The 72089-nt window shown below is 43.6% G+C and overlaps 1 long non-coding RNA gene across 1 annotated transcript; it reads left to right on the plus strand.

Moving 5' to 3' along the window:
- Positions 1 to 6345: 6345 nt before the first annotated feature.
- On the plus strand, positions 6346 to 58634 carry LOC128351172 (uncharacterized). Its single transcript, XR_008319623.1, has 4 exons — positions 6346 to 6476; positions 13626 to 13807; positions 56352 to 56440; positions 58551 to 58634. It is a non-coding gene; the product is annotated as an uncharacterized LOC128351172 (long non-coding RNA).
- Positions 58635 to 72089: the final 13455 nt, after the last annotated feature.

The following is a 72089-nucleotide window of genomic DNA, read 5'->3' on the forward strand; positions in this document are numbered from 1 at the left end:
ACCACTCACCTGGCTCCCACGGAGGTGAGCCCCCGCCAGCGGCCAGCTGAGTGGCGGAGGCGATTCCCCGCCGCGGGGCTTGCTGGGCAGCACGGACCACTGGCTCCGTTTAAACTTAAAGATCCCCCCCCCAGGTGCATTCACAGGCCACGCCTGACCCTGGCAAATGCTAGCCCTGGCAAATAAAAAACACGCAGACTGGGACTTATCCCTTAAAGAGAAACCAGCCCCTCAAAATCTCCCCTCCTCCTTTTAGTTAATTTGAAGAGAGAAAAAGGCTTGATGCTGTTCTGTTTAGAAAAGCTTGCTCTTCTCCTGAAGCTGCTTCTGCTCTTCCCAGAGTAGGCTTCAAACTGAATAAGCTTCAAACTCTTGAAGAGGCCTACATTGGATCCCTCAGAATTCAGCAATTATAGGCCTGTCTCCAACCTCCCATGGTTGGGCAAGGTGTTTGAAAGGGTGGTGGTGCCTGAGCTCCAGGCTGTCATGGAGGAAGCAGATTATCTAGACACATTTCAAACTGGTTTTCAGGCAGGCTATGGGGTTGAGACAGCCTTGGTTGGCCTGTTGGATGATCTCCAATTAGAAATTGACAGGGGGAGTGTGACCCTCTTTATCCTTTTGGATCTCTCAGTGGCTTTCAATACCATTGAACATGGTATTCTTCTGGGGTGCCTGAAGGGGTTGGGAGTGGGAGGCACAGCTTTGCAGTGGTTCCACTCCTACCTCTCAGGTAGGTTCCAGATGGTGTCGCTTGGAGACTGTTGCTCTTCAAAACAAGAGCTCCGGAGTCCTACAAGACTCCATACTGTCTCCAGTGCTTTTTAACATCTACATGAAATCTCTGGGAGAGATCATGAGGGTGCAGGGTGTTATCAGTATGCTGATGACACTCAAATCTATTTATCCATGTCAGCTTCATTGGGAAATGGCCTAACTTCCCTAAATGCTTGCCTGGAGGTGATAATGGGCTGGATGAGAGAGAACAAACTGAGGCTGAATCCAAGCAAGGCAGAGGTACTCAGTGTGGGAGATCGAGAGTTAGGAAGTGGTTTAGATCTGCCTGTTCGGGATGAGGTTGCACTCCCCTGGAAAGAGCAGGAGTACTTCTGGACCCAAGCCTAATCTTAGATCTGAACCTCAGCTGTTGGTCCTGGGGTAAATGTCGGGTTGGCATGGTGCTGAACTGAGATCCACAATTTTTCCTGGGAACTCACAACATGCAGTATTTAAATATTGGTCATATTTCTATTCGTAAATTCTGTTAACAGCCGATCAGATTATGTAAACGTTCTGTGTACTTTTAATCTGCTCAGCCTGCAAAGGCACAAGATATATACTGTACATAGCAATTCTCAATGAAGGGGAAAAATCAATTAAATCAATAGTTGTTATTATGGTGCACATAATAATATCCTTTGTCATATGACAAATTGCTCTTCATTTTAAAAAGTCTTCCTGTTTCTCTCATTAACTTGTATCATTTTGCATTCTCACCAGGTGTTCCTCAGTGTCTGGCTTTGTCCTGAATTTGTCTGTCCTTAAGCTTTAATATCCTGTGTTTTAGAATTCAGCATTTGAAAGCATGTTCTGAAATGTGAGTATATTATGTACTGTTTCTCCTCTGGCTAGGCCTTGAAAAATGCTGAAGGCTATAGCGGGCAACAAATTTAGTTTGAGGAGCCAAGATGCATCATTAAACACTGATTTTCTCTTTGAAACCAACTTTGAGAATACCTGCCAAGTATAAATCACTGCAGTTGCTTAGACTATTGCAGAGGATCAGATTAGTAATCTAGGGACACCATGCTAACATTTGACACTCACAATATATGGGTGTAAAACCCGAAGAATGTGCCACAGGAGACCATTATCAGCCTGAAGCAGAACATAAAAATATACAAGGGTATCTCTGAGCTGTGTTGATAACCCGGTTTATGGAATGTGCATTATGTCACAAGCACTGACAGCTTTAACTAGATAGGAAAACACAAGCACCTTTCTGTGATAGTGGAGGATGCCCAGATAGTCTTTGCTGACCTTCCTTCTCCAAAGAATACTAAATACTTCTGCTTCCAATTTTAGACTGCTATCCCATGATTAGTGAAAGTGTTTAAAATTCCATTGAAATGTAAAGGTCTCTTGCCTTTAGAGAGCATAAATGGGCAAAGGTTGAGTGTAACTTTAGCAAGTGTAACTGGGCAAAGCTTATTCTTTATCTGAAGATTTACTTGCTTCTTTGTCCTTCCCATCAGTGAAAGTCCTGGCTTAGTTGGGAGAAAAAACTAACAGTTGTCTACACCTTATCAAGTTGTCAGTGCAGAAAAATCCCACAGGAAGGCTCCTCTTAATGTTTATTTAAGTTTAAACATGGCTCATGGAACAGGAATTGAGTGTACAACCATCACATATAAATCCCACACCATTTTTCCATGACTGCTTCCTCTACTAAGCGAGACAGTGTAGATTAAAAATGAGCATGAATCTTATTCCTGGTGTGTTTTTTAACCACACCAAGACAGCAAGTTGGGTCTTCTGTGACCCAAAACTGGGTCAAGAATGTAATTTATTCTTGCTTTGCTCACTAGACATTTCAATGTATAGAGGCCTATGTGAAGGACATAAAATGAGCTTTAGCCACACTGTGCTTATTACCACAATGCTACAAAACTGCGTGGGAAGGAATTCCAAGGCCATGCTTTTTCCTTTTTCAAGGTTCATATTGACCCTTTCCTCGCATAATGCATCTTGAAGAAAAGAAAAGTGGATTATGGGATGAACTTCAGTAGACAGCTTCAGGCTTTAATTGGGAATCCCATAAATGTGGTTTTCCAAGCATGTTTAGGGGAAACACAACATTTCTCAAAAGATTATTAAGAACTAACGCCTGCTATGGAACAAAGAATTACCTTTTAAAGTGGTGATTATCTTATATCCAACAAGAGGAGAGCAACTGTTTCTTTCCAACCATAGCACAGCATCCCTCCAGCAGTGGTTGTTGATGTCAGCCTCATGTTTCTTTTTAGATTTTTCAGAACCTTTTGGGACAGGAAACAATCTTGTTTGTTTGTTTGTTTGTTTATGTTTTTCGGTGTAAACTAATTTTAGAATAGCATATAAATATTCATCATTGTAGTAGTAGGTTGCTCAATGAGAAGATCCATAATGGCAGACAAGTTTCCCTTTGTAGCACAGAACACCCACCATTGTTGTGGTGTTGCAGTTTCATGTATGTTTTGCAACTTCTGCTGCTCATAATATAGCCATTCTCTACGTTAGCTAACTAACATACTTGCTCAGCAGGTGATTCTGAGCTTTAAAAGATCTGTTCTAGCAGGAATAATGCAAACAGATATTTTTGAGAAACCACGGAAGGTCAGATGGTTAGGTAAAATGACATGCTAGAATGTTTCACCCACTCCATTTACTCTCATGCCTGTGTGATTTGTGGACTGTGTATGTAAGATAAATAACTCAACAAAAGCAAAGTTTTCAAGCTTGTGTTCAGAGTCAATACAGTAGATGCCTTCTACCCTAGTTCAGGAGCTGTACATGCTCCTGATATTTAATCGTCTGCAATAGGAAAACATGATCGGTGGCTCTATCCATGATTGTGTGGTAAACAGCAGATAGGCTGGAGGAATTTTCCTCCTACCTCATTCAGCAGCTCGATACAGCTACTGGGTAGGAGAGAGTCCTCTGGCCTATTTGCTGCTCACCACATTCATGGAAGGAGTCTCCAACCTTGTTTCCTCCTTGCAGATGATCAAATAGTGGGAGCACACACAGCTTCCAGTCTTGGATAGGAGAAGAGCTTGCTACCTTAGTCATCATTGTGTGAACCACCCTTGTTTGTTTTTGTTTGTTTGTTTGTTTGTTTGTTATTTAGTACATTTATATACCACCCCATACAAATAGTCCCTGGGTGGTTCACAATATAAAACCATTACAATATTAACATAATTGAAACAGTTTAAAATACAATAAAAACTCTAAAGCTGAAGCTATACAACTATAAACTAAAAGCCTGATTAACTAGGTATGTTTTAGGTCCTTCTTAAAAACATCCAGGAAAGAGGAAACTGTAATTTCATTTGGAAGCACATTCCACTGGAGTCCTGGGGCAATTCTAGAAAAGGCCTGGTTTCGAGTTGCCACTGACTAAGCCAGTGGCAACCACAACTGGACCTCCCCAGATAATCTTAGCAGGAAGTGGAGTTGATGAAGAAGAAGGCATTCTCTTAAGGGCGTTCACACCCAAGCCATTTAGGACTTTATAGTAATAACCAGCACTTTGTATTTCACCTGGAAACTTATTGGCAGCCAGTGTATTTCTTTTAAAATGGGTGTAATATGATCTGTTTGGGCAACACCAAAGCCCAACCTGGCTGCTACATTCTGTACTAATTGCAGTTTCCAAACTGTATATAAAGGCAGCCTAATGTAGAGCACATTGCTGTAGTCAAGCCTGGATGTAACCAGCATATGCACCACAGTTTTAAGGTCATTTATCCCCAGAAATATAGCTGGTGGTAGAAAGCATTCCTGGCCACTGCCTCAACCTGAGAAATTAGGGAGAATGATCCTGGGTAAATGTGAGGTTGACATTGTGCCAACCCCAGATCACTGATTTTCCCTGAGTTCTCACTACACACTCTGCAGGGGCAAGCACATGCTGCTGGGACCAAGGGTTTTATATTACTGGACATTGCTCTGATTGTGTGAACTACCCCACAGATTATACATTTATATATTCATCCATTAGCTATACAGGTGGCCATCATTAGCTATGGCCCCGGCACCTGCGGTTTCACTTATCCATGGTTGGGTCATAGGGACCCCATTTTTTTTTTAAATTTGCAGGCGAAAAAAGGGATATTTTCACCTATCCACAGTTCTTGAGTGGCTGAAAATGACTTTTGAAGTCATTTTCTCCAGCCATTTTGTAGTGCTGAGCCTTTTTGTGGCTCTTTTCTGCAAACAACAACAACCTAAACAAAAATTGGAGGAATTGCAAGTTTTGGGGGCATTGCTGAAGAACTGAAGAGCTGTAGAGCAAGGTACTGTGTTTATTTCTGCTCCCCCTGCTTTTTCTTGTGATTTTCAGCACACTTCAGTGCGCTTTGGAACCTAACCCCTGAATGCCCATAGGGTTGAGGTTTATTTTTTCACAGTTTGATTGTTTGAGGAAATGGGAGGAAACATAACCCCCATGAATAACAAGGGCCACCTTTAAAATTGTGGCTAGGTGGTTTGGTTTGGTGTTAACAAGCTGAAAAATGTTCTCAAACAGAAATAGCGGCCGGGGGGGGGGGGCATTTCTGATTTCCAATATTTGGTCAGAACAGACTTTCAGGTCATGCATACATTCGGAATGTGTTGTTTGTCTATAGAACAAATTAAGTATGTTGTATACTTTAGTGATACAGCAGAATTAATATAGTTATATTCATGTGATCCTTGTTTTTAGTGCATCATGTTTTATACAGAGGCATGTATACATCACCTTGCATCATATATGTTACATCTCCAGTATTGAGAGAATACAAGATTACTGGAAATAAACCATGAGGCTATTCTCATGACCGCAGGAAAGTTTTTTCCCCTCTGCTTCCCTGCTGCCCATCTTGTAGTTTAAAATTCATTCCCATGACAATGTGGAGGAATGGGCATGTGAGGGAGGGAGCACTGTTCCCACTCCCAATGACAATGCCCGCATCAGGGGCCATTGCAGCCTCTGTTGTGTGCCCATTCCACCTTTCCCCATCCCCAGAGTGATTGATAGAGGTGGGTGGAATGGGCATGTGTGGGAGTGGCTACTGGCCCCACCCCCTGAATGATATTTGTGAGTCAGGGGGCATGGTCAGCAGTGCACAGGTCTCACTTCAGGTTGTGTCAACACTCAAGCTGGTGCTGAGGTCAAGTTTTCTTGGATCTCAGGATGTTATTGGATTACAACTCCCATCATCCCCAGCCACAATAGCTGAAGGCTGTTGATTAATCCAGAGCTTAAACCCCTGCTAACTGGGAAAAGAGGCACCTTTCAAATGTGGTGATTCACTTTATTTAGTAGGGGGAGAGTAACTGGCCCTATCCCCCCACCCTGCAAAGTACCTCCAGTGGCTGTTGCTGATGTCATAAGTTAGTTTCTTTTTAGATTGTGAGCCCTTTGTGGACAGGGATCCATCTTATTTATTTATTTATTATTTCTCTATTTAAACTGCTTTGGAAACCTTTGTTGAAAAGCGGTATATAAATGTCATTGTTGTTGTTGTTAATTAGGGGAAGATGACAGCTCAGTGATGGAGCACCTGCTCTGCATACAGAAGGTTCTAGGCTTATCCAGTTAAAGGGTCAAGTGGCAAGTGATGAGAAAGACTTCTATCTGAGACCCTGCCAATCTGAATAATGAATACTGAAAGCTCGATGGACTAATAGTCTGACTCAGTACAGGGCAGTTTCACCTCTTGATATAGGTAATGAATAGGTAATGATTCTGCATGGGGTTTTTTGTGATTCAGATACGTTAGTTACTGAAAGAGTTTGAAAGGTTATGATTCTTATGGATGCATAGCCAGAGCACCTGCAAGGGAGGGGGAGCAGAGGCACTCTTAGTCCTGGACTTCGAGGCCGAAGTCCAGGGCCTTCACTGCTGCTGGGCGCCCCCAAATCCTCTTTAGTCTGTCCTGGGTGGTGTGGTCACCTAGCGGAACATGATGATGCTTAATTTGCAGAGGAGGGGGGGGGTCTCTAAAGGCCTTTAGGCCCAGGCTCCAAAATTACCTAGGTGCACCTCTGAGGGAGAGGTGCCAGTAGACTTGGGGTAACCTGCAGACACATCAGTCTCACAAAGGTTTGGCGATTTTAAAAAACCTAAGGGAGCCACAAATAAACTAAAACTGTCTCAATGTCAGACACTCCATTGGAGGGGAATGTTCATAGACTCAGAGGACATTTGACAGACAACTAGGTAGGGGAAGCTAATGGAATTAATTGGCAAGGAGGGAGAAGGAGAGTTGGAACAAAAACAATGGGAGTTTTCCCAGCTTGAAGAATGCCCCACAAGGCAGTCACAAGAGAATGAAAAGCAGCTGAGACTGAGCACCAGTGCTACCCGCCCCCTGTAAAAAATATGACAACAATCAGAAAATAGGAAAAATAAATAAATTTTGCATATGAAATAAGAACCAAGTTACAACAGGGGCTCCTGTCTTTGTTACTAACTTTTGTTGTTTCACCATACTCAGCCACAGGCTCAAGTAACACATGCACACTAGGGAGATTCTGCAATAATTTGTTGTGGGTTCATACTTGTAAATATTTCCCAATGCATATGTCATGTTTAGGTATGCCCAACCAGAACATACATACATACATAGATACATACATACATTTAGATGCAGTTGCAAAATAAAAAAATAAAAAAATCAGTTCCTGGCCAAGCATTTAATATAGTGAAGTTTAAACTTTTCCCTTCCAGAGAAGAAATGTTCTATCATAGTAAATAGGCATAACTTTATGAATTACTCTGTCAGCAATAAAAATGTGAGAAATGTTGGGTGAAATTGAATAGGATAAAGCAATGGATGGAAAGGACTCAAATGGGAAATGGAAAGTGGTAAAAGATAAATTAATGGTGAAAAGTTCCACTTTCTGTATAGAGACAGTATAATACAGACAGCTTGCTCAGTCAACTCTAACAATAATGGGCCATTATTTCTATCCCAATGCAGAATCAGTTTAAAGAAGACTCTCCTAAAGAAGCCTTTAATCTAGCTCTAGGAATTCTGGTGACTAGTACTAGGATGGTTATTGAGCACCCAAAATTGAGGCTTTAGTTATTCCTGGGCATGCAGCAGCGAGGTTTGTGCTAACGGAGCAAGAAGGCACCTTTTTAAAGTGGTGATTCTCTTTATTTAGCAGGGGGAGAACAACTGGCCCCATCCACCCCCAGCACAGGATCCCACCAGTGGCTGTTGCTGGTGTCTATCATATATTGCTTTTTTAGATTATGAGCCCTTTGGGGACAAGAGCTATCTATCTATCTATCTATTTATCTATCTATCTAAGCCGTTTGGGAACTTTTGTTGAAAAGCAGTATATAAATATTAGTCATATTGGGTCCTATTTGTATGTGGTCCACTGACCATAACATCAGGTCAGCACATAATAAGTGAGGAAATTCATCTGTAGGAAGCATAGATGGGCATATTTATCTCAGGAAATTCAGGGACCTGTTCTGGGTAGGAAAGGAAGTTTGTGTATCACAGCTGTTCCATAACTATCTATATTTACAAGCACAGTTAAAAGTAATGGTTTTAACCTTTAAAGGCCTATACAGTTTGGGACCCATGTATCTAAAGAGCTGCCAACTCACACATAAGCTTGCCTGAAATAATCTGAGGTTTCTGTGAAGGTCCCCATTACGTTTACAATTGCAGCACCTTGCTTGTAAATAATAATAATAATAATAATAATAATAATAATAATAATAATAATAATAAGGCCTACAAGAAAGAACAAGTCAAGAACCGAGCAGAAAAATAAGCCACTGCATGGTCAATATTTGCACAATATAAGTGGAAAATCAGACATCACCAAGACCTGGCAAAGGCTTAAGAATGGCAACTTGAAGAAAGAAACAGAGGGTTTAATACTGGCTGCACAAGAACAGGCACTAAGAACAAATGCAATATGAGCAAAAGTCAAAAAATCCACAACAAACAGCAAGTGCCGCCTTTGGAAAGAAGCAGATGAAACTGTGGACCACCTAATCAGCTGTTGTAAAAAGATCGCACAGACTGACTACAAACAAAGGCATGACAAAGTAGCAGGGATGATACACTGGAACATCTGCAAAAAATGCAAGCTACCTGTAGCCAAACATTGGTGGGACCATAAAATTGAAAAAGTTGAAGAAAATGAAGATGTAAAAATATTATGGGACTTCCGACTACAAACAGACAAACATCTGCCACACAATACACCAGATATAACTGTAGTCGAGAAGAAAGAAAAACAAGTCAAAATAATCGACATAGCAATACCAGGGGATGGCAGAATAGAAGAAAAAGAAATAGAAAAAAATCACAAAATCCTAAGATCTACAAATTGAAATTGAAAGGCCGTGGCAGAAAAAGACCAAAATAATCCCAGTGGTAATTGGCGCCCTGGGTGCAGTTCCAAAAGACCTTGAAGAGCACCTCAACACCATAGGGGCCACAGAAATCACCATCAGCCAATTACAAAAAGCAGCATTACTGGGAACAGCCTATATTCTGTGATGATATCTATAACAGCAGCAACAACATTGACAATAAAATTCAGCCATCCCAGGTCCCTGGGAAGGACTCGATGTCTGGATTGACAAACCAGTCAATAACACCTGTCTGACTGTGTAAACAAGAAATAATAATTCGATTTCTATACCGCCCTTCCAAAAACGGCTTAGGGCGGTTTACATTGAGAAATAATAAATAAATAAGGGATGGTGAGATAGGGATGGTGGTCGCCATTTGCTTGGTCAGCATGATTTTGCTGACCACGCAAAATGGTGCCCATGCATGCACAGACACCATATATGAGCTAGTGTTGAACGGAGGTACTATGGCTGAGTGCCACCCCAGCAGGAAGCTGCATAGTAAGGACCTGCTCTCCTGTTTTTAAAATTATGAATGAAGTTCTTTTTCCCCACTCTCCACTCCCAACCAGGGTTCAAACAGCTGCTCGCGAAGTGCAGTTAAAGCACATCCCTACTTGTAAAACATTCCTCAGAGTCATACTCAGCACTGAGTTTACAGTCTTTGCAGTGCTGGGTAGGGATGTGCATGCCAGCTTGCATTGAATAAAGGCCTTTCCTCCAAATATTTTAATCTATTTTTGCTGTTGTAATCCTAGCCGGATTCCCCTTTACAAGTATAGCCCATGAATTCGCCTGCGAGCTGGCTTGGCCGGCTCGATGACCGAATCGGATCAGATCTTTGCATCACGATTTGCAGACTGGATTTGTGTCACACACACACACACACACACACACACACACACACACACACACACACACAAAAAGGAGGCTAAACAAGCCCCAATAGATTCACAGAGCTTCTTGACCATTCACAAACTAACCGGGAGACAACATGTGTCCCTTGTTCCACAGTTCGAACACAAAACCAACTTGGACTTATTGTGCATTGGTAAGGAAAACAACAGCAACAACCACACATGCCCCTTACTTCACAGCTCATGCAGACCTTTTGGATCACAAACCAATTTAAGTATAGTTCATTTTTTAAAAGTTTCTTCATTCAAATTTAACAGTTAGTTCCACTTTCACTAGATGTGAAGTGCTCTATGGAAAGAAAGAGCTCTTTCTGGCAGATTTACTGCAGTAGAGAGAGAACGATTAAAAATCACAGAATTGACCAATTTCCTTGAAATAAAAATACACAGAGTCCTGCCATCTTGGATTATGGGACGGCCTTCAGTTCCAGACATTTTTGAAAATTTCTGCCATGAAACAAGCCACTTATCGGACTTTGACTTTTTTGAAGTTTTTTTTTTAATTCAAAAAATCATTAACAATAAATAGATTGACCAATCCACTTCAAAATCAATATGCAGGGTTCTGTTAACCTTTCCTACATTTGAGCTCAATTTCAGATCTCTAGGCCAAGTCATTCAAAAGATATGAAAGGGGGATTACTCTTTTTAATGAATGCTAAGGGTAGATTCCGCCATATGGAGGTGGAATGATGGGCCAAGGGGGAGATCAGTTCCAGAGGTTTTTGTAATTTTTTACCATGAAACAAGCCACTTAAAGGACTTTTTTTGGAAAGTTTTTTTTTTAAAAAAAACAACACACACACACATTAAAATCAACAGATCAAGTGATCTGCTTTAAAATGCATACACAGAGAGCCGGGTCTCACCATCCGTGAGACCCGGTTTGGGGAAGTGAGCAGGAAGAGCGGGCTAAGCCCGCTTTCCCTGCTCATGAGCGGGGAGGGAGCCCTGGGTGGCCGGATCGGCCGCCCACACGATTGCCGGCTCCGAGATGGAGCCAGCGGGGGCTGGGGAGCTCGGGGGCCACGTGGCCCCCGGAAGCCCCAGTATGCCCTGCGCAAGCGTGCGGGGCATACAGGGCAGACCCCCGAGCCAGGAGGCTGTGTTTAAGCCTCCCAGCCAGGGGTCTACTCACAAGTAGCCGCAGCCACGCCGTGGCTACTCACAAGCAGATAGCCCGAGTTTGCGGAGCACTCGTTAGCCGTTCCAGAACCACCGGGCTCAGCTGCGAGCCCGGTGGTTCTGATGACCCGCAAAAATCAGGCTAGGCTTTCCTAGCCCGATTATTGTGATTGTCAGAATAGCCCCAGAGTCTTGCTAACTTGTCCTACATTTGTGCCAAATTTCAGAACTACAGGCCAAGTTTTCCAGAAATATAAAAGGCACCCTCTTTTCCCTTGGGGAAAATCATGGGGCCCTCTAGGATAATGCGCACATGGACCAGGGCCCCCAGATCGATGCCTAGAAGTGCCTCTGCTGGTAACTATGTTCAGACCATACAGAGGTGCCCTAATGTGTGACCAACCTTCTACTCAAAGCCAGAACAATTCCTGAACAATTTACCTTCAGGGTTGCACTAAATCACATCAGCCGGCACACCCTAAAGGAGCCTTCCAGCTGCTAACAGAAAGACGACCTTGCATTCATATCAGAAACTTACTAGATATTTTCTACACAGGTGGGACTGCAGCCAACGGCAGCAATTTTTGTCTGAATACAGGAAACAAAGGGAAGTAAAAAGATACAGCAATGGAAATCCATCTGCTTTCCAGACAGTTTACACTGACCCTGTGGTGCTCTTGACTGAGTCTAGAGAAAGCGTGCATGAAATAGCTGTTTTGGCAGCCTTCAGGGAGCCAAGTTGTTACCATGAGCACCAGAACCAGCTTTGTTCACTTTATATATCAGTAACCTTGGAGCAGCTTGATGACAATTAGATAACTTGCGTTAATACAGTGTGTGAGTGGGAAGGAAAGATAAAGGGAAAGAGGGAACTGTCAATGCAAAACGACAGAAATAAGGTCCCAAACAGCTTGGCTAGATTAGAAACAGAACAAGGTAAATAACAAAGGAAGATGCAAGGTATACGAGGCTATGAGTAAAATAACAATTTGATCAAATAGTCTACTGCAATTATGAAGAAGGTGGATGTTGTTGTTTTATAGCTATGAGGATGTTGATAATCAGGCAATTACCTCCAAAGAGAAAAAACCATTGGTATACTGGTGAATTAAATACTTCAAAACCTCCACTTTTGCACTTAGTGGAGGAATGTATAGAGCCTGTAATGAACTGAGCAATTAAAGGTTGTTCTCATAATATGCATGTACGTGCATCAACAACTCATTAAACAAGTCACCTAAATCAAAGCACTTTGATCTGAGTTACTTTGACCATTGAGAGTAAAGAGACAAATTCATGTGTTTCAGGGCCAAACGACATGTTGTGTTAAACACATTTTCAAGTAAAGTGTTTTATAAAGAAAATGCAATTGTGTCAGGAACCTGATCCATATTGAGAATACAGTGTGCAGGAACAGAAATTATTAACCTTTCTAATCATATTATCTTCTCATTGAATACTTCCAAAAATGCTACCGTGTTTTGAGGCCCCAAAGTGGCTACTGAGGGCTGAGGTTTCTCCCTCAGAAGTCCCATCAGATAGCATCTTTCCTGAGATATTCTGGGGGAGATCACATTGGCCTAGGACAAAATTTAAAAAGGACAAAATGTATAGCTGCTGTCAACCAGTAGTAAGCCACTTATGTATCTTTTGCAGAAATTCTTGTGCTCTCTCCAAAAGCTCAATTTTCCTGGATTCTGCACCCCTAATTTGCCCACAACACGCAATATGTAGTATCAACAATTCTTTTCAGGACACTTTTGTATAAGCATTGATTGCAAGAGAAGCAGGTGTGTATTCCTCCCAAACAAACAATTGTTCATGATAGTTATTTCAGCAATTAGCGAACACATTGTTTAATAGGGGGTGCACAAAACCACCTGGTCCAGTTTGGTTCAAGTTCGGTTTGGGCCCCCTTCAACTTCCCCTCCTCAGTTTGGTTCGGTTGCGGGGGTGGGGGTTGTTGTTGAAAAATCACCTGATTCGGGCATCTTCGGCCCTTTCCAGGCCTATTCTCTGGAGTAGAGGCCATTTTGGAGGCTGTCTTCGGCCCTTTCTGGCATCTTTTGGGCGTCTGCCATGCCTGTGCAGTGGGACCCTGTATGGCCTGGGTCATGAGGGGGAACCTCCGTGGACACCCCCCGCCACCTTGGAGAAGCCCCCTGGAGGGGGTAAGGTAAACAAAGATTTCCAAAAAATTGTTCAATGAACTCCTGAACTGGGTGTGGGTATGTGTTTGGTCTGGGGTCAAGCCAAACCGAGGGTAGTTCGGCTCAACCCTGAACCTTCAAAGTGAACCAGTTTGATATTGAACCAGTTTGGATTTGAACCTGTTTGCACACCCCTATTGTTTAAACCACAAATATCTACAGCTTCATCTTATACCATTTAGTTTCAAGTGTCATCATGTATATATTTGTTAAATGCCTCATGATTTATTACAGAAAAGGCTGTGATCTGCAAAGAGAGTTCTGGTGAAACAATTATTCCTGTTTCCATGCAAAACAGCAGTCACTACACTACCTACTAGCTCAAGATCCACCCGCCAAAAAGCCTTCTGAAGTAGCTTTTGTGTAGTAAAGCAACACAACAGGAAGAGTCTTATGAACAATCATACAGACAAAAGGTCAGTGAGCACAATCACCTTTATTTATCATCAGGAGACAATAGAATTATCTTTCCTCTAAGACTGGTACAACATAATTTTCTTTTCTCTAGGGACCATTCAAACATGCACAGTCACTAGCTGATTATAAAACCAAATAGCAAACAGCAATGAAAGGAATTGTTGGTGTGTTTTTTTTAAAAGGAGGAGGAACTTTCATCCTAGTTTCTCCGGTTCAAATGTCCAAGGCTGCAGTCCTGCACAATGTCCGGTTTTCTTAAAATTCATTGATTTAAATAAGATTCCAACAGCCTGAACTTTGCAAGATAGCAATCCAATTCTTTATCCATGAGGCTGTTCTCACGCACAGGCAAAAGTGGGCTAACAAAGCCAAACCAGGATAACAAAGGATCGGGCCCTATCCTGGCAGTGCCTTGGCGGCAAACCCATCAAGCTAGACACCCTCCTAGATGAGGTTAAAAGAGCAAGTGCTTTTTTAACCCCATTTTTGTAATCATCTGCCAGACCCAGCTGCTTGCAGTCCGGGCTGGAAGACTGCGGGGCTCCCAACCAGCTTCAAGGAGGGGAAGAGGATCCCCATAATGCACCATGCACTCATGTGGTGTATTATGGGGGTTTCTAGGGGTGGGGTGATGCTTCCTGGCACCCTGATTTCTGCACTTCCTAAGCAGGCAACTGCACATCTGGGCATGTGATCTCTGCATGCTCTCAACAAGGATCATCTACAGCAGGGATTCTCAACGTGTGGGTCCCCAGATGTTCTTGGACTTCAACTCCCATAATCCCTACCCCCAGTGGCCTTTGGTTGGGAATTATGGGAGTTGAAGTCCAATTACATCTGGGGACCCACACGTTGAGAATCCCTGATCTACAGCAAAGTAAGCTTTTTAAGGCTTCCTCCCAACTGACCCTGTAGCTCCATATCTTGGGCTCCATATCTTTTGCAAACCAATCCTAAATATATTATTTAGAAGGAGGCCCATCTGAGTTCAGTATAACCTACTCCGAAGCAAGTGTGCATCAGATCGTGGCCTTAGTGATACTTGTCATACTCATAATTCACCACTGAAACACTGAAAGTGATATATATCAATTTCTAAGGTTCCAGACACCACAGTATTATTTAGAAAGCAAACCCAGGATAGGAGCAAGCTTGGTTATCAATGGCTCCCAGTAAGTTCTATAGCATAAGGTAAACAACGTAATTTTGGACCCAGTTGAGAAGGACCTAAATCATCAATCCAGACACAAGGATAAGGCAACTGGCTTAGTGTGTTCTCCGATACTATTTAACATTTGTGTGAAAGTGCTGGGAGAGATCCCCCAGAGTTTGGGAGCTTAGTGCCATCAGTACACTGATGACGTTCAGCTGTTTCTCCTTTCCACCTAATTTCACCTAATTCCAGGGATTCTGTAAAAGTGCTGAGAAGTGTCTGGAGACCATAAAATTCTGGATGGAGGCCAATAAACTAAAACTTAATCCTAACAGGACAGTGGTAATGGTGCAGCAGCGAAGTCACTTGCCTAGAGAGCAAGAGGTTGCTGGTTCAAATCCTTGCTGGTATGTTTCCCAGACTATGGGAAACACCTATATCGGGCAGCAGTGATATAGGAAGATGCTGCAAGGCATCATCTCATACTGCGTGGGAGATGGCAATGGTAAACCCCTCCTGTATTCTACCAAAGACAACCACAGGGCTCTGTGGTTGCCAGGAGTCGACACCGACTCAAGGGCACAATCTTACTTTACTCCTGTGAGAACAGCCTGTACGGGGGCTACAAGCAGCACCTCTCTATATGATTTGCAACTGCAGGCTTGCAATCTCCATCTTGGATATCTGGAGTCGCAGGACCACAAGCCCTCCACATGCCCATAATTGGCAAACTCTCAATTAGTCACTTAGCACAAGCTATATAGCTAAGGAAGGTTTGGACAGTAGGATGGTGGGAGATTTATCTACTATAAAATATCAGGCATAAACTTTTACCTTGCTGACCCCATATGTTGCTGAGGGTCACACAGCACTCATGAACATAGTTTTGGAAGACACGGGGCAGTTCTGAAGTCAGGAAATATCACCCCAACTAGGGATGTGGACAGATCTGGCGAGGGCCGGTTCATCGCTCATTGCATCCTCACTCTGTTGCTCAGGACTGCAGCCATTGTTTCTACGCATGATTATTAATATTGTTTGTTTGTTTGTTTAAAATATTAAATAAGCCAGTAGCCTTATCCTTGTGTCTGGATTGATGATATAGGTCTCTCTCAACTGGGTCCCAAATTACTCACTTCCTTTCTGCACCCTTCCCCACTCTCTTACCTAAGGGGTATACTCATGGGTCAAATGGGCGGTAAGCCAAAATTTGGCTGAAAATAAACCAAATCTGGCAACAGAGCTTTGGACTGCAAGAAAACACTTGCAGTGCCTCCTTGCACTTTAGTCAAATTGTCACAAGCCTCTAACCAAGACTCTCGTTTAGAACCTTAACCAAATTATTGAATTGTCTAACCAAACTTTGCCTTCTGTAACTCCTATTTTTAATCTTTACTTTAAAAAAACATTAAAACTGTACCTATGTATCCTCATTCTTTCCAAATACACTGGAACTGCGAAATTGATACTTTGTCAGAACTGCTCCCCAATCTGATCTAATTTCCCCACTTTAGCCAAAAGTGTAGCTGGAGCACCTTAACCAATCCCTCCAGGGTAGTTTTGGTAATAGGGAAGGGATCATGATGACTTCCTAGGAGGGAATATGTATATGAGGGAGGCCAAAGGATCCTGGGATCTGGTCCACTGTGACTAAGAGTGATGTTATTATGGCAGACCCTGGCAAAGCAGTCCAGGAACATCTAAGCAAATTCCTGCTCCTGTGTTGGTTTGCCATCCAGTAATTAGCCATCTTATGAGAGGACTAGTCCACAGTGGAGGACCAGAGGCTCAGTGAGATTCAGGCCTAAATTGGACTGTACTATCATGAGGTAGGCCATCCAAAATCAGGAGGTACTTGCTTGTGGGGTGCCCTGTTCTCTGTAAATAATAGAACTTGTATACTGTGACCCCCTCCTTTCCAGGCAATGCTTTCATACTCCCAAGGAGTAGTGGCTGCTCCATGTATCTGGGCAGTTCTGGGTGGGCAGACTAGGGAGACACCAGGTCCCAGGATAGATCTTTACTCACATCCAAATTTCCCGTATTTGGATACTGTAGGGAATTGCAGATTGGCCACTGTAGGGAATTGCAGGAGAGGGGAGCCATGATTATCAGTGATCCCAGGAAAGTAAGGTGGCCGTACCGGGCGGGCGGGTGGGCGGGCGGGCAGGGGGGAACTAACATGGATATGTGCCAATGGATGGCCCTACTGGCTGAGGGCCTGCTTGGACTGCTTCTTTGTGGAAGTCACCAATACAAGGAAAGGTGTTGTCTGGGTACCCGTACATGTGGCTTGCTTGTGTCGAGCAACCAGGCTGGATAGCAGCTGCTGTCTAGCCCACATCTGTGCCTCCATGGACTGCTAACTGAGCAAAGAGGCAAGTGGTGATTCTCTTGATTGAGCAGGGGAGAGCAACTTGCCCTATCCAGCCCTAGCAGAGCATCCCTCCAGTGGCTGTGGCTAGTGTTTATCTTTATGTTTCTTTTTAGATTGTGAGCCTTTTGGGGACAGGGAGCCATCTTCGTTTATTTCTCTATGTAAACCACTTTGGGGACTTTTGTTGAAAAGTGGTATATAAATAGTCGGCGGCGTCCTTTCATATGAGAGCGTTCTGCAGCGGAATAGCCTCATCACACAGGAAGAATGTCTCCATTGATGGGAGGCAATTCTGCTCCTGCTGGATGGTTCTTCTCATGAGTAACACCAGATAATGCATGCTTTTACCCAAGGGAAAGGGACTTGTCCACCCTTTCCCAACTTCACTGTACAAAAAATAGACTGGAGCCATTCAAGAATTCCTGGCTGGGGCTGATTTTTAAACCCAACCCCAGGTATTGCTGCCCTGCCATATGTTATCTTTGCCGTGATCTAATCAGGTTTCCCAGGTCATGGTGCAACCATGACTGCATGTACTTGTGAACATACTTCTTTATCAATTCATTTTTGGAGACCAAAACACATAGTGCCCTTCTTGCCATCCCATCCCCTTTCTCTTATGATTGACAGAGGGGGGAACAAAAGACAAAGAGGAAAGCAGGCATCCTGCAATGTGACTTTTCACTTTGACAGGCTGAGAAGCTTGGGATGGGACAATGTGTTGTCCCTGTTGCCCGGCAATGGCTTGAGGAGTGTGGAGACGGGGTGGGGCAAGTGCTCAGAGAGGCAGCCAGCGAGAAGTGTGGCATGCATGGAGAGGGTGCATTCCTGGGTAGATCTGGGCCTCCCTCTCTATTATTTTGGTTCCAGAAACAGCATGAAACTGCAGTTATGGTGGCATCTGCCTTTGGGTGCAACACTGTTGCCTTCAAACCTCAGGTTCGAGCAGCAAAATTCACTATGAACCTAAGGTTCAAATTGGAATTTGGCAAGGGAAATCGCAGGTCGCTTTTGCCGCGAAACAGAGGTTTCACACATTTGGACATACAATAATTGCAGCCTTGGGGCCATTAAACTTCAGTTTGATGTTGCATGCAAATGGAGCCAATGTAATAAACAGACATTTTAAAATAATAAATGGTATCTTTTATTGTATTATTTTAATTTTTGTAAGCCACCTCAATTTCCATAGGACAGGCCTGTGCAGAATCCACAGAGATACATAACTGCAGGATCTATATTAGTGGGAAATGATACATGTAGTATCAAGGAAAGAACTTTGCCCCCTTCACCAAAGTGTTGCTAACTATAGCTAGATTCTGGCAATGGAACAGATCAAGCTGTGTTGAGTCTAGAATGGAGCAATCACAATGAAATGTACTTGTACATATTTTAATTGTATGTAGCAGGTGTTCACCTCAAAATCATATATATATATATATATATATATATATATATGCCATATGCGATAATAATCAAAGAAACAAGTGGATAGCCATCTGTACTCTAGGCTTTACTCTCTCCCTTATTAATTTAGTGTTATCATTAAACAATTCATCATTAATATTTAATTAGTGTTTTTGTTAACCATGCCTCTAGCTTTGTGGCATAGAGCTAACATTAAGTAGGGTGCTTTATTGCCAATGAACACAGTATTCAGAAAACTGCACACCCAACCTTCTACTGACCATGTAAGTTGGTGTGGCAAGAGCAGACTCAGGTAAAACACTCCAAGCAAGCAGAACCTGGTTGGACAATGACTTATTTCTCCCCAAAGCCTTGTTTGGTTAGGGGTAGTACCTAAACAATAGGATATCTAAGGCTTTTCAACTTCCTTATTATGCTGCACAAAATCACCTGCTCTGTATTTCAACACATCACACTATGATGAAATGGTAGGAATAATGCTGACTTAGTAACCTGATGGGTGTAGCTGTAGCCACTGAGAAGAACAAGGAAAATAACTCAGCAGGTGAAGTTCTTTGACATGGCACAGTTCTCAAAACATCTGATGCTACCTTATGATGGTTGCAATACCAAAAGAGAAAGACTAAACTAACAGCATTAATTTTGAATGCAACATCTGTGAGCTTAGCATTTGTATTGTTTTTGTTTGATTCTCACCGCTCCCCCGCTCCTGCCCGCCGATCAGTAACCTGATGCATGTACCTGAAGCAAAACCAAACCAAAATCTTACATACCCACACATTCTGGGACTCATTTTCTTTATGGCATAGAGATAAAAGTTGCAATTCTAAACACAGTTGCTAGGGAGTAAACTCTATTACAATGAGTTTGCTTCAGACAAAACACACCTAGGATTGTTCTGCATGTGTTAAGTCACCAAAAAAACCCAAAAAAAGGTAGAGTAGTCCTGTGTGTGTTAAGGCTGAATGTACTTGAAGAAGCTAATTTACTGCTGTGGTCATTGTCACATTACTAACACACACATGGTTGTGCAAGCTTCTGAATCTGCATGTTGGAAATGTCATCTGAGGACCAGATGACACGATAACAGTTTTCTCAGTGTATTTTAGAAAGTGTACATGTAAGGAGGTACATTCTGCTGTGTCTATCTGTTTTATGAACTGGAACTTTGGTAATTTTTCCCTATTCAAGATTGTGCAACTTTGGGACAACTCTGTCTCTTTCCATCTTAGTGTTGATAATTTATTTTTGCCAAGACATAGTCAGAAGAATCTTCTTTTTGTTCCACTGAAGTCTTACTATGGCACTTCTATGGAATTATTACAGTGATGGAACAAACACATATTTGAAAATATATGTATTATACAGATACACTCATTAGAGAGCCATGATGGACCTGCACAGCGGGGAAGGGGGGCACAACCTGAGACCATTTTTACACATTAAACTAAACTTTAAAAATGTTCTTGATGCAGTCTCATTTTATTTGTCCATGTGTAAATTTAAAAGATGTGGGACCAATTACAGAAGATAACTAAAAAAACTGATGAAAGCCTCACATGTAATTTAAGTTTGAGGTTATTTGCAAATAAATGTGTTCGCAGTTAAGGCCAGGGTGCCAAAACCTAATTTGTATCTTCTTTACAGGAACTTGAATGAGCCAATGGTGGCTAATTTTACTTGGCACTGAATCCAGTACTCAAAGGACTCTTTTGGCACAAGTAGTTCTCATTCAGAGGTTCAGCTAATTTAGTTATTGCAACCTTTAATGTGCTGTATAAATAAATGTTGTTGGATTATCAGAGATCAGCCCATTGACTACACATGTGTAAACATAAATTGATCCTTCCTCTAATATCTAGCTCTCTAGCCATATCCATAGGGTGGATATGGGCTATCCATTATTTCTCAGCCTAACATGCCTCACAGGGCTTTTTGTGAAACGGGTACTGTAATGTGCTATGTACACTGAAAAGTGATAAAAACAGTAATTGCAGTGATCATAAGAAACTACTATATCTGTTTGTAACACCAAGGTCACCTTCCTGTAATACCATGTGCTGTCATAACTTTCTTTCTTTCTTTCTTTCTTTCTTTCTTTCTTTCTTTCTTTCTTTCTTTCTTTCTTTCTTTCTTTCTTTCTTTCTTTCTCCAGAACATCTTGTGTATTGTTCACTAACCAGACATTTCAAGCCCAATAGAGTACCTCAGTCACTCCAATGTTTTAACTCCTACTCTGCCCTTTTAAAAAATGCAATAGACTTTACTGTCACTGATTCAAAGCCTTAGATGTGCTTTGAATCCTGTTCAATAGATTCCTTATTTGTTTCTGATTTTATTTCTTTTTATTATTATTATTAGAAGGTATAAATTTCCAGCAGAGCTTGTTGCTTGACAAGGCTCCATTATTTGCACATGACAAGGTTTATCAAGAACAGTTGGATTTTTATGAGGAGCCTTTTTATGTTTCCTCCATAAAATATAAATAAATGAAAAAGATTAGACTGAGGAAGCAAAGTGTAATTTATCACCCATCTGAAGCAAGGGAAACTGAATGCAGATGGATGAACTGCAAAACTTAGTAAGAGAAGGAAGAAAAAACTGTTGTGATCAAATGTTGGGTAATTCAGATTAGGTTCCTAGCACATGGAATTAAGATTCCTGCATATGGGATATGACTCCTTTTGATTGTTTTTGAGCTCTGTATATGATTATTACAACCATTTTTTAAAAAGGTATAGTAGTATCTCAGGGCCTGTTGGGTACATAGCTGTGCAGTACAAGCTGTAAATGTACCAAGTTTCCTAAGAGTTTTCCAATTGACAGTGAATGGAGTGGCAAGATGCTTCTGTGCTCGATTACTTACGTACTTCAGATCATTACAAAAGCTCTTAATATCAACAGAGTCATGTTTAGCAGTACACCAACCCAACATTAAACAGACATCGGCAACCTTAGATCAAATCCTAGATTACCCATCTCTGCTAAAAGTCGAGTTGGTGTGATGCCAGCCCAACATTGCTGAAAAATTCTGGGTACTTATGACCAGAAATCAGGAGTGTAAATGCTTCACGAATTTCCCCTTTCTCATTCCTGCAGCATCACACAGGTTGTGAGAACCTTCCTGCAAAGTTCTTATCATAAAAATAATAAGAAAATGATTCCCTGCACCAAAGAGTCTCACAGTGTAATAAGGAAAACAAGGAACATACTAGTTGCAGCCTTTGGAGAGACACTGTATTGAGCTGAAATAGGAACAGCTGCTCTTTGCCTGTTAAATATAAGAAAACAACCACTGTAAAAGGTCCTGCTTTGGCTAATTAACAGGGGCATCATCGTCCATTCATTATTCCAGCCTTATGCCTGGTTTATTCATTAAAAGTGGATCAGCATGATACCTTTGCAGCTTTCCATCACTGTGTCAGTGTCGGGAGATAATGAATCTCCTGTGTGGGGAAACACAATGTTGCACAAAATAGGTTTTTGGTCTGATCCAGTAGGACTCGTTTTATATTCTATACAACCACTTCTTCTTTGTGACAACCACTGTGAGAGCAGCTAGAGGGTGGGCAGGCTAGAGGAGAAGAGGAGGCATGGTGGTGGTGGATTCAGGACTAGGCTGCCAGCTGGCTCGCTGGCGGCTCTGGCTGCCCACCCTCCCTGGGAGGGAGTCAGAGCCAACGGGTGGCCAGCGAAGAAGAGGAGGAGGCAGCAGAGGAGGAGGCAGCAGGGGAGGACAAGACAGCTGTTTTGTGACCATACAAATAGCTTCCGTGCATGCGCAGAGCCAGCTGAATGATGGAGCCGCACTACCGCCATGTGCGGGCTGCCGTGCAGCAGTGGTGATGCTGGTAAGGAATTATTAAGGACCTGTGGCTTTACTAAGGTTCCGCTCACCGCCTACCCTCAAACCGCTGGACCAGTTTGAAATATGAAATTGTATGTTCCAAATATAGTTGTATGTTCCAAATATGGGTTTGGAACAAAGGTGATTAGGTTGGCCTTTAACTTGTGGAGTCTTCTCCTCCTTAAGCAGTAAGGTACACAGAAGATACTGACATATTGAGGAGATTCTCACAACCCACCAAAAGTGGGCTAAGGGAGCCTAGCCCACTTTTGGAAGCTAGTGTGCTGCCACAGGAGTCGTGCGGCTCCGGGCAGCACACCCTCCTAATTCCCCCTCCCCGCTAACTCTGACTATTTGATCATGTATTGCCGCGCCATGGCTCCACGCCGTGGCAACACATGAGGAGACCCCCAACCAGGAGGCTGCAAGCAGCCGCCCCGGCTCGAGGGTCTCTCCAGAATGCTCCACATGCTCGTGTGAGGCATCCTGGAACTTCCAGGGGCTGCGTGGCCCCCGATCCCCGCAGCCCCTGCCGGCTCTGTGATGGAGACGGCAGTCATGTGGGTGGTCGATCTGGCCACCCAGGTCTGTCTGGAGATCGTCTGCATGGAGAGCGGGCTAAACCCGTTCTCCCCGCAAACCCTCTTAAGGCAGGTCTCACTAATCATGAGACTTGCCTCATTTCCTTTAGGAAACAGCTTGTTGCTAGGTATCTCTAAAATGATCTCTTTGTCTTATAGGAACTAGCAAAATTCCCTAGCAAAATTCCACGCTAGGGATAATTAGAAAGGGGATTGGAAATAAAATAAACATGCTAATATTATAATGCCCTTATACAAATCTATGGTGCGGCCACATATAGAGTACTGTATACAGTTTTGGTCACCCTAACTTACAGAGGACATTGTAGAACAGGAAAAGGTGCAGAAGAGGACAACCAAGATGATCGGGGCCAGGAAAATGTTTCTTATGAGGCAAGGCTACAGCATCTGGGGCTTTTTAGTTTGGAAAAGAGGCAATCACGGGGAGACATGATAGAGGTGTATAAAATTATACATGGAGTCAAGAGAGTGGAAAAAAAGGGAATTTTTTCTCCCTTTCTCACAATGGAGTCAAGAGAGTGGAAAAAAAGAGAATTTTTTCTCCCTTTCTCACAACACTAGAACTAGTGGTCATCCCATGAAATTGAAGGCCAGGAAAATTTAGGACCAAGAAAAGGAAGTACTTTTTTCCACACGACGCCTAATTAATCTATGGAATTCTCTGCCAAGGGATGTGGTGATGGCCACTAGCTTGGATGGATTTAATAGGGGCATAGACAAATTCATAGAGGACAGGTCTATTGATGGCCACTAGTCTGGTGATTATTGGCCACCTCCAGCCTCAGAGGCAAGATGCCTCTAAATGCCAGTTGCAGGGGAGCAACAGCAAGAGAAAGAGCATGCCCTCACCTCTTGCCTGTGCGCTTCTCAGAGGCATCTGGTGGGCCACTGTGTGAAACAGGATGCTGGACTAGGTAGGCCTGGGGCCTGATCCAGCAGGGCTGTTCTTAGGAACATAGGAAACTGCCATATACTGAGTCAGACCACTGGTCTATCTATCTCAGTACTGTCTTCACAGATTGGCAGTGGCTTCTCCAAGGTTGCAGGCAGGAATCTCTCTCAGCCCTATCTTGGAGAAGCCAGGGAGGGAACTTGAAACCTTCTGCTCTTCCCAGAGCGGCTCTATGCCCTGAGGGGAATATCTTGCAGTGCTCACACATCAAGTCTCCCATTCATATGCAACCAGGGCAGACCCTGCTTACCTATGGGGACAAGTCATGCTTGCTACCACAAGACTAGCTCTCCTCTCTTCTTATTATGTTGTTAATTAATAGCTCTTCTTAATTTACTCACCTACAAACTATTCTCTCCTATCTCATGCCAATGTTTCCTTTTACATCCCACGCTTTTATGATTCATGTCATATGTCAGTCTCCACGGGCCCTTTTGTAACAAGATCAAAAGCCAAAAATCTGCCTGAGCCATTATACTTTCCTGTTCCTTGTTGTACTGCAGAAAATAAAGAGAAACACCAATTGAAGTCAAAGGGCTGCTCTAATGTAACAGCAATAGACACACCTTGAATGGAATTTGCAATAATGCAAAAGAAGGGAATGGGAACTTGCTGCCCAGCTGTACAATTATCATTATGATTGTTCTGTATGTGTGAATTGGGCAGTGCATAATGTGAAGTCCTTCTACAACTCAAGGTACTCTGTGCTACTTTTAAACTAAAGCCTTAATCCACTCAATGATACTCACTGGAACAGAACTACCATCAGGGCTCATGGTTTGATGGAAATAGGAAGGTAGTTAGATACCCTCAGCATAAGACTGTGCTCCAAACCTCCAGATAATTGCTCCCAGAAGCTTCATCTGTTTTAAGACAAGCCAAGAGCCAACTTGAGTAGTTCAATGCATATGGGCAGAAGAAAACCTCCAGAATTCTAGCCACCTCTAAGGAATCCCTACATCCAAGCACTTTCTTGTAGACAAAGATACTTGTGGCTGGGGATTTTGGAGAACTGTTTCCTCTGCATATACAACCATTGCTACAAATGAGAGCAAGATTGATTTCCCAAGGAAAGCAGCAATGAGCAACTAATGCATTCCATATGGATTCAGAATACATTTGGGGTTAAATTGGCCAAGAGTTTCATGGATATAAGCTCTATAGAACTATAATGAAAAACAGCCATTAAACTGGAGGGAAAAAATTGCCACTGTCTTACAACACAAATGAAAATAAAACCATCACCCCCACCTACTTCCCATAGAGTACTTCTAGAAGACAGGTGCTACCACCCTTACGCTAAATAGTGCTTATTCAAATATTTATTCCAGTAAATTACCTTAAGAAAGGCAGTATCAGTTTAAAGACTGGAAGAAATTGAATCAAAGTTTATCACGACTGAAAGTCTGTCTTCAAAGATACATAGTTTGATATTTGTAAAAGGAAATGGTAGCTTTTGGGGTGATAACCTTCCAATCGTATTATTTTAATGACTTGAAAGTAAGAAAAAGGGAAAGATGCCTTAGTATCTCTATATATAATTCTCTAAGATGTACCCATCTCTAATCTCATGTGTGGCAGCTCTCGCGAGAGTTTGCAAGCAAGCTGCCGGGAGGGGGAGAGGAAAGCGGCGGTGGACAGAGAAAACAGCGGCAGCTGGGGGGGAGACAATGGCGGGGGGGGGGGGGGAGAAAACGGTAGCGGTGGGGAAGAAAATGGTGGCAGTAACCAGGGGACTGAGAACATGGGGAGAGCCTAAAGGGAGGGGGAAGGAGGGGGGAGAACTAAAGGTGCAGATGCTCTGCGCACGAGCCAGCTAGTTTTCTTTATTTTTTAAAAAGGCAGACTCCGCTCAAAAACAAACTCAAAAGTAGTGACTGCTAGCAACGAGACACAATTGTTCCTCTCAGATCATGAAAAGAAGTCGTATTCAGGACCTTGAGGAGCGCTGATCACACATTATGAGTTCCAGTCATGTTCATGCTTACAACTGCAAAAGCACGGAAAATGGCCCTCCAGCTGGCCCATTCACACTTATAGCCCATTTGTGTGAAGAAGGAGGCAGAGTAAGCATGATGATGACCAGCACTTCTGCAAGCTGGAAACTCAGATGATCCTGCTTGCAGCTCACAGAAGCGCCAGCTATCATACTTACAGCACCTTCCCCTTCAGACAAATGGGGCTGTAAGCATGAATGGGCCAGCTGGAGGGGGTGAGTGACAGCACGGTGCTGGACCTCCTCCTCACTTTTGCAGTTGTAAGCATGTAAGTGCACAGTTGGCACTCATAACATGTGAGTAGGGCTAAGATGACACAGTTAGTGGGATGCCTTTCTGGGAGCTGCCCATAGACCTTTCATTTAGGGATGTGCATGAATTGTGATTCATTAACAGATTCGAAGAGCAGATTGGGCACCTTTAAAAATGGTCTGTGAATTGAAGTAGGTTCCCAGAGACAATTACATAGTCAATGACATTCATTTTAGACCTGGCCCAGAAGGTAATTCTTCAGGGTGGTTATTTTCAAAGGAAGTATTAAGGATGTGGAGATTAAGTCTGCAAGACATTTGGGCTAGACAAACTACTGGCGTAATTTGACTTCTTGTCCTTTGACTGGCTTGTTAGGGGGAGTAGGTCTGCTTTGGGATTGGGATGGGCAGCATTGTTGTCATGTTTATAAGGTGTTGTCCTCAGAACCTAGCCTAGAATTAAGGTAACCTCCAACCACAGTATAAGCATTGGTGAAGGAGGAGAGAAGGTCAGTTAGGTAGAGTTCCAGATCATGCCACATTTTCTTGACCTAAGATTTCCAGCTCTGCAAAGGTAGATAGATATTGATTACTACTAGGCTGAGTGTCTGAAGTGGATTGCCACCATCATGGCATGTTGCTTGAATGGAGGAAGTCTTTTTGATGATGTACACAGAGTGGTAGAAACTAACACTCCCAGTCAACTCTTGGGTCTGCCCCTGTTGGCTTCTGCTCCCAGTGAGTGTGAGCTGTAACTGTTAAGTGCTAGGTCTGTGGATGTCCAGGTTTCCTACAGCATTATGATGTCATGCATGGAGATGTGGTTTATAAAGGAGACATTCCTACAGCTGGAGTTCCAGCCAGCTACATTCCAGGTTATGAGTGAGACCTTATGCTGGTCTTTTGGCTCTGCAGTGATGATGGCAGGGGCTGTTGTAGAGATTCCCAGTGGGGTACCGTAGTGATGGGGTGGGTGCAGGGAGCCACACAGTCAAGGGAGGTAGTCTCTCAGGTGGGTTCTGCTGCAGCTAGATCCAGCAGATAGAGACTGGAGATCGATATCATCATGATTCTAGCATGAAGATGGTGGAGACATGGAATTTCAGGGGCCACTGAACCTTTTTCTGGGCATTCAGACTCCACAGAGGAAGCAGGCAGCTCCTGCAAACAAACTGGGAAGATTAAAGCAGTGATGTCATCAAAATGAGGATCGGCAAACAGCATTCCAGGGCCCACAGCTGACAAGGCAGTCTCCATTGGGGTTGTGTATGATGACTGCTGGTTTTGGAGTGATGAGTACCATGTAGAGGCCCTTTCCACTGGGGTAGCAGTGTCTGTGGGTTGGGTATGGATTTCTTCAACCGCAGTTGGAGGTATGCGTAGTGGTGTTATAAGCTGAGGCTGGGTTAGCTCAAAGGCTCTTTCGTTGGGGATTTCTGTGTCTCTGAGGAGCCTTTGAGGTTTTTCTACCTCATAGAAGATATCATAGATAAAGCTGTCTTGGGTTGTGGCTGGGCAAGCTCTGTAGTGTACCTGCTCCTTGAATTAGCAGATGTGGTGGGGTGCCTCAGGAATGTCCTTATCACTGTCTTTGAGCTCTGAATCTGTGTCAAAATCAGAGAAATGGACTGATTTCCTCCATGGTCTGGGTGGGATTACAGTCTCACTTGGGGAGAAGGTCATAAGGTCATGCGCCAGGGGATTGGTTAGGTCTCTGTCAGTTGCACTAGTGTGGCCCTCAAATGAGGACTGATGGTGAAGAGTTTCCATGTCACTGTCACTGTCTTTGGGTTCAGGCTCTGGGCGTAGGAGAGAAGAAATGTCAGGGGCTGCACCTGTTCTTGAATGGCTGCTAGTAACTTCATTAGATATGTGGACTCTAGGCCTATGGCTCTGTGCTCAGGACATTCTTCAGGCCATAAAGGCTGTGGAGGTAACTGAGATACAGCAGGATCATTTAAAAGCTGTCTACAGTGGCCGGAGCTCATTTCCTTGACAAATTTATCTTCAAGGTCACATTCAGCAACAATGTTTTGGCTCCTGGTCTTTCCTGCAATTAGTGGCTGAATGCAATTGCACTTTCCTGCAGTTAGTGTCTAAACACTTTATTAGGTCTGATGTTAAAGTTGTGGAGATCCGCCCCCCCCCGCCCGCTCCATAGGTGCTGATGTGGGAGGTTGAGATGATCGAGGATGAACAGAATTCTCTTTAAACCTGGGCAGCTTGGCAGGAATTGGATCAAGTCCAGGCCTACAGATCTGGGGTGGCAGTTTAAGAACTGGCTCAGAGAGTTAGTAATCACTTTACAATTAGGGATATGTGAATCTATTTGGGTACAAAATGATTTGTACCCAAATCTACCTGTTTGGGGTGATATGTGGAAAAAACAAATCGCCCCTGTGCTAGCTGGGCAGATTTGGGTCCGAAACAAATCACCCAGATTTTGGACCTGAAAAATTTGTAGAATCAGACCTCCATTTTGTGGCAATATCTCTTGCTGTCTCTATTTTGTGTCAGGAAAATATTGTGAAAATCCCACCCTCCCAAGCTTCAAATTGGTGACTTACAGTGTGCACTGATTGGCTGGTGATTCTCCCCTGGTTCCAGATTGGCTCATTTCCATTCAAATCTTGTGTTGCCAGTGGTGACTGACCCCTCATTGGCTAGGAGAAGGGTCAAAGGTGGGGGGAGTTCGAAGGAGGGATTTTCAAACATACTTAAGGAAGTAGCCAGACACCATTCTGACTTTCTGCCTCATGAGAGAAAGAGAGAGCGCCAGAGGAGCTTTGCATTGCATTGGCTGCCTGCTGCCTGGAGTGGATTCTCTGCTTTTTGTTCCTGCTTTCCTGATTGAGGAAAACTAGCATAACAATCAAAACCCTGAAAATCAGGTTGGCATTAAAACAATTAAAACTAATTAAAAACCCTGAAAGGTCAGGCCAAACAGATGGGGTTTTAGGGCTCTCTTGAAGGTCAGTAAGGAATTAAGATTACAAATTTCTGCTGGTGCATTCCACAGCTCGGGAGCAGCCACAGAGAAGGCCCGCCTCTGAGTCGCCACCGAACGAACCGGTGGTAACTGGAGACGGACTTCCTCAGATTACCTTAACGTGCGGTGGGGATCATGTAAAAGAAGGCGCTCTCTAAGATTTCTCGGACCCAAGCCTTTCAGGGCTTTAAAGGTAATAACCAGCACTTTGTATTTTGCAGCATCAGGGCGTGTGGCAGCGGCAGTGACGAGTGTGTGCGCGCCGCGACGGGCGCATGCGTGGCGCCAACTTCTCCTTCTTCAAGACAACGATGGGGGCAGGGGTGGCAGGGAGGAACTCTGCCGCCCCAAAAACCTTGCTAATAAGTCGAGCATCAGAGGGGGGAAAGCGGCGGGAGGGGTTAGTACTACCCCCCTGCCCTTAAAGCCACACTCCCCGCCCTGCCGGACCACTCGAATTCCGAACCGGTCCAGAGGCCTCTTACATGGCCCCAGACCAGTTCCATGCATACTCCTATGTGCTAGCTGGCCATATTTGGACCCAAAACAAATAAGGTGTAATTCGATTCAGGTACAAATTGAATTTAAAAAATTGATTCATGCATATCCCTATTTACAATGCACCCAGCCCATTTCCTGGCAATAGGGTTCATTTCTATTTGTAGTAGCACCTGGGAGATTTGAAGTACACATGCTGATTTAGATGAATGGGTTGTTTTTGGCTGTCTAGCATGAGTCCAGAGTGTGATTTTGGCAAAGGTCCCAACTGGAGCTGAGGAGGGAGCTGCCTGAACATTGCCGGGATCTGAGTTTGGGGCTGTAAACAAATGAATCAAAGGAGTGCCTGAACTTATCTACTTATCCCTAGAATTTGTATTATCATTTCTGCTGTAAGCATGCATCTCCTAAATATTGTGATAGTAGTCCACAGGAGTGGCCACTGGGACGTCTGGCTCTCATGGGTCCCCGTCTCTCTGCTTCAGGGTTTTTTCCAGTCCAGAGTTCTTAGTTAGTGAAGAAGATGCCTTATGTAATGCAGTCTCCCTTATAGCAGACTCTTTGGGAGATGAGGGAGGGTTCTCTGTGCCCAGGGCCATAAATCTGTTCCTGGTAGGGAATGTGAAGCTTGTACTCATGGTTCTGTTGGTGGGAAGGTAGGAGTCGCTCTTCATCTGCTATCCTGCCTTGGCTGGTTGGTCATATGGGCTTTTCCAATTTTTCCTATTCTTTCTTTTATTTGTCATGGTTGAGGTTGAGCTTTGTGTAATTATTCCTTGAGATACTCAGCTCCAATGAAGAAAAGTCCAATTCTGCTAAATAGTCATCATCTTGGCCCCTCCCCTTTATTTTGCTCTGTTTCTCACTGAAAAGAATTAAAAGCATTTTAAACATATTATGTTTAATGAGATTGGCACAATCTTCAAAAGTATGTAGTAATGAACATATATTTGAATTTTTAAGGCAAACTGAGACCTGCTATCACTATTTTATCTTCTCTGAAGAATTGCTACCACAATAGCATATGTGAGGGAACCGGTGTTGAATTATCTAGATTCAATGTGGAATGTGAAAAACAAATTCATGATGAATGCAGAAAACAAATGCATGCATTTCAGGCTGCAGAACACGTTAATTCAGTGTTTTGTTATAAGCCAGTTGGAGTGAATTACTAGTGGGAGATCTGTAACAGAATCACTTGTAAGATGGTGGTGGTTGTTTTTAGCAGCCACAAGCAGCTCCTAAAAGAGAAGTGGTGCTCTGTGAAAACTTCTTTTTAACTCTTTGTTCCCTGATACAAATGCACCACACCAATTCTCCACCATTCTCTTTACCTCTTTGGAGCTAATAGCAGCTTTTACAGGCTATACCTTACCAGAGAAAGGAAGAAAGGGTTAAAATTCTCTCTCAGTGAGCCATTTTCCTGGTCTTCAAAGCAAATACCTGGGTTGCTGCCACCGCCGCTGCCACTCCTGCTTTTATAATGCTGTGGAAGACCTTAATCATGGATCTCATTCATCAGATCTAGTTTGGCCTTTCAGCATGCAACAATTTGATCCCAGGAGTTTATGGGACATTTTATATTCTGCAGGCGTTTCTCATAGTTCCACAGCACATCCCTGTAGATATTGGGGAAAAGTTTTGTTGTCATTTATTTATTTATTTATTTATTTATTCATTTTTACGTTTCTATACCGCCTTTCGTTAAAAGAAAACCCCAAGACGGTTTACAAAAATTAAAACATACAATAAAAGCAATAAAAACACCAAGCAATAAAAACACCAAGCTAAAAACATATCAAACAAGCATAAAAAACAAGACAACAGATAAAAACACACAGAAGCAGCAGTAAAAACGATTATGTAAAAGCCTGGGTAAAAAGCCAAGTCTTTAAAAGCTTTCTAAAAGCCGTGATGGAGTCTGAGGAACGAATGGCCACTGGGAGAGCATTCCAGAGTCTAGGAGCAGCAACAGAGAAGGCCCTGTCCCGAGTGCACGACAGCCGGGCCTCCCTCATTGTTGGCACCCGGAGCAGGGCCCCCTCAGATGTCCTCGTCAAGTGGGCAGCAACCCTTGGGAGCAGGCGGTCCCTCAAATACCCCATGCCCAAACCATTAAGGGCTTTAAAGGTCAAAACCAGCACCTTTAATTGGACCCGGAAACGAACCGGTGGCCAGTGCAGCTCTTTCAAAATGGGGGTGATACGTTCCCAATGGGCAGCTCTGGATCAAACCCTCGCTGCCGCGTTTTGCACTAGCTGCAGTTTCCAGATATTCTTCAAGGGCAGCCCCACGTAGAGCGCGTTACAGTAATCCAGCCGTGACGTGACTAAGGCGTGGGTAACCGTGGCCAGATCTGCTTTCTCGAGAAAGGGACGCAGCTGGCTCACTAGCCGAAGCTGTGCAAAGGCACCCCTGGCCACTGCCTCTACCTGAGTTTCCAAAAGCAGAGCCAGGTCCAGTAGTACCCCCAAGCTGCGTACTTGCTCCTTCAAGGGGAGTGCAACCCCATCCAGAACCGGTAAAATCTCCTCATCCCGATTGGCTCTCCTACTGACCAACAGTACCTCCGTCTTATCCGGATTCAATTTCAGCTTATTAGCCCACTTTATTAGTCTTGGGATATCTGTCCATCTGCTTTCCTCTGAAGTCCTCAAGCAAGGGGGAAGCCGACACAGCCAGTTCCCCCTTCTCTCTGCAGTCTATCTGACTGCAGAGAGCCCACTCTCCATGGGTGTAACTATAATTAGGCAAGGGGAGACATTTGTCTCGGGGCCCACTGCCTCGAGGCCCCCCCCCCGAGACATGTCATGTGTCTCCCCTGCCCACTGCACCCAGGCTGGAGGTTATCGACCGTTTCCCCCCATTTCCCCACGCAGCGGTGATCTCCCAGAGTAGGGCCTGCCCTGCCATTCGGCCCAGCCGCGTCTTTCCCCAAGTGCGAGGTGTGCGCCTGCGCAATGGAAAGAGCGTTGCAGTGACTGATGAGGGAGGGGGAGGGGAGCAGGAGGGAGGGGGCAGGGGGAGGGAAGGCAAGAGAGAGGGGAGCAGGAGAGAGGGGGAGGGGGCAGGAGGGATGGCAAGAGAGTGTGGAGCAGGATGGAAGGGGAGGGAGGGCAACAGAGGGGGCAGGAGGGAGGGCAAGGGAGAGTGGGGCAGGAGGAAGGGGGAGGGAGGGCAAGAGTGTGGGGCAGGAGAGAGAGGAGGGGGCAGGAGGGAGGGGGAGGGAAGGAGGGCAAGAAAGTAGGGCAGGAGGGAGGGGGAGGGAGGGCAAGAGAGAGTGGGGCAGGAGGGAGCAGCCGGCCCCAAAGAGCGCACAGATGCTCTGTGCGGGTAGTCTAGTACATGTTAAGCCACCTAGTGGCACAGCGGGGAAGTAACTTGCCTTGGGAGCAAGAGGTTGCTGGTTTGAATCCCTGCTGGTATGTTTCCCAGACGATGGGAAACACCTATATCGGGCAGCAGTGATATAGGAGGATGCTGAAAGGCATCATCTCATACCGTGCTTAAAATGGCAATGGTAAACCCCTCCTGTTTTCTACCAAAGAGAACCACATGGCTCTGTGGTTGCCAGAAGTCAGCACTCACTTGATGGCACAACTTTACCTTTACCTTACATGTTACTGCTCTGTCTGACATGGTTGGAATGTTGAATTTAGCATAATTATCTGCATAAGCAATTGAATACTGTATGTGTGTATGTTTCCCCAATAACTCTTCATCCTTCTCCTCACACATACACACCCTGAGTGACAAAAGAATGTTTCATGTGCATAAAGGAACATTGTACATGTTCTATCATTTTCTTCCTTCATATCACATAGAGGCTGTTCTCACAAGTAGCCAAAATAGGGTGAAGGCGGCCAAGCCTGGGATCCACGCAGCTCCCAGTGGCCCCTTGGTGGCAAACCTGGATATGAAACCCGGCTGTGAAGCCCGGCTGTTGAATGAAGTTAAGGGAGCGAGTGTTCCCTTAACCCTGTTTAACTGACTGTGTGTCAGCGCCAGCTGCTTTCAGCCGGCGCTGAGACACTGAGGGGCACCCACCCATCACTGGGGGCATACCCACAATGCACTGCATGGTGCATTGTGGGATTTCCAGGGGCCAGGATGATGCATCCTGGCCCCAGCAACTCTGCACTGCTTGGAGCAGCAGTGGATCATCCAGCAAATGGGACCTGGTCATCTGCAGTGGAGGTAAGCTTTTGTAGCCTGCCTTCCCACGCACCCTCCCGCCTGGGTCCCTGATCATGTGAAAGGTCCCATCCGTGTTCTTGGTTTTAGGACAAAATGTTTTGGTAAATGTAATAATAAACTCCTCTAGATTTCTAGAAGACTAGACTTTCACATATGATTTAAATTTGGGGAATGGTTGTGTTGAAGGATGCATTGCCTGACCCATGAAGGCCCTTCTAACTGCCAGCAGTGACTCTAGTGCACAGGTTTTTATGCATATCAATCTTTCCCTAGAGGTGTGTAAAATTTCATCACTTTTTTCCTTTAGCTCTTTCTGCCTTTCCACACTCTGCCATTGCATGTTTAGACCATTTATTGTATGTGTATGATTCCATAGTTGTTTTAATGTTGTACCCCATTCTAAAAGAACAACTATCTCTCTAAGTAAGCACAAAATTGGATATCCTTCTTACACACAATATGCATATTATTCTCTACAATTAACTTAAGTGTGCATCAGCTTGTTCATCTACTTGGTGCTTTTTTCCTTGCTGATCTTACAATAATATTCTCAGACTTGCTGTCAGTTCAGAACACTTAGTCAAACTGAAACTATATGCCTTTGAAGGCAGAAAATTCTGACTTTGTTGTGGAAGCTAGCTTTCCCCAGCATTGAACAGAAGGAGCTGCTCTTACTCCCATGGAGCCAGTCAGACCTGCAGATCATGACCTATTAAGTCTGGCTCTCACAGAAAGGCTGGGGACCCCTTCATCTTTAGTGTGTCACAGCCATGAATAAAAAAGCCTGCCCATAATGCACAGAGACATGCCAAAAGGCAATTTGGACTGAATCCTGAACATGGCAGCATGCTGATGCAGTTGGATGTTGGCATGATGGGGCTCTCTCTCATTCCTGCCACACACATTGAAATAATCATGTGAAGAGATCCTTAGTTTCACTGGGAGAGGAGAGCTACAAGTTAAAGCTTCCAGTGTCGCCCTTGGCTTTGGTATTTGGAAATCTTTGAGTTGAACCAATGCGCTGCTTCTCTCACTATTTTTGTTTTTCTTGTTCTTGATCCTATGAAATAAGTAACCCAAATATAATCACAACAACCTTTGTCAAGATGTAAGGCATTCATGGGACCCTTAATGGAAAATGTATGTTCACATTTTAAGGGTGGAAACTTGGCTTGAGAAGATGGATCCACTCCATGGTATGTGGTCCCCAAAACATTTGGCTGCATGAAAACCAAGTCTAGCTTTGAAGTTTCTTATAAAATGCCCAGTGCCATACCTGGTTCAACAGCAGGAATAGACGGATTATGACCATTAAAGGAACTAAGCTTCACTGGTTCACAATTTATTTGAGCATGAATGTTGTTTAATAGGGAAAATAAAAAGAGCTCTACGAGAAATCTTTATGGTACAAATGGGGAAACTATTCCAAATCCCTGGTTTTCTCTAACAAGGAATCCATTGGGCATGTTTTGGAAACTATTCTAAAACATGTCAGAATGTTTTATGGCAATTCTTTAGAGGAGGTTATGCACAGGATTAATATTACTTGGTTTTTACCTTATTTCTAATTGACTAATTATTATTTTTCTTTGAGTCAAGGAGGTGTAACTTTATTTCTTTGGTTTGTTTTTGAAAGCAATATTAAATTCTGTCAGCAATAACTTAAGGACTCGTTGATGGATCAGATCAGACTAGCTGAGGCAAACTGGAACAATGCCATTGCAACCTATTATCAGATAAGGATTGAATTTTGCATACTATATGTGGTGCTTCTTCATGCTGGATTCATTCACATGGCATTGTTTAGAAGCGGATGTGTAAACTATAATTTCCCTGTAAGTGAGAACAGTACTTTGCCCCCACACCAAAAAAGACACAAGGAAATCAACACTAAGACAAATAAATATGGGTGAAAGAGTCACAATTTTATTAAAAATATATTTAACAAAATAAGTGCAATGGGTCTCCTCCAGCCCACAAGCAGGGAGGATGTCATGACCCCTGAGTCTGACTCCATAGTACTTGGGCTGTGATACAGAGGGAAGGATTAGACTCTCCCTCCCCACTGTGCCAAAAACCCCTGATCCAAACCCACACATCCTAACGACTTTCTGAAAATAAAAAGATATGAAGGTCATGCACACGGCAGAAGTCCCTGGTGGCTAAGGAGGGCTGGGGAGGAGACAGGAGTACACCTGCCTTCCTTCACAAGATCATTCCTTCCCTGTTCCATGCTGCACCACCGTGCAGACATTCGCTGCTGTGGCAAGTGGTATGGTATTTTGGAGGCTGGAAAATGCTGCTCGGTCTCCAGGAATCTCAGAATGCTCCGCACGAGCAGTCTGGTGCATTTAGGGATTGCCTCGCAAGTCGTGTGCTCTAGGCACCCGACGGTATATGCTCGGGCTGCGGTGCATTTAGAGATTCCCCCATGAGTCCCGTGCTCTAGGCACCCAACTCTGCTTATGCTCGGGCTACATGCAGCCTGACCCCGACACAGGGTGAAGCGTTTAATCGTGGCTAAAGCCTGGGATCAAAGTAGGATTAGACATTTAGGTGCATTTAGGGATTCCCCTACAAATCACACGCTCTAGGCAGCCGACTCTGTGTATATTCGGGCTGCATTGCATTGAGGGGTCTCCCCGTGAGTTTTGCACTCTAGGCGCCTGACTCTATGTATGCTCCAGCTGCATGCAGTCCGAGCATATACACGATTCTGTCACCGAGGTTAAGCATTTAACCCTGGCTAAAGACTGGCGTCAAATGTAAGCTTAGGTGAGGTGGCAGCACCGAGATCAGTCCCAATCCTGGCACTGCACCCAAGCTGGACTGCCCTGGCCTTGGTTAGGCTGTTTGTGAGAATAGCTTATTCAGTTTTTGAATCATTAAACTCCTACATCACATCAAGTTTGGCTCTTGGGTGCCTGGAGGAGGTTGTGTTAATCTTTTCTGCTTGTAGGAAAACAAACATTCTGGTCTGGTTTTCATGCAGCCTCACCTCTTTGGTGGTTTTTCTTGCAAATCTGCTACAATCACTGGCAGACATAGAGAGTAGGGATGCATGCACTGGTGCAGGAAGAGAGGAACCTAACAGAACTTCCTAACTGCTCCAGTACAGCTAGCTTCCCCTTCCCCAGGAAGCCCTTTGTGCAATCTGAAACCCTTGAGGTCTGTGCAAATCTCTAGATACATATTTTCAGGTTACTGAGAAGTTCTGTTAGGTAGATAGATCATGCTCTATCACAGCACTGGTGAATTGGTTAAGAACATAAGAACAGCCCTGCTGGATCAGGCCCAAGGCCCATCTAGTCCAGCATCCTGTTTCGCATACCAGATGCCACTGGAAGCCTACAGGCAAGAGTTGAGGGCATGCCCTCTCTCCTGCTGTCAGTCCCCTGCAACTGGTACTCAGAGGCATCCTGCCTTTGAGGCTGGAGGTAGCCTATAGCCCTCCGATTAGTAGCCGTAGTTAGACCTCTCCTCCATGAAGTTATCCAAACCTCTCTTAAAGCCATCCAGGTTGTTGGCTGTCACCACATCTTGTGGCAGAGAATTCCTTGCCCTGTGTGTCAATCAATGTGTACAATCACTTTTAGCTTACTCATTGTTTTTATTGTTAATTTGTTCATATTGTTTCTTCTGTAAGTCACAGCAGGGGATAACGTTCATGATTATTCAAAGAGCAGGAGATATATATATATATATATATAGCATGTATATCCCGCTCTTCCTCCGAAGAGCTGAGAGCAATGTACATGGTTATTTTTATCTTCACAACAACCCTGTGAAGTAGGTTAGGCTGAGAGATACATGACTGGCCCAGAGTCACCCAGTGAGGTTCATAGTTAAATGGAGATTCAAACTCAGGTCTTCCCAGCCCTAGTACAACACTCTAACCACTATGCTATGCTATCATATATGCTGAATGACAGTATGATATACTTCTTGCATTGCATGGGATCCTCCTATGTGGACAGGTTATAGTTCAATTTTATGAAGATAGAAGGGCTTTCTAGAAAACTGCTCAATGGTAAAAGTCATTTCCACAAGTTCCTTGATACACTGCTTTGAGGGTTTCCCCCACCCACCATATGATTGTACTGAAATGTACAATTATAATTGAACTATAAGGAGAATAAACTAAACTAAAGGTAAGGAAACTAAACCATAAGCAAAGTTAAACAAAAAAGAAAGAGATTTGAAATTCTGGGGCATCTATTTATGTGTGGGAGTGCAGCCTGACATATTCTCAGTGCCAAAGACGCCTGCAATATGTAACCAAGTAGGATTTCACAGAAGGCCTTCAATAGAGTCATGAAATCAATGGTGAGCTGATCTCTCAGCACAGAAATAATCAACAAAAATGTCAGCTGTTTGGGATAAGGCATTCCATTAAAGGAAAGCAAATGGGGTGTCTGGGGATTTCCTGTGGCCATTAGAAGATAAAACTCAGACAAGCACCTCAGAAATAGGCTTCTTTAGAAAGAGCTGCCATTACGGATTCATTTCTAAAGTTAACTGAAAATAAAAATGAGAATGCTTCATCATACATTTTTTAAAAAGATCTTACTTTCTTTCTCTGGGCAAAGTGACTGGGACCACTTTCTTTCTCTGGGCAAAGTGCAAGTATTTACTTTAAACACTCTTTATTCTAAAAGGAGGGCAACCACACACAAGGTTAGTATCGGCTATTAAAAATTCAAGTGTTTACTTGAATGTACAATGTGGCTGCACAACAGCTGAGAACATATTGCACAGATGCATGCTTCAAATATCTGTTCGAATTTCCCCAACACTACTGTTAAAGTCTGTGTATGCCTTTCAGAAGTTTCCTTCTAGAGATGACTAAAATAAATTAGAAGTTTTATCATAAGAAGTGTATTCATGGATTAATTACACCTACCTTCTTCTGTCTCTTTCAAAGCTCCAAGGCTGAAATATTCCAATGATCCAAGCCCTTCCCCATCCTCTAGAGAGCCAGCGTGGTGCAGTGGTTAGAGTGCTGGACTAGGACCGGGGAGACCTGAGTTCAAATCCCCATTTAACCATGAAACTAGCTGGGTGACTCTGGGCCAGTCACTTCTCTCTCAGCCTAACCTACTTCACAGGGTTGTTGTGAAAGAGAAACTCAAGTATGTAGTGCACCGCTCTGGGCTCCTTGGAGGAAGAGCGGGATATAAATGTAAAATAAAATAAAATAAATAAATCCCAGAATCCATGGGGGGAAGAGGAATACATATGAAATTAGTGTTGTAAGGTTATGAAAGAAGCCTGTTATGAAAAATACCAGATCCCAGTGATTTAACTAATAGAAATGGGAAACGGGGTGAACCCTGAAGAACTCTAGCAAATCATTCTTGGCTGGTTCAGATGATACTTTTAAACACACGTTTAGTATATCTGTGGTTTTTTATACCCACTTGGAAGACACATTCAGATAAACAGACCAGTGTGGGTAGAGTGTATGCTTCCAATCATGTGTTTAGAATCTTCTGTACCTTCCTTTCACAGATGTACACTTATCATTTCCGCTTCTCTGTGGTTCCCAGTGTTATATTTCCTGCTTTAAACACAGCACCTTCCTATAGATATAAATACATAAAATGATAGAGTCATGCACAGTGATCAGCTGTTGGGATGCAATTCTTTTTCAAGGCACATCTGAGAGCTTTGGCTCCTTTCTCTTCTATGGAGATATGCTGACCTGCCTGCTAGCTTGAAGTATACAGATTAAATGAGCATGTTTGGAGATCTCAGGGAGCAGCCCAAGTATATATATTAGTAAAAGGGGTTGCAGTTTGCCAACTGTCTTCCAAATATTAACATCTTATCTCTCTGCGTGACTTTAGCATTTCCTATCTCTGTGAGGCCTCATTGTCCATGCTTATCGATGGGAGCGTTTCATTGCTTTTTCTGGGAAGGTAATACATTTCTGTGGGGTTTAGGATTTATTTATTTATGTATTTATTTATTTATTTATTTATTTGGTAGTCTAGGCAAGGTATGAAACTTACCTGCAAAATCTAGATAGATGTTTCTATCTTTTATGTTTTGGTCTGGGAATTTCATGTCAATGAGTGCGTGAGTGAGATAGATGAAGAGATAATAGCGATCAATATCGTGTGCTCTAACCTGGAGGCAGCCACCTGATGGCACAGCAAGGAAATGACTTGATTAGCAAGCCAGGGGTTGCCGGTTCAAATTCCCGCTGGTATGTTTCCCAGACTATGGGAAACACCTATATTGGGCAGCAGCTATATAGGAAGATGCTGAAAGGCATCATCTCATACTGAGCAGGAGGAGGCAATGGTAAACCCCTCCTGTATTCTAAGTCTGTCCTGAGTGGTGTGGTTTGTGCCCTCAAGAACCTCCATGTTAAAAATGATGCTTAACTTGCAGCGAGAGGCGGGGGGCTCCAGCGGCCTTTAGGTCCAGGCTCCAAAATTATCTAGGTGCACCTCTGCCTGGAGGAGCAGGACCCTTTTATAGCAAAGGATCAGTTTCCAACCCACAGCTCCAGCTGGAGAATGAAAGGACACAGTTCTGCATCTGTAAGTGGGGTGCTGGAAGGTGGGGAAGAGAAGGCAAGGGACCAGGGGTGACCCCTATGCTTTAAGGGACCTGCCTGGTGGTCTGACTCCACCCCACCGCACCTTGGGCTCTATTCTCTTGCAACTTCTGTCCACATCCACACATAACACTGAAATGGAGTTGAAAGGGCAAGAAGTTACCACGTCCGAATGCAGACCTAGTCCCTGGAACTCCGGTTCCTTTCGGAGAGTGACCGAGGTTCCACTCTCCAAACTGCTGCTCCATTTCACTCCACTTCGCTACTCCAACCTATGCGAATGCAAAAATGCATGTGGCGTTAACTTCCACTGGAGGAATTGAAGGGAGGAAGCTTCTCCCACAACCCAGCTGTCACTGGCTGTGTGAGCTGTCCTTCATGAAAAAGGAAGTCCACACAGTCAGTTTCCCCTCCTCTCTGCAGTCTCACTGAACACAGAGAGGGAGCTCTCCATTACGTCCAAATTCATACAGGAGAGCGGGGGCCCGGGGAGAGCATTGGACCCACCATTCTGCATTACATGCGAATGCAGCCCCTTTGTCAATCCTTCGCTCCCAACCTGACAGGGATCTTCCTGGACAAAAAGCTCTGCCAGATCCCAGCGCCAGATCCCAGCAGGGAGACTTATGAACAAATGTTTTTCGCTCTTGGGCAACAAGGAAGCAGGCAACATCTTCTGCACTTTATTGATTCTAATTTTCTTTTATTCCCTCAGAGTCTTAGGAATAAAGTGGGTACTCTGGGAATTGTAATCTTTCCTGGGGCTGTTGCCAGCTATAGGACAGCAGTTTGTCTTCCGCGGCCTGCTGCCACCTGGAACGACTTCTTCAAGTTGGGGCAGAGTCCAAACTGGTTTGGTCTAGTTTGTTTCACTTGGGCTTCAACTGGAGGTTGGATTGGTTTGAGCTGAAACAAGCTGAATGCGAATAAGGCCCCAAAGTTCTGCACAGCCCTACTGCAAAGGAAATACCATAACTTAATTGCCAAGCGTATCCTAAATTATCATAGCTATAAACCAATGAATAGGAGGGATGGTATGTTTCTGTCAGGAGCCTGTCCATCTGGTGTCCAAATCAAGGTCACTGTCAAGGTCAGACACAGCTCCTTGAAGTCCTCCCCGGTCTCTGAGTTGAAGGCTCAGCTGTATCAGGCTCAAAGAGTCTTGTTGCTTCCAGCTGCATACACTGCCTGCTGGCCTTGATTTATAGTGCTTTGACTAATTGGGTTCCTCCTCCAATCAGCTGCCAACGATTCAGCATTTATCTTGCTTGTTAAGCAGCCGCTTGCTCCGTCTGAGTATTTTCAGCTATCGCCAGCTATGCTTATATCTCCGTTGTTTGGGTGTTATTGTTTGCACGCTCTCCGGCTCTGGGCTTGGCTCTGCACCCCCTTCTCCTGTGCAGCTTCTGATGGCCTCCTGGGAGCTGCAGCCTCAACTTGGCCTGCCTCAGTTTCTTCCTGCGGCCCAACAGATGAACTCTCCTCCTGTTGCTCTGTTGGAGGGTTGCCAGCTTCCTCCTCCTCTTCACTATCTGATGGTTAGGGCATGACAGTTTCAGATGCTGCAAGGGAAGTAGAAAATGGGCCTGCTTCTGGGGGAGGAGGGCAAGGTTAATACAGACCAGTGATCTTCACTGTTTTAAAAGTGGGGACCACTCTGGCAAAGATCTTGTAGTGTGAGAGCTATTTCCAACTGTGCTGACCTCTGCGGGTGCTGTACTTTCTCTAGCACTGAAGTGCTAGGGGGAGTGTGCTTTAACAGAAACAGAGCCTGTCTAACCCAAGTGCCATCTTAGAAGTTGGGGAATGTAGTCCTTCCCAGCTCTGTCCCCAAAGAGCTCTTGTTCCATGTGCACCTTCCAACATGATTCTAAGGCTCAAGAGGGCTCCGTTTCCCTTAAAAGAACCTCACCAGCACTGGGGGAAATGCAGCATTGTGTAGTGGGTATCGTAGGCTTTGTAGGAGTCATGGGAGCTTTGTGGAGCATTTGGCCTTGGCTAAAGTTTTTCACAGGCCTAATAAATGATTAGTTAGGAAGCGACATTTAGGATCAATGGGAACCACCACTGTCTCCTTGGCCATGAAATGAAGAACATTGGTATAGGCTGTGTGTGTTTTGCATTCATAAGAAATGGTACCTCGAGGTGAGGATGAATTTCATTTATTGATTCAAATGGGTTATTGAAATACTAGGCTCATGGTCTTTAACTGGATATGAAAATCAGAAGTCAAGTAATGGATTTCAAACATTGAAGAAATGTCAGGGTGGAGTGAATGTTGGAGTTGGTTTTTGTATGATGCTTGTGATTCTGTACAAGGTCAGATGCTGTGATATAGTTAGCAATTCAGAACATCTCCTGTCACTTGTTTTGGCTACGACCCTGAAAAGAGGTCTCATGGGAAATACAGTAGTGAAGAAAGGGAGACTTAAGGTAGCAACCAAAGGAAACCCTTCTCTTGCTTGATATATAGTACTTCCTCAATGTGCTTATCCCATCTGTTCTGGACATTAAATTATCTGAGACCACTTACTTGTACTCCAGAGATCAGACACTGGGTCAGGTTTCAACTTTTAGTTTCATCCACATTCTGCTTACAGTTGCATCAATATACATTTGTACTAAGGCTGTGCTATAGATTTTCATCAGTGCAACTTTTGGGCTGTTTGTCATTGTCCAAGACATTTCATTAGCCTTAGGCATTTTCAAAAAGTATTTGAGGAGTTTCCATCTTTAAAAGTCTTACTATACTTCTGTGTCAAATAAAGTGCCTTGGAGACCTCTAACATATGTAGACTTTGTGAAACAAAAGTTACATGCTAAATCTAGTTTTCCCTGATGATCCCTCAAGCAGATGTATTGGAATGACTGTCCAGCTTACAGCCTCCAGCCTCTTCTCCCCTTAGAATTGTAAATATATTCTTTGAAAGTCAGTTGAGCAGAGGGTGTATCCTTTAATTTGTATGAAGCCCCAAAGAGATTTGATCAATTGAATAAACTCTATATTATCCCCCTACAAATTAAAAAAAATAAAAGATTAACCCTCTGATATTGTATTCAAAATATTTAACAGGTAAATGATATACTTTTTTTAAAAAAGGTATAGAGTGATTACAATCCCACACTAAACCTATTTCATGATATCTACAATCTTGTTCATTCATGCACTTTTATTCTTGAAGATATTTACAAGGCCAGTTGGGTACAGTAAAATGCTGCTTTTAAATTTATTTGCCTTGCAATGTAATTTTCTGTAAACCAAGCCATTTGAGAAAATTATGTAAGAGCAAGTATTTAGTAATGGTTCAATTTATTTAGAAGTACATGGCTTCACTTTGCTTGAAAGACTAAGATCATAGATTTGGCTGCATTATACTCTCATGCAATCATCCAAAATACTTTTTTTCAAATAGTACAAACACACACGGATTGTTTATAGCCTACATACACAAATGAATCCAATATTTTACATGCAATAAAGAGCAACAGACAGGAAATTTGTAAACAGAAAGATTTAAAAAAAGATACCAAAGGAAGAGAAACTGCTTTGTATAACAAAGTTTGATTGTAAATACCATGTCAAGGGCAGAGGTTTAACAGTAATACATTGACTGCTTGGGTCATTTTTGACATATCTTTTTAGCTATATATTGACATTATAGCGTTTGTATGTTTAAGTTGCATTGCTGCACCAGAAAGACTTTACAGACAGAAGGAGAAAAATACTGACTTAGAATGCAAGCCTTTTTATCAGTGTGCACATTACTATGGGATATTGATTGGCTGATTGATTGGCTGATTGATTGATTGATTAAGTGCCATCAAATTGGTGTTGACTCTTAGTGACCACATAGGTAGATCCTCTCAAGGATGATCTGTCTTCAACTTGGCCTCTAAGGTCTTGCAATGGTACATTCATTGCTGTCGTAATTGAGTCCATCCACCTTGCTGCTGGTCATCCTCTTTTTCTCTTTCCTTCAACTTTTCCCAGCATTATGGACTTCTCAAGGGAGCTGGGTTTTTCCATAATGTGTCCAAAGTATGATAGTTTGAGCCTGGTCATTTGTGCCTCAAGTGAAAATTCTAGATTGATTTGTTCTATGATCCATTTGTTTGTTTTCCTGGCTGTCCATGCTATCCTCAAAAGTCTTCTCCAGCACCAAAGTTCAAGAGTGTAAATGCTTTTTCTCTCTTGCTTCTTCAAAGTCCAGCTTTCGCATCCATAGAGTGTCACAGGGAAAACTATTGTCCAAATCTATGTAGGTATAGGCACGTCACAGCATCTAAATATCCATTCCAAGGCCTTCATTGCAACCCTACCAAGTGCTCGCCTGCAGCGTATTTCTTGACTGCTGGATCCTTTACAGTTGATGGTTGATCCTAAAAGGCCGAAGCTATCCACCACTTCAGTATCTTCATTATCAGTTCTGAAGCTGGTTGCTGTACCCGTTGTCATTAGTTTAGTCTTCTTGATATTTAGTCATAATCCCATTTGTTCACTGTGCTCCTTGACTTTCATTACTAGAGCTTGTAGGTCATCCGCATTCTCAGCTATCAGAGTGGTGTTATTGATGTTTCTTCCTCCAGCTTCAAAGCCACACTCATCTTCTTCCAATCCACTTCTCTCAGTATATGTTCAGCATATACAGTAAATTGAAGAAATATAGAGAAACTATACAGCCTTTTCTTACTCCTTTGCCGATCTGGAACCGGTCTGTTTTACCATGTTTTGTCTGGACTGTGGCTTTCTGTCCTATGTACAGGTTTCTCATGAGAATGAGATGTTCTGGGACACCCATTTTCCTAAGGATATTCCACAACTTGACATGATCAACACAATCAAAGGCTTTTCTGTAGTCAATAAAGCACATATTGATTTCTTTTTGGTATTCTTTGGCTTTCTCAATTATCCAGTATGAATTAGCCATGATGTCTCTTGTTCCTCAGCCTTTTCTGAAACCAGCTTGAACATCTGACATTTCCCTTTCCACATAGGGCTCTAATCTACACTGGATGATCCTGAACATTATTTTGCTAGCATATGAAATTAAGGATATTGTGCGATGATTTGCACAATCTGTTAAGTCTCTTTTCTTTGGTATGGGTATGTAGACTGACCTCTTCCAAGCTGCTGGCCACTGTGGTGTTCTCCTAATTTGCTGGCATAGTTTGGTTAGAGCCTTGACTGATTCTTCTTCTGTTGCTTGCCATCTTTCTGTAGCTATTCCATCAATTCCTGTAGCCTTCCGATTTGGTAATGACCAAAGTGCTGACCATCTTCTCATACTAGAGATTCTTGCAAGTAAGGATATTGGTCATCTATAAATCCTTGGCAAGTGGTGAGAAAAAGTCATATCAATCCCCTGATATGGCCCTTCTGCAGTACTCTGAGGAGGAAGCCCCACAGATGGAGAGCTTACCTATTGTAGAACAGCAGGAGGCTGCCAGGGAGCTGTTGCCTTCTTCAGATGGGGAGGAGCCAGAACCAAGCAGCAGAACAGTGAGCTACATGGAGTGTCTGTGTCACCACAGAAAGGAGCAGCATTTTGTGCAGAGAAGAAGCAGCCTGACTGGGGAGGCATTTGAATCAGTAGCCCCAAAGGCAGGCGAGGCCTAAATTGGCTTCATCTGGCATTTAGCCTTGAAGGGGTATAAATTCAGACACTCTTTCTCTTTCAACTGATTGCTTTGGTGTGCAGTTCCAGCTCCCTGCTCTTGAGTACCTTGCTCCTGTTTGCTCTTGGGATCGTGACCCTGTGCCTGGATATCGACTTGTGACTCTTTATGGAATCCCCTGGACTACAGAACTGGCAACCGACCCCTCTCCTGGCATTGACCCATATTGGACTTGGCATTCGACTATGGTTTATGGACTGACCATTCAAATGTGATAATTTCCATTGACTTGTTCTACGTACACTTGCTTCCACTTTGCTGCTAGTAAAAGCTCTAATCCCATGCATTCCAGCTTTTGCTTGGATTTATTAAGAGAGTGTGTGCCCTTGTGGATTTATTAAGAGAGTGTGTGCCCTATTAAGAGAGTGTGTGCCCACACATGTCCTGCTCTGCACCTCCAGACAGCTGCTTCTAACAAAAAAACCTCTCTTCTTCCTGCCAATGGTTCTCTAGGTCCCACCCAGCTGGTGTGCTGATTGGCTGAGCCCTGGAGTTCACCAGACTATCAGTCAAGACAGGGTTCACTTCTGGTTAACTGGGCTTTCTGAAGGTTGTCTTGATTGGGTGAGAAAGATCTTCACAATCAGTCCTGGCCAAGAGCAGGGGTGTAGCTAGGGGAGAGGGGGACCTCTCTCTGGAGGCCCCTTGTAGTGAGAAAAATAATGAAGAAAATAGGGAAGGATGGAGCTAGGGGGCCCTCAGGAGGGATGGAACTGAGGGCCCTGGGTTCTTTGAACCCATTCACTCAGTTATAGCTATACCCCTGGCCACGTGGCTTGACCCAATTGCATGGAACTGCATCATAGAAATATAGTTCTCACAAGGATTGTCAGCTGACCAGGAGAAGAAAAACCTTGAGCTGTCCTGTAATTCAGGCACTGCCTTGTACACTCAATTAAAATTCACAACTCATTCTGCTCTTTAGCTCTATTCAGTCATTATATATTAGGAATGTGCATATAGATTTGATGGTGTATTGATTCGAATTGGGTCAATTTGACCAATTCAGTCTTGAATCAAATCACCATTGGACCCAATGGTGATTTTAGGGGTTGAATCGAATCAACCCTGATTTGAATAGAATCTATTTGATTATTTGAGCAGCCATTTTGTTTGCCCTTTCTAACAGGCTCTGCCCCTGAAATAAAGCCTGCTCTGATTTATTTATTTTTTAGCTGCTGTGTGTATTCACTACAATGCTAGCACTGACTGTGTGCCACACACAGCATAAATCTAGTGCTCTCCCCGACCCCACACTCCTTCCTTAGATTAGGGGTATGCAGAGAACTGGAATGGGCAGTTTGGTTCAAGTTTGAACCAATCTTGAACCAAGCTGTCCAATCCGTGTGCTGGTTCTATAGAACCCATGGTAGTTCGGTTTGAGCTGTCAAACCAGGTTGAAACAGGTTGAACTGGTTCGACTCAGTTTGATTGCCCTGCTTGTAAAGGGGAATCCAATAAGGATTCCCCTTTAAAAGCAAAGTGAAGTGGGTGGGGGGCTTCCCTATCTCAAAATGGGTTGGGAGTGGGCGAGAAGGCACCTTTCTAGCTGTCACAACTGTGATGGGGGCGGCTCCCCAACAGCGGTGGGTGTGCCTCTTTGGTAGCCCGTCTTGGCCCCACCGGTGCTCCTCCCACACCACGGGCCAGTGGGCATCCCGGTTCCAGCCTCCACACCTCTCTAGGTTTCAGCCTCCTTCTTCTCTAGCTATAAGAACACCGGGCTATCACTTTAAATGGTCTCCCATGTGTGCGCAGAGGCCATTTGAAGGTTTAGCACAGTGTGCAGGCCGGTCAGTGGGCCACAGGGAGGGATGACAGATTGGGTTGCTGCCTCCCCACTGCTGAAAGCTCAGCAGTTACTGCTAACAGGAGTGGTTCAAAGGCACATTTTCACCTCCTGTTTTTAGAAGCAGCATGTGGCTGGTCGCAGGGGATAGCGGGTAGGGTTGCCACTTGTAGTGGGTAGGGTTGCCACTGTGGGCTTCCCGGTGCCCCAACACCTCTTTCTTACAATTAAAAAAAAAGGCTGAAAGGAGGCTCTCTTCTCCCTCCCACATACAGGTTGAATAGATGTGATTTGAGTTGGGAAGATTTGATTCAATTTTGAATCACTTGAACCAGACAGATTTGAGTCAAATCAATTTGAATTTGAATCGATTTGCAGATCCCTAATCTGATCTACCAATTACTTTTATGGGAGGACTGGTCTACCCACTCAACCCAATTGGCAGACCAGCTCTCCTAAGAAAAACAGTCCTAAAATTGCACTGTTTTTCTGGAGGTTGAATGGGTAGACCTGAATTGAATCGATACGTCTATTCACGAACTGTATCATCAATTTGTCGATTTGATTCAAGATTTTGCTATTTGATTCAAGGTCAAAGCAAATAGCAAAATCCGATTTGTGCACACCCCTATTATATATATGAATACAGCAAACAGGGGAAATGCTAGTTTATTGGATAGCCCCACCCTTTTAAATAATGGCTAAATGGGGAGTCTGTTCCTCAGATAGTTTAATCCTGTCAAGAAAAGTAATAAACACAGACACACTAAACACATTAGAGCCAGAAGATGACATCTGAAGATTTGCCACATCATAATGTTATGTTAATAAAAGCAATACAAATATGAAAATTCTATGTGGGCATTTTTTGTTTCAGCTGTTTTCTGTTTGTTTTTGTGAGGTGGAGGGTTAGACAATTATTATGGCTTCTTTGTGAGTTTGATTTTAACAAGTCAAACCATTGCCAGGTCAGACATTGCATTATTGTACAAAGAATTTCAAAAATACAACAGTTAAAACATACAAATTACCTTTAGCAGGACCGCTCTTCTATACAAACTCCATGAATCTGTTGCAAACACTTCAGTTCCTTTTGTCACTTACTGCCTGAACTTCAGCTATATGCTTGCCACTCAGAGTCAGAGTGAACACAGTTGAAAGAAATTGAAGGAATGTGTTGACTAGATTAGAACTCTGGATTTGCGTTGGTGATGGGTGAGGGGTGCGAAATACACACGTAATGTTGAAGATCAAAACATTTTCCCACTCACTTGTACTGCTCAAACAGGTTCAGCAATTGGATATCTACTTTTGACTTATGGGGAGTAAATCAAATACATATGCCTTTAATGTGCAAATTCTATTCTGCACAGGGGAATCAATAATGATCCAATATTTTAATGACTAGTTGAAATGGATGGATGATATACATCATTTAAGGTATGTGTGCATGTATGTGTGTGTGAATTTATAATATTTTTGACTGGGAGTTATCTGATCCAGCTCTGTTGAAATAACATAATCATAAATCTGGAATGGACCTTGACAGTCAAACTGAACAAACCTTTGTACAATGGCAGGGCATCTCAGCCAACCCTAACAGCTGCTTCTCTTGCTGTAGCTAGGATTGCCAACTATTTAACTGGACTATTTTGCAGTGCTTCAATTGTAGCTTGATCTTCAGACATTAGCAGGTGATCATGCTTAACTCCACGTCTTGAAAAGCTTTACCTATCCATTCCTTGTGGAAGGCAATCTTACTCTTCACACAACAGGTGATGGACTCTTGAGATATAGAAGACTAATCATTTAATATAAAAATTGATTAATTTTCATGCAGCATTAGCCATGTTCAGTCCCTAGTATCTCCAGGTAGGACTGGAGAAACCCCTGGAGAAGCCTTGGAGAGCTGTTGCCATTCAGCATGGGCAATACTGGACCATTGGTCTGGTTTTGTATATATTCATGACTGTGCTACTCCAAAATGTAGATGGAGATGTCTTTCTTTAATGTTACCTCGTATAAAAACAAATCCTCATAAGTATAAAGGAAAACAAATAGTAGAGGAGGGGAAGGAGTGTTATCTCAGTCTTCTTCCTACTTCTCTAATATTCCACTTGCAAGAAGTGTCCTTTTCTCCTTTTAATTTAGAGGAAAATTTAAGGATGTGCTCTTCTACCTTGTAGTGAATAGTCTCCCCTCCCTCTAAAGGGTTAACAGGAAATGAGCCCTTGTCTTGACTGACGGGCTGGTGACCTACAGCACTCGACCAATCAATCCACCAGGGCGGGGGGGAGGAGAGCTGTTGCTGGGGTAAGGGGGAAGTCAGCAGAGAGTACGGACTAGCATGGCGGAGGCTTCAGGATAATTTCTCAGGGTGAGAGATCGCAGGAGGCTTGATTCTCATCTGGTGTTTGGTGAGTTCAAGGGAAAAAGCCAGGGCTTATGGCTTCAGGAACCCAGCACAGGGGAAAGTTTGTTTAGTCAGACTGTGCATCAGGAATTTATATTTCTTTGTGTATGTGCTTTGCATTTTCCAAAATATCTGTTCTTTGCAACTAAGATTTCAAAGTGGGCCACCTTCGAACCAGCAAGGCGTATTGAAGCATTCTTGTAACCAAGTTAAACATGTTAAAGTGTATCTAAAAAGCTAAAAGCCTCAGACGGAACTAATCTGTAGTAGTTTTAATAAAAAGTCTTTTTTTCTCTCTCTGTTCTTTATTTTTTACAAATTTCAGAGGGTTGATTATTAACTGAGCAGGAGAAGGTGGGGGTTTCTCTGGTGCAGAACACATCTCAAGGAGAGCTTGGCCAAATTAACAATTAACTCCACGTGCAGGAAGAAGCACAGGAGGGAAAGTTTTTATTCGTGCCTACTAGTAAGGGGAAGCAAAGTGAAACAGGGATTGCTAGTCACCCAAATCCCGTTGGGAAAGACTTTCTAAGCAGTGATGTGGTGGTAGTGTTTTAAACTATCAGGGTGTCTGGGTTTGCCAGAATCTTTTCTTAACTTTTCTGGGTTTGGAAAGTTACAGGTTTTTAAACCAGCTATTCTGCTTCTCAGAACTCTCTTAGAGCACAGGAAAGGGATGACTCAGCATTAAAGTCTCCCTCATGCTGCAAAACTAGTTGAATCTGGCCAGTCAGTTAATCCTTTGCCTGGCTGCTGGCTGAGTAGAGAGAGAGGAGAGGAAAATTCTCCACTACCCACATTTTGTTACACACCTGAAGTCTGAATTATAGTTAAATCCACCCTTCCATCTTAGGAGCCCATCACTTCTTTTTGCTGCATATATAGATAAGGTCCATGAGTTGAACAATACTTTCCAAATGTCCCTGCCCCCCCCCCCACCACATGATTAGGGTTATGAGTGCACATGTCTGCTCCCTTCTCTGGCCTAATTATGTGGAGTTCCTTTTCCAAATCACCCCTCCACATCTGATTAAAGTATTACACTTAGCAATAGCAATAGCAATAACACTTACATTTATATACCGCTCTATAGCTGAAGCTCTCTAAGCGGTTTACAATGATTTAGCATATTGCCCCCAACATTCTGGGTACTCATTTTACCGACCTCGGAAGGATGGAAGGCTGAGTCAACCTTGAGCCCCTGGTCAGGATCGAACTTGTAACCTTCTGGTTACAGGGCGGCAGTTTTACCACTGCACCACCAGGGGCTCATGAAGTGCACCCTCATCCCTAATCACATTGGTGCAAGGCCAGTATTATCTAAACTGGCATCAAGACACTCAAAAACAGCAAAATGCCAATTCCTTTTGAGTGTCTCCAAAGTCTATTATGTAATTAATAAATGGGCCCAGCTTCTCTCTCCTTACTATGTGACAGGTGATTGAAGATGGAATTGAGATAAGTGGTGACCATATGTAATTGCCAAAGAAGGCCAGCCAAATTTTGTAGACCCCTAGTTGTATGTCTTCACCATATACTTAAACATTGACCCTTCTTGTTACTTTAGGCATAATATGTTTGGAGCTAGACCCTGGCAGCATCAGCTCTCAGCTGTAATGTCTCATAGTGACGTGTGTGTGTGTGTGTGTGTGTGTGTGTGTGTGTGTGTGTGTGAGAGAGAGAGAGAGAGAGAGAGAGAGAGAGAGAGAGAGAGAGAGAGAGAGAGAGAGAGACTTTTATCCATGGGGTCACTTTTATCCATGACCACATGATCCATAGGGGGTCATGGATAAAAGTGCGGGACTCCTCCCCCTTTGCTCTTCCAGTATTAGTCTCCATTTTGTCTCTCCAGAGATGGCTGTTTGTTTTAATTTCTCTCATCTTTCAGCCTTAAGCTCAGATTTCCTATCCTTTTGTAACTTCTAAATAATCCTTGTAGTTCTTCAGTACTAAAGAACTGTCTCAAGACCTCTTGCTTTGCTTTCTCACCAAATTGGCTTTGCTCTGCTAATGGGAGTTGAACTGCCTTTCTTCTCCTACATAATAATCTTCAAATTGACACGCAATCAGAGTCAAGATGAACAGAGGGCCGATTCAGATGAACAACGGCCCCTCCACATGATCATGTTGGGGCTGCAGCAAAATTGTGTTAACTCCAACATCATTAAAGGACATGCTGATGAAAACATAGCACATTCTTTAATTATGTGTGAGGAGTGTTCATTGGAATTGGCCCACTTCTGTGCTACAAATCCCTCTTTAAAAAGCATTTAGGAGCACATGTAGGGGGTGATTTGGAACATTGTATTAAAGGACATGCCAAGGTTGTGTTGGTATGTCCTTAGCGATGAGCACATTCTCTCTACGGTCCTGATGTATTCATGTTTAGGGGGCATTGTTCATCTGAACTGGCCCAGAGTAATTTCTTCTATGTGTCAGAGGGAGCTGGAAGGTGTAGCTCTGAATAAAGAAGTCCCCATTTCAAATCTTACTCAAAAAAATGAACTCATTAGGTAGCCTTAGACAAGCCATTATCTCTCTGCTTCAGTTTCCTCAAATAAAAAAAGAAGATACTTATATTAACATACTTTACAAGCTGGATGTAAGTATGACTGCAATAATGTATCTGCTTTGAGCATTCTGATTTGAGCAGTCTGCTTTGAACAGTCTGACGTGCTATGCAAATGCTACATCATCATCATCATCATCATCATTATTATTATTATTATTATTATTATCATCATCATTATCATCATTATTATCATCTTGTTGCTTTCCCACATTACTGCTGTTACTCAGTCATTCACTCACCTAGCAATTTTCAGTGAGCTTAGTGCTAATCACAATGCGAGCTTACTTTGTGCCGACACTGACTCACCAAAAACTCTGATGTGGAAACCTTGCTTCAATACCTGTTGTTCCACTTCATGATAAAATAATTCTAGTATTATAATTTTGGCATCGCTTAGATGAAAGCTGAGGATTCAGCAATGTGAGGATGCACCTTTGCCCATAAACATCCTTTTCCTTTTTCAACAGAATTCCATCATTAATTAATATTCATTTGGTTATCACTTTTGACTTATCACTCCAAAGAACCTTCCTGGAAATGCAGCCAATCTGGGATATCCTTGAAGTTGCTGACCATTCATGGCTTGCTGATGTGTTGCAACCTGAAGTAGGATGGCTTCATTGACTCTCCAAAGCTTGTTGGTTCACAGACTAATGCTAACAGGGCTCCCTCCACACACCTTTTAGGTGTGTGGACTTTGAATGGTGAAGACCAGTTATATCACTAGGCTAGGGGCTAGGGTAATGTCATCTGCACAAGGCGGGTAGCAGAGGATGCTATCTCCTAGCTCTCGCCATGATAGCAAGCAATACCCACTATGAATGAATCTTTGACAGCCTTCTAGCCAAATTTCTTTTGGATAGTTTGCATTTTTCTTTCTCCTTTCTGTTGGGAAAAGAAGTAACTTAATAGCATATTACTTGCCTTGGGTTGTTCCAGTGAATGTCAAATTGTGTCAAGAAAGGATGGACTTGGAAAAGACTTTTTGTCTGAATTGGCCCAAAGTTCTTTGTTTAAACCCAATTCTGTATCACATAAACTGGTACAACCAAAGTACAATACTTTCTATGAAAGTTGGAGAGCATTTCTATAAAAATTGGAGGACAATCTGGAGATTACGGGCTTTTGAGAAGACTTGAAAAACTACACTACATTAAGGAATTATTAAGACATGGCATTTTGTTACTCAGACTAAACACAAGGGGAAAGAGAATACATATCTGTATGCAACAGGTACATATTTCAAGGAAGCCTATTGGTTTGAGAAGAACTTACACTTCATCTCCCTGTGCTGTCTAGTGATAAGTCTAAAAATGTCAAGTTGTTTAATGTAGAGATTTTTCACAATGGAATCATAAGATACTGACAAAAGAAGCAGTAACAACATTGGACAATGTATCGAATGAAAAAATTTCCTCACATATGTTTTCTTACAAGCTGGTCAAAGATCAAATACAGTAGATATCTCAAATCATGGAACCAATGTGAAAGCAAATTCTGCATCTTTTGCCAAATATTTTTTAACACAAACACTGCACTTGTGGGTTTGTTTGTTTCTTTGTTTACAATATTTTAAGAGCATTTTTCTGCTAAAAAGTCTCAAAGGAATCTTTTAATTTTGATTAAAACATGAAGATAAACAATAAAGCCACTTTAAAAAATAGTCCAAAACCACACAAAAGGAAGGAGACTTTACAGTAGAAAAATGAAGTGTATTATATTAAAGAGTGCGACATGAAGCACTCCACGGACTTATGCAAAGGAGCAAAGAACCAACAGCTGCCTGACTTACGAATTGGGCCTTTCTTCTACCAGTCAACAGTGTCATCTACAAAACACTCACATGACTGCACTGCCACTTAAATGTTTCCCTTTGGTTGCAATCAAGGTAACAATACTCCTAAATACATGATCATTTGGTTTAAGCAGTATGTTCATCACAGCCAATGTGGTCTCACCTTAAATGATATGGAACATTGTTGTTAACAATGCAGGTTTGATAATTATTCTGTGATTCACATTTGTATCCCCTACTTTTATTGCAAGGAACTTAGGGCAGTGTATACATGGGTCATGCCAGTTGATCCTCACAAGTGCTCTATGAGGTAAGTCGGGCTGAGAAATAACACTTCTCCATGCATCCATATTTATGAATAATATGAATGTGTGTGGGTGAGAAGTAGGTTGCATCATCTGGTCTTGATGCCCGCACTTTACACTTAAAGGTCAAAACACAGCCTGTTAACATACAAAGGTATACACAAAGGTTCTGTATGTATAATCAGGAAATCTGCAAAGTGAAGGAACCCTTCATTTCTACATCACATCTACAGAGTCTCTGTGTGTACATTTGAATGCTTGTGGGCTCTGATCCATCCTTCTGACAAACAGAAAGAGGCCCAGCTCCAATTTGCAGGAGTCTGTCTGCAAACTGCACTTTGTGGACCCTCTTCCATCCAAGACAGTGCTCTGCCACCCACACAAGAAACGATGAAGCAGAGGTGGTCTCAGGATTCAGCCATAGGTCCTCAGAAGTTGCCCAGCAGTGCCAGTCCCAGCCACTGCCCCCGATGTAGGGTGAGGATGCTGCCAGTGGGCAAATCTAGCTTTCAAGTCTAGATCTTCCTGATCCAAGTCCAAAGCCTCATATCATTTATTGGTTTAATCAATCACTGGGATTTATTTATTTATTTATTTTGCTTTCTTCTATGCACAGCCTAGAATAGTCTATAGCAGGGATTCTCAGCATTGTGTCCACAGATGCCATTGGACTTCCAACTCCCATAATCCTGAACCAAAGGCCATGGGGCTGGGGATTATGGGAGTTGAAGTCCAATAACATCTGAAGACCCAACGTTGAGAACCCCTGGTCTATAGGATATATAGAAACCATTCAGCCATGAAACTCACTGGGTAACCCTGGGCCAGTAACTTCTCTCTCAATCTAACCTACCTCACAGGGTTGTTGTGAGAATAAACATAACCATGTACACCCCTCTGGGCTTGTCGGAGGAAGAGTGGGATATAAAAGCCAAATAAAATATTCTAAAGCAAGTTAGGATTATTCTTATCACACCCCCTTTCTTCCCACTTAACTCTGTATTAGTGTTTCTCACAAGGTGTTGGCTCAGAAACTTCTCTCCAAAGAGGAATGAGTTCAATATTATGGACGTTAAATTATTTATGTCGTGATTTGCATAGCACATGGAATTGTAACTCTGCTTCCCACTCTAGGCACTGGCCACTGATGCGGAAGCCTTGATAAATTGTTGATGAAGGCCCATTTTCTGTCCTAAGAACACTTTCTTAACTTATTTGATCAGGTAGCTTATTTATTTATTTGTTTGTTTGTTTGTTTGTTTGTTTACTGAAGGAGTTGTTTCTACATCCTCATTCTAAACAGCCTAACTGCAATGATGTATCATGCGTTCTACATCTTGTACCTTTATTAATTTCTCAAGGTACTACAAGAACATCAGATTCAGATATTCGGCAACTCAGTAGCCAGCCTTTCTTTAGTTCACTCAGTGCCAGCTTTTAAAAGCTTTTATATTTCATAATATAAACATTCAACATTTAATGAAAGTCAAAATTTGCTAACTGAAAAGTTATATTAACAGTCAATATGCATGTTCCTATAAGCAGGTGAGAGGCATAATATATACTAGAGTTCTCAGTAGGACTGAAAGCTTTAATTGGTTTTCTTAGTAGATTAATGAACTAAAGCTTTAGCTCATTAATCAGTTGGGGCCAATGTTAATTGGTGGTGGAAAAATTTAGTTAGTGAGGCTGAACATTTATTATAATTATTAATTATTATTAGTATCATTTATTCCACTACTACTGCTGCTGCTGGTGGTACTACTACACCAATGTGCATAGAACTTTACAAAATACAAGAAAACAGATCCCTGTTCTGAAGAATATGCAGTCTAAAGTTCAACATAGTGGGAAAAGGAGTAAACAGCATTAATAATGACAATAAGTGAAATAGTCAATAAGTGAAAACCTGGCTTTTCCTCGTATTGTGAACCGCCCAGGGACTTTTTGTATAGGGAAGTATATAAATGCAATAAATAAATAAATAATTGGCGAAAATAACTAAATACAAAGATCTTCAGATTGAAACTGAGTGGCTCTGGAAAAAGAAAGCAATAGTAGTGCTAATCGTTGTTGATGCCCTTGGTACAGTACCAAAAGAACTTGAACACCATCTCGATACCTTGGGCATCAATAAAATTACAACGCATCAACTACAGAAGGCCACACTACTCCGGACAGCACAAATACAATGACGATATGTTTAATTTTTCTTTAGTTATCCTAGACCCTTGGAAAGAGCCCAATAATTAAAGTACCAAATCCAGTCAATAACATCTGGCTGACTGTGTGGAAATAGCATAATAATAATACCTTTCTTCCACACAATCACTTCTCCCCAGGTTTTCCTCTAACCTTGCTTCCACACAACCAAAAATTGGGAGTGTACACAGCTCCCAAACACAGGCTGAACACAGTTTTTGATTCTGTGAATGACCTCAATGTGTGTTAACAGCCTTAAAAAAAACTGTCAGAGATGGGGAGGTTCTTCTTTCAGCAGGAAGCACATTCCAAAGCCTCGGACATGGAGATGGCAGCAATGGAGATGGCCCGTCCCTAAGTAGCCACCAGACAAGCTGGTGGCATCTGCAGATGCTGGTGGCATTCCCAGATGATCTCAGTAGGTGGTGGGGTTCATTGTTGTTGTTGTTGTTAATGCGATTTCTATACCACCCTTCCAAAAATGTCTCAGGGTGGTTTACACAGAAAAATAATAAATAAATAAGATGGCTCCCTGTCCCCAAAGGGCTCACAATATAAAAAGAAACATTAGATAGACACCAGCAACAGTCACTGGAGGTACTGTGCTGGGGGTGGATAGGGCCAGTTACTCTCCCCCTGCTAAATAAAGAGAATCACCAGGTTAAAAGGTGCATCGTTGCCAAGTTAGCATAATGAAGAAGGAGTTATTTTAAATACCCTGTGCATAAGCTCTAGCTGTAATTTTTGATAGGAGGTTGGCTGCATATTCAAATACACAAACACTTGCAACTAATTAGACCCTATAGTAGCAAGCATGACTCAACTCCAACTGCAAACGTAGGATATTCTTTACTGCATCTATGTTGTTGGTACAATATCAGTCATCTGCCATTGGTGCTATATTTCACAACTTGTCTAGCAAATACAAATTCTGTAAACATTAGTATTTGGTATGAAAAGTGCATGACAGTGGGAAAGATACACAGATGCTTTATCTAAATAAAATACTGCATAAATAGCATCCTTTAAACATTTATCTAGATCGGTTCTGTGGCTAGAATTCACTAGAAGGTCATTTGCTTCACTTGCTCAGTACTTATCTGCTAGTCATTATGCTGCTTGCTTCCTTAGTTCCACACAAGTGCCTCATTTTCTCTCACACATCCTTATGTCACAAAAAACTGACACTACACTGACGCCAGCGACGATGATGATGAGATGACTACAGCTACTGTTTTTCTCTTACGCTATTGATGAAGGAGGCTGTAACTACAGGCATCCCTCTGGACCTGCCAAGACTGCTTCCAAATCACACCCTGGCTCTTCTCTCTATTTTCTATAATATTCTTTGGTGACTAGAGGATGAGCATTAAAGGAAAAGGTTTTAAAGATCTATTTATTTCTGTTAACTGCAATCCTAATTCAAGCCAGTGGGAAACCCCCCCAGCCTAGTTTCTCAGACTTGGCACGTTTCATTGGGCTTATGCCAGCTGCTACTTCAGACTGATAAGGTGCTTTTTCTAAAGACACACCCCTCGAGTCAGGAAGGCATAGTCATGACAACAACAAGAGAGCTTGGCTCTAAGCCCAAATTCCTTCTGGATCTAAAGGATAGCATGTTCCGCAGGTGCCACCGCAGATGGAGGAACAGAATTGCACCTCCTCTTCCATTTGGGACCTGAGCCAACAGGCTTTGAAGTCAGTGTGAGTCTTTCTCTTGCCTCAATGTTGGAAAATGTACGGAAAAGACTTACCAATAAAAGAATTAAAGGAGATCATGTATGTGGGTACTCTTCTCTATGATATCTGTATTTCCACTTTAAAACAAAAACAGAAATGCTTGCATTTCCTGTGCAATTGATAATAAGGAAAGGTCATGGATGCTATGCAGAAACTGGCAGCTTCATTATATTTTACCTTTTAAAAAAATGTGGCTGCTGGGTTATATCACTGAGTGATTCAGAGTGACTAACCAGCATTGAACAATATTGTACAAATAAAATGTAACATGCATTTATTGATTTATTTATTGGATGTATTTCTACCCCATCTTTTGCACATTGGCCTTGAGGCAGCTTTTAATAATAAAAAGTACATAAAATAATAAAAACAGCAGAATAGAAAGCAGCTGCTAAAACAAGAACGCTAATTAAAAAAACAGCAGATAAAACCAAAATAAAAGACAGAGCAGATAAAAAGATGGATGACAGCAGTTGAAGTCTAACAGTTTGAGAGTCTCTGACTGGTCACTCATATACTATGAAGATCACGGGTGCTCTGGCTCTTTAATTTAATTTAATCTAATCTATCTATCCATCTATCTATCTCTCATATTTATACCACCTGATATATACATCTCCTGGCAGTCTACACAATCCAAATTGCATTATTAAAATAAAAACAAAACACTTTCACAGAATAAAAACCATTAAAAACAATTCACAAAGCAAAGCAATTAAAATGATTTCTCTGAATAAAATTAGTTTTAAATTGATTTTAATTAAAAGCCTGAGAAAACAGGTGTGTCTTAAGGGTCTTTTAAAAAGCAACCAGAGATTGAGAAGCTCTTATTTTGACAGGGAGTGCATTCCAAAGCCCTGGGCAGCCACAGAAACAGCCTGGCCCCGAATCACCACCAGAAAAACCAGTGGCACCCATAACCGGACCTCACCAGATGATCTTAATAGGCAGCAGGGTTCATGACAAAGAAGGCAGTCTCTTAAGTACCCTGTACCTAAGCCATTAAGGGCTCTGTAGGTAATGACGAGCAACCAGTGCAATTCATTTAGAATCATTGTTATATGGTCATATGGGGAAATCAGTCTAGGAAATGATACTAACATAGTTAAACAGGGCTATAGCAAGGTTGGAGTAGGCCCTGTGACAAAATGTGAAGAGGGCGACCCCTGCCCTCCCGCCTGCTTCTTCATGAGGGGAGAGATCAGAGAGAAAAGAACAAGCAGCCACCCAGCTGCTGGGCCTCCCTCTTTCAGGAACCCTGGGACGTTTGCCTCCCCTTGTTCACTTATAGCTAATATGCCCCTGTACCTAAAGCTTTCACCATATCAAGGTAAAGGTAAAGGGTGCCATCAAGTCGGTATCGACTCCTGGCGAGCACAGAGCCCTGTGGTTGTCTTTGGTAGAATACAGGAGGGGTTTACCATTCCCATCTCCCATGCAATATGAGAGGGTGCCTTTCAGCATCTTCCTATATCGCTGCTGCCCGATATAGCTGTTTCCCATAGTCTGGGAAACATACCAGCAAGGATTTGAAACGGCAGCCTCTGGCTTGCTAGTCAAGTCATTTCCCAGCAGCTCCATATACAGTATTCTTATTCGGAATCTTTACATACTACTTTTCAATGAAAGGTTCTCAAAGTGGTTCATATGAAACCATCCGATTTCTTTTGCTATACCTCAAAAGCATTCACAGAGTCGTGTCTCACAATCAGTGAGACTTGCCGAGAGTGGGTTTGTGGGGAGAGCAGACTTAGCCCGCTCTCCCCACAGACCATTATTCAGGCAGCCCTGGGTGGCCGCTCGCACAACTGCCGGCTCCGTCACGGAGCCGGCGGGGGCTGTGGGGATTGGGGGCAGCATGGCCCCTGGAAGTTCCAGCATGTCCTGTGTGAGCACGCAGGGCTGCCTGGAGAGACCCCCAGAGTCGCGAGACTTGTTTCAGCCTTCCCGAGGGGGTTTCCTCATGTGTGCCATGGCAATACATAAACTAAAAGATGGGGTTAGCGGAGCGCTCGCTCTGCTAACCTCGGCTAAGGGGAGGGGGAATTAGGAGGGTTTGCTGCCGGGGCATCAGCAAAAAGCAAGCTAGGCTCCCTTAGCCCGCTTTTTGCTGTTCGTAAGAATCTCCTCACAGTCTTAACAGCAACAACAAGAGATGTGCACGGAACCACAGAGCTGCGGTCCGGCACTGGGGTGGGGGTCCCTTTAAGGGTGGGGGTAGGGTGTACTTACCCCTCCCGCTGCTTTCCCCCCTCTGGCACGCCTTTTTTTGGTAGCAATTGGGGGCGGCAGGATACCTCCTTGCCACCCCTTTCCCCTCTCTGCTGCAAAAGGTTTCAGGAAGCCTGTTGCGTGTGTGCACATCGCACGTGCATCACATCTCCATGATGTGTGAGTGCAGCCACACACGCACGCACGTCGCATAGATGTGACATGTACACGCAACGTGCGCATGCGCAAAAAGCTTCCTGATTTTGTAGCCAAGAGGGGGAAGGGGTGGCAGGGATGTATCCTGCCGCCCCAATTGCTACCAAAAAAAGCTGCGCCGGAGGGGGAAAAGCAGCGGGAGGGGTAAGTACACCCTCCCCCCACCCTTAAAGGGACCCCCATCCTAGTCCGTTTGAGCCATGAACCGCCCATGCTCGGACCGTTCTGGAGGCCTGTAGAATGGTCTCCGGACCGGTCCGTGCACATCACTAGCAACAACCACTAGAAAGACTCTTTGCTGGTGTTAGGGATAGTTGCTCCCCACCTTGCTAAATATAAGACAGCCACCACTTTAAGAGGAACCATTTTAAAATGGTCCTCTTTGCCCAGTTAACTGGGGGACATAAATGCATAAGAGTAATGTTCTGTAAAGGCCTATGCTGTGGCTCTGACAACCATTTTAGGTCTTTCATATTATTCCTGCAGTTTCTGATCTCCAAAGCTAGCTTTTGTGGAAGAAATAATTAAGTAGGCTGGTTTGTCCCCAGTCTCACCCAATGCCTCTGATCTTTGTTAAAACATGTTTAAGACATTTAGATTGATTTAGAGAGTTTTAGTCATGGAACTGCTTTCTAACATAGCATTCAAAGAAGCATTTCAGCTCTACCACTGAAAGTGGTTCTACCAGCTTCACATTTTTTCTAGTACATTGATATTGAACATCACTGATATTCAGCAGCCATTGCTCAAAAGGAATCATCATTTTTTTAAAAAAAAGTGCAGCAGAGAAGCTGACTATTTTTAAATTAGGGTCTGAAGGGGTCAAAGTAACAATTTCTGTCTTGCAAAACAGAAATGGAAAGCAATAGGTGCTTATTAAATGCTGCATCTTCCCATATGTGCTTACTCATTGCAAACAGAATATGAAATAATCATTCGCAGCTTGAAGTGTGGGAAGGTAAAAACCAAGGCTAATGAGCAATAATTGCATCAGGAGTAATTAGATCATGCCAACGAGGCAGGAGTTAAGTGGCTAGCATGAAAATTACTCCAATAAGATAAAGTAAGCACAGATCTGCTTATCTATGATGTGTATGAGTTATCAGATGCTTCCCTACAGATGTGGAGAGCACAATTAAGAACAAGGAATAGCATATAAACCTGTCTAATACCATGCCAGACCATTGGTTGACCTAGTTCACTATTCTTTTCATTGACTGGCATGGCTTTCTAGGATTCCAGACAGGGATCCTTCCCAGCCTACCTGAAGTTACCAAGAACCAAACTTGGAAGCTACTTATACAGCAAGCCAAGCTACAATCTCAGTTGATCTACAGCTACTGAGCTACATAGTCCTTCAACCTAAAGGTAAAGGTAAAGTGTGCCGTTAATGTTGACTCCTGGTGACCACAGAGCCCTTTGGTTTTTCTGTGGTAGAATACAGGAAGGGCTTACCATTGCCATCTCCCATGCAGTATGAGATGATGCCTTTCAGCATCTTCCTATATCGCTGCTGCCCATTATAGGTGCTTCCCATAGTCTGGGAAACATACCAGCAGGGATTCAAACCGGCAACCTCTGGCTTGCTAGTCAAGTCATTTCGCCACTCTAGCAAGCTGGGAATCACAGAATGCAAGATTCTATTTTCCAAACACCACACTTTTCCTTAATTTTGGAACAGGAGTGACCACTCCAGTACATCTGCAAATGGAAGAATCATTTTGTTTCTTTAGATGTGAACACCAAAGATTCCAATGGTGATAGGAGCAAACTCTTTCGTGACTGCTGTCAGCAAAGATAAAATAGAAATCTTGTCTGCTTGTTGTGACTGATATGAATTCTGTGGGCGGGTGGTATTCGGAAAAGTGATAAATCACCTTGATTCCCCCCCGAGCACTGGTAAGCTCATGCTTTTCAGCACTTGGGAAGCTTCTCCTTTTTGCCCCTGTGCAAATTGGCTACCATATTAATACCATAGCCAGAAAAGAATCAAAAGCTTACACCTACACAAACACACTCACACATATCCAGACACACCTGGAATGGGAGTTGCATTATATCCTTTCCTTAACCTCTTGCTGTCTTTTCAACTTGTGAGGACAAGATTAAACATTTCTTGCACGTACTCTGCCCTTCCATTCACATTACGGAGGCCCTTCCCTCTCTATTCTCTTCAAATACATCTCCTATTTTGGAGTCCTCCTCCCTCCAGCATGCCTTATAAGTAATTCCCCCCCCACTCCACCTCCCTTTGCAAAAGTTGTTTGTTCTTACAAGCAAAATTCCAGTACAAGAATGAGGGCACCCTGGGTGTCTAATCCCACAGACGAGACATTTTTAAAATGGAGAGATTAAAGAGTATTAGTGAGAGGGCAAAGAAGAAATACATTTCAGTCTGGTCACATACAGTCAGTTAATAGAAAAGTTAGCACCACCTTCAAACTATGAAAAAAAACACCCTACTTGGAACACTGCTGTACAAGATTATTCTCTTTCATTATAGATGTTATCCCTCTGTAGCATGAACATGAGACCTTAAAGTGGTTTGAATTGAAAACTTTAAGGCTGATGTGAGACAGAATTTCTTGGTAACACCCCATTAACTTCAGTGGATAAAGGAGTCAAAGGCATAGAATCATAAGCATAAATAGAAACATGATGAAAATACACAGGTTGATTCACAGCAGCAAGCAAGTTTCTTGGGCAGTATGGCATTGGTATTTCTTTGGATATCACCTACTTATTCGTGGCTATTTACAAATTTGCCTTTTTTCCTGCCCTAAGGATGCTAGTCCATCAGTCGGGCTTCTATGTCCTTCCTGCTGCATAGCAAATTCAAAGTATCAGGTAAATGATTCCAAGGAAGTTGTTTGCATCTACTCATGCTGATGAATATGCCTATGATTTGCATGCTTCTCTACCAGGAGAAGTCATTGTGATGTGCAAAGCTGGCTCAGAGCTGTCAAATTGTTTTATTAATAACATGGTGTTTATGGGTTTTGGTTCACTCATCACCCCAGCAAAATTCCTCCTTCCTTCATTGTACGTAGATGGGTGTGTCTCATTTTCATACATTTACCAACCAAACATTATCAGTCCTTCACAGCTTCTCATTAAGATGACAATACAAATGTACCACTGCTGCCACTGTAATATTTATATATTTAGAAGCAGAAGCTCTAACCCAGAATACTGTTCAGTATCTGATATAGCCAGGATTCCCTTTATCATGCATGCCTACTATACACTGTCCATGCAAGGTAATCATGGTGAGTAATGGAGATTCAATCAAGAACAGAGCCGTCATCTTGACAATAGGTTGGCAGATGGGAGAAGACTAGCGGTGGTCAATGGCTGGGGACTTGAGGAAAGAATTGAGCTAGGCATCGAATTTCCTTTCCAGTTGCTGCTTGGTGGGGTTGAAGAGCTAGGGAATCAAGACAGGGACCTGGATATGTATGAAGTTTCAAAGTAACAATTTATGTCTTGCAAATGATTAATATCATTTATCCATTCTCTTCAGCATTGTCTGCTATGGCAGTGTTACCAAGACAGCCTCCATTTTGGATTTAAGACAGCCTCCATTTTGGATTTTGACTAACACAAAGGACAGAGCTTGTGCCATGAAGTTCTTAGCCTTGGGAAAGCCAGGACTGCAACCAATGTTTTTTCATTTTAGTGATGAAATTGCCAGCCAAGCAAGCAATGGGTCAAGCAAACAGGATAATCGGAGTCTAAATAGGTTAGCCCTACCCCACTCTTATACCTTCTTGCCTCTCATGGAAGTGGCTCATCCAGAATTGTGTCTGTTTTGTGTCCCTGATTGATAGCACTGTCTGATCTATTCACCCTCATAACCTTTAGCCTACCACCTGTGTTTTGTTACCCAGGGTGTCTCTATTCAAATGTCTTTCCTGCCAGTAGTTTCCATTGTATGAAGAGTCCAGAGTTCAGTGTTGCTTCTGTGGAGAGCAGGCTGATGGACACATGTGCTGTTTGGTTTTTGGTTTGCCCAAGGCTCCCAGATAAGTGCTCCATCATGTGCACATCTCCCTCCCCCCCCCACATACACTAGTGTGTCATCCCGCTGTCACCAACATGTGGATAAACAGGGGTGGAACTATAACAGGGTGAACAGGTTCAAAAGAACCCCAGCTGCCCAGCTTCTGGGAACCACATGGCTCACCCTTCCTCCTTCCCCCAGCTGGCCTCATTCCCAGGTGGCTTCGTTGTTGGCTGGGAAATGAGCTCTGGAGGGCTGCACGGTTCCATCTAGGTGCTGATCTTGCCCCTTGTGTGTGATGTCACATGCAGGGAATGTGGCCAATACCGGAAGGGTTTGCATGGCCCTCTGGAGCTCATTTCCTAGACGGCTTTGTTGCAGCTTGGGTGTTTTTTTCATTCTCTTCTAAAGAGAGAAAAAAGAAAACACCCAGCTGACAATGAAGCCATCTGCTAAATAAGCTCCAGAGAGTCACACGGGCCCTTCTGGGTGCTGGCCTTGCCCGCTGCATGTGACATCACACATGTGGTGGGGGGGAGTTGGCTGGCATGCACGAGGAGCCACTGAGAAAAGGGGCATACATGAGCCCACTCTCCTAGAGCTACATGCCTGTAGATAAGAGTAGTATTTTGGCTTTCTGTAGTATTAGAGAAACCAGTGTTTCAATCAATGTACCAGTTTGGCAGTAGCGGGGCAGCACACTGGTGGCGGCGGGTGGTGGGGAGGTATACATCCATGGCTCCTCTACCACAAGATTAAGATGGACTGGTGGATGTATCATGCACACTAGCCCCTTCCTCCAGTCCATCCCCTACATGGGTGTTACTCGTGGTGCATTAACATCGAAAGAACTGCAAGATCCACATAGCACAGCTTACTTACAGTCCATGTGCAGCTGTGGTTCTGAGGTTTGATCTAAGCATTCTGAAACCTTGGTGAGACTTCAGTTTTCTTTAGGCTTTCTTTCCCCAGATTGTCTTACATCACACAATGTAGTAGCAAATAACTTGAATGAAAGTCTAAATTTGCCTCATCATTCATGGTAAGCAAGGAAAACACAAAGCGACCAGAAGCATTGCAGAAAATGCAACATATGGTTCTAGCTTATTTAAAGTATGCACTCTTATACCTCAATGGAATTAGATCATTGCACATGTTTAAAAGAAAATGATTTGCACCTGCCCTCTAAAAATTCCATCACTGATTGATTAATAAGTTCCACACTTACATGGAAGTTATTTCCACAGAAGTGTGGGTCACATCCTTAATCTATTAAGTAATTTTTCTATCTCTGGCCAGAGCCTGTCAACTGCAGAGTCTCAGTAGAGTAACACGTAGAGGAATCTCTCCTGCTCTTTCTCCCAAGAGATGAAACTTACTATTGAGATACCTAGCAAGAATACCTTTGATATTTAAATTCCTTGAAAGCAAATTGGTAGCTTTAGCACTCAGATAGGTGACACAATGAAAAGGCTAAGTCTCATGATATGTGAATTATTTTATGTATTTATTTATTAGCTTTTTATACCGCCTCACCCAGATGACTAGGCAATTCACAAATACCAAAACAAACAAAATAAACAACTCATTAAAAAGCAAATACAATTAAAATCATTTCAGTAATCACTAAAGACCAGGCTAAAAAGATATTTTTAGGGCTCTTTTAAAAGCTGCTAAAGCTATGAAGCCTCTAATAACCAATAGGGAACACATTCCAGAGCCTGGGAGCAGCTACAGAGAAGGCCTGATACAGAGTCACCGCCAGGCGAGTTGGTGGTAACCAGAGATGGATCTCTCCTGTTGATCTTAATGTGTGGTAGGAATCATACTGAAGGCACTCCCCCAGGTAACCCAGTCCTAAGCTGTTTAGGGCTTTAAAGGTAATTACAAGAACTTTGTATTTTGCCTGGGAATATATTGGGAAAGGGATGTGCAGAACATTTCAGCCTCACCCCCGCCCCCCCTAAATATTCGCATTTTCCTATATGGTGCCATTGTGTGAAACAATTTGGTACCTAACTTTGGCTGTTTCCCATGATCCCCCATTTAAAGCACTGACAAACTATTTTGCATGATGCTAGGCAGTTCCCCCAGTTAAAGCTGGTTATTTCACATCATGATAGGTAAATACATTTATTAATCTATTACATTTATATTTCACCCTACGTTCAAGGTGATGTACATTATTATTGCTTCCTGCCATTTATCTCCACAACAACGTTGCCATGTAGGTTAATCTGGGAGAAAGTGATAGTCCAAGGTTCACCCAGGGGCTTCTGCAATATTGCAGATGTCTCTCACAATCTTATCCTTTTGCTTGGAGTGTCTCACATACTATAAAGTGCTGAATGAAGCCCCACTCCTGACTGCGTGTAATTGTCAAATGCTCTGCTTTCAGAAAGAGTGTTTGTTGGTCCAGAAACTGGTCCTAGGATAAATAGCACCCTGGGCGAGGAGTGCATTTGGCACCTTTCACCACGGTTAATTTATTGGTATTATCAAATTGTGTGGCTTGTCCAGGTAAGCCCTACTGTTTCATAAGAACAGCCCTGCTGGATCAGGCCCAAGCCTCATCCAGTCCAGCATCCTGTTTCCCACAGTGGCCCACCAGATGCCTCTGAGAAGCCCACAGGCAAGAGCTGAGGGCATGTCCTCTCTCCTGCCGCTGCTCCCCTGCAACTGGTATTTAGAGGCATCCTGCCTTTGAAGAAATGCCCTGATAAAGGAACCATGGTTAGAGGTGCCAAATGCACTCCTTGCCCAGGGTGCTATTTATCCTACTGCCCAGAATTTGTCATTTGCTACTTTGCTGACAGTGATCTTGCTTCAGTTTTGGGTTCCCAGTGAAGTCGCTCAGGCCTTCTCTGACTTCACGCCACAAACAGTTGAGCCACCATGGTCCACTTGGCAGCCCCTTCAGGAAGGTCCCCGGGGCAACTTCTCAGCTCACATACTCCTAAAACTGTCCTGAGTAGACCATGAGGGAAGCCCAGATAAAAGCAGAGACTTGCACACAGTAAGGCACATATAGCCTGCTGCCAGATCCAGGCTCCAGTCAGAGAACTAAACTCTGCCATTCCATTGTACCCGGCAGATGGGGAGGGAAGTAGCAGAGGCCGGTAGCGAGGCATGGCAGTGTTCAAACACTGAATGTGGCCAGGCTTCAGTGGGAAGGGTGGGTCAAGCAGGATGAAGGGGAAGAACTTCCTATCACTTCTTCCTCTTCCAGGCCAAAAGGAAAATAGAACACTGGCAAAGGTGGAGGCTGCCAAATGACTAAACAAAGGCTTGGGCTTCTAGCTTCCTTATTCCTGGGAAGGGACTGCAGTGCAGTTTAGGAAGAGGGCTGAAGAAAGCAGAGGTGCTCTAACCCTCAGACTTTGGGGACCAGTCCGGTCCTCCAAGATCCAGGGGGGCCTCCAAATGGCCAGGGCTGGGAGCCTCGTAGGTCACCCCGCCGCCACCCTGCCAAACCTCCTTTTTATTATTATTATCACGGCTGAGGGGTGGCTGCAGGGGGGAGCAGAGGAGTCCTTCTCCACTCTCCCCTCTACTCTGGCGGTGGCCGGAGTGATGCTGGGCCCATCTGTTTGGGCCAGCGTCTTTTTCCAACTGTGAGGCGCACCTGCACAGTTGAGATCATCGCAAGCCCATGACATCATGGGCTTGAAACGATCTCGCAACTGCACAAGTGTGCCTCACAGTTGGAAAAAGATGCTGGCCTGAATGGACTGGCCCATCATCGCTTTGGCCCCCACCACCGCCAGGGGAGAGGGGGAGAGGGAAGAAGGACTGCTCCCCTGCCCCCACAGCCACCCCTCAGCCACGGTAATATTTTTTTTAAACCCTGGAGGTTTGGTAACTGGCCCCTCAAAGGAGGTTTTAGAGAGTCTCGCACATGAGGTGCTTGCATGGGTGGGGGGCTCTCATGGCTGGGTGTTCCAGGCACCCAAATTACCTGGGTGCACCCCTGGAAGAGAGCACCTCTCATTCAAGCCCTGAACTTATCTGAAGAAGGAGCAGGACAAACCGTCTTCTCGTGGTTTTCCCCTTCCCCTTCTAAAGGGGGCACAGGACCCTGTTGGGGGCCAGACAGAGGTCTTTACCAGTGCCAGTGAGACTTTTCAGTATCCAGCCTCACAGTGCAACCCAAGGGAGTCCTGATCTTGTCCTCTCCAATTGTAGGGTGTGCCCAGGGTCAGATAAAGAACATAAGAACAGCCCTGCTGGATCAGGCCCAAGGCCCATCTAGTCCAGCATCCTGTTTTACACAGTGGCCCACCAGATGCAACTCCCCTGCAACTGGTATTTAGAGGCACCATTGCCTCTGAGCCTGGAAGTGGGCTATAACTCTCAGACTAGCCTGTTGGCTGTCACCACAACTTGTAGCTGAGAATCTTGTGGCAGATAACTCCATAGCTTAATTATGGTTTCAATTTTCAAGCTGTTTTCAAGCTGTTTTCAGTTTTCAAGCCTCAGATTACATTTTTCAAGCTGCCCTCCGTGGTTCCCTCTAAACTGGATGCCCCTCTCAAGGTGGGAGTTACCTTAGATGGGAAAGGTGATAATGGAGCAACACTGTCAGCTAAGAAAGTTGTTCAACTGCTGCATGAAGGCTATGGGCACCAAGATGGTATCAGGCCTTATGAAGACTCTGGGTTCTTGGCAACCACTTACTGAGGCTTATCTGGTTCTCCTCGGTCTGACCCAGGAGCACATTACAGTAAACAATACTGGGCTCTGCACTGGCATAAAATGCCCCCCGGACCAGAAGTGACATCTTGTGCACTGCTTCCCAGCATATTTTGAGTCTTACCTAACATGGATGCTCAAGAGGTCACTCTGGAACATTCTCTTATTGTGCTGGGAGGGTGGGGGTGGAGACTAATAGGTTGGGACACAAAGGTTGGGTGGGGAAGGAATGCAAATACAGAGGCTGGCCAGGTGAAATGCAGCACCTCTGTCAGGCTTCTGAGCCTCTCAGCTGTCCACCACAGGTGCACAGAAAACCAGGATAAGTCCTGTGAACCACCTTTGTTTAGAGGCATCCTGGCTTTGGATAGAAATATTTGAATTATTTTATTCTCTGCTCTAATTTTTTCTATTTTAAGTTATTCTTCTTGCCCCATCCTGAATTTCTGCTGGTCGGTCAATGAAAGACACACTAATATTCAGTGTCGGGGAGTGTGCAAAAGCAGAATGTTCATATTAACTTTACTGTCTTGTGTGGCATTTTGCAAGAATTCTAGTCAGTCACCTTTTTGTTTTATGACATATTTTATGAGGCTTATTCTAAAGGTAAGGATTGTCACACTCCGCTATCCTTGAGCTTCAGTCCTGCCACCCAGATGATATGTTGAAACAAGTGCTCCAACATAATTGAGTTAATCTCTTGCAATTGGCACCTCTTTTATGAGCTGTAAATTAACCCTTATTACTTGTCTTGCTGAATTCCATAGAAACCTTGGTACTTGTGTTCCACTGTTCATCCTCCTGGATCACAGAGGCTGAGCTAGAAGGGTTGTCTTTGCCTGTTGTATTGTGTATTCCCTTTGATAAGCAGATTTCATGCTCAGGAATGCTCAATAGATGTTACTAACAAATTGTGTTTTGAAATCTAAACGTGCTTGTGAGCGTCCTGCAGTCAAGGGGTAAGCCCAGTATCAATTTCCTGTCACATCAGAGTGATGATGGGAGAGGAATGATGCTTTTGCAACCCCACATGAAAACAACACTTTCACTTTTCATCTGATACACTGATGTGCAGCTTGCCAGGGCAATGGGGGGAAAGCCCTTCCTCTTGCAGTGCTTCTCCTACTGCCCCAATAATGAGGCGGTTCCCACGATCAGCCGCCTGGAGAGAGTTAGGGGGAGAGCGGGCCCTGCAGATGACCCAGCAGTCTGCTCCAGGTGGCCGAACCAGCCACCCACACGACTGCCGGCTCCATTATGGAGCCGCAGGGTGCTGGGGGGAGTGGGGGCCGATTGGCCCCCGGAATCTCCAGCATGCCCTGTGCAAGCACACAGGGCATGCTGGAGAGACCCCCAAGCTGGGAGGCTGCTTTTTGCCTCCCATCCGGGGGTCTTCTTGTGAATTGCTGCAGTGTGGAGCCGTGCCACGGCAACTCATGATCAGGAAAACCAGGTTTGCGGAGCGCTCGCTCCGCAAACCCGGTTTTAGCACTGGGCTACTTAAGGGGGTAAGCCGCTTAGGAACCACCGGGCTCACAGCCGAGCCCAGTGGTTCTCACGATGAGAGATAATTGGGCTAGCCTCCACTATCCCGATTTTCTCTCATCGTGTGAATAGCCTCAGTAAGTGGTAAGGAACCTCATGGAGTTCTCCACCCATTGCATGCTGCTCTCTCCATGCGCCTCCCTACTCTTTCTTTACTGTTCTGATCATTTGTACAGTGAGAGATGAAGAAACGGCAGCAGCACTGCAAGAGGAAGGCTTCCCCTTTCCTCCGCCATCCCCCACCTTGGCACACTCAGACGAAA

The sequence above is a fragment of the Hemicordylus capensis genome, chromosome 3, assembly GCF_027244095.1.
Source record: "Hemicordylus capensis ecotype Gifberg chromosome 3, rHemCap1.1.pri, whole genome shotgun sequence".
NCBI classification, from domain to species: Eukaryota; Metazoa; Chordata; class Lepidosauria; order Squamata; family Cordylidae; genus Hemicordylus; species Hemicordylus capensis.